General features: G+C 56.4%; 2 protein-coding genes across 14 annotated transcripts in view; one reads left to right on the top strand and one right to left on the bottom strand.

Annotated features, from left to right (window-relative positions):
- Positions 1-9,708, top strand: part of ACTA2 (actin alpha 2, smooth muscle) — a 13,994-nt gene extending 4,286 nt beyond the window's left edge. Inside the window, exons 3-9 of the mRNA XM_026014783.2 lie at positions 472-600; positions 2,685-2,795; positions 4,270-4,354; positions 4,713-4,874; positions 6,284-6,475; positions 6,905-7,086; positions 9,428-9,708. Of these exons, the coding sequence (XP_025870568.1) occupies positions 472-600; positions 2,685-2,795; positions 4,270-4,354; positions 4,713-4,874; positions 6,284-6,475; positions 6,905-7,086; positions 9,428-9,571 (1,005 nt within the window). The 3' untranslated portion in view covers positions 9,572-9,708. The remainder of the gene's footprint in view (positions 1-471; positions 601-2,684; positions 2,796-4,269; positions 4,355-4,712; positions 4,875-6,283; positions 6,476-6,904; positions 7,087-9,427) is intronic.
- A 4,673-nt stretch (positions 9,709-14,381) lies between these two features.
- On the bottom strand, positions 14,382-51,861 carry STAMBPL1 (STAM binding protein like 1). 13 transcript variants are annotated; one of them, XR_011994742.1, is made up of 13 exons: positions 51,778-51,861; positions 40,046-40,123; positions 36,846-37,063; positions 34,611-34,686; positions 32,816-32,911; positions 31,012-31,369; positions 30,110-30,234; positions 26,893-28,111; positions 26,493-26,601; positions 25,854-25,953; positions 18,748-18,860; positions 17,769-17,868; positions 16,752-17,075 (listed from the first exon to the last, which is right to left on the bottom strand). XR_011994742.1 is itself a non-coding variant. In XM_072723595.1 (12 exons), the coding sequence occupies exons 4-12, from the start codon at positions 36,920-36,922 to the stop codon at positions 17,019-17,021; spliced, it is 1,140 nt and encodes a 379-aa protein (XP_072579696.1). In that variant the 5' UTR covers positions 36,923-37,063; positions 38,950-39,103; positions 40,046-40,123; positions 51,778-51,847; the 3' UTR covers positions 14,382-17,018. The 13 variants fall into 13 exon arrangements, 8 of the variants coding, with proteins under 8 accessions (XP_072579696.1, XP_072579697.1, XP_072579692.1 ...); XR_011994744.1 differs by having other exon boundaries at positions 27,974-28,111; XR_011994746.1 differs by lacking the exon at positions 26,493-26,601 and having other exon boundaries at positions 14,382-17,075; positions 27,974-28,111.
- Between the last annotated feature and the right edge of the window lie 17,309 nt (positions 51,862-69,170).

Below are 69,170 nucleotides of genomic sequence, written 5' to 3'. Positions count from 1 at the left end.
TGTTCCCCCGCGTGGAATCTGAGGCCCGTCTCCGCTGAACGGCTGCCGTGGCGCCCTGGCACCTGCCACTGCTCGGTGACTTTGAAGCCTCAGCTGCGGGGCGATCACACATCCAGGGACGGGGATTCCCTTTCTTGTGTTGCCTTTTTTTTTTTTTTAAGTTTCACTTTGATGATCAAAAAATACTTCTGAGCAGTTTAGGCCAATGTCTTTTTTTTTTTTTTTTCTGTCAATGTCTTAACATTGATTGGCATGGACTCAGCCATTAGAAATCCAAAAGTCCCAGCATAAAATGCTGTACCCGCCGGGCCCCTGGGCCCCCTGGACACCCAGTCGGGCGCCCCCGACAGCTCAGCAGCCTCGGGCAGGGGTGCCAGCGGCTGGCACCCAAGGAGGACCCTCGATGGCAGGGCCTCCCTCACAATTGGCGGCTGCTGGCTTCTCAAGCTCACGCCGTGTGGCTCTTTGCAGGGAGTGATGGTGGGGATGGGACAAAAGGACAGCTACGTGGGCGACGAAGCACAGAGCAAGCGCGGGATCCTGACCTTGAAGTACCCGATAGAACACGGCATCATCACCAACTGGGACGACATGGAAAAGGTACCGGGAGGGTCTCTGCGGGTGCAGTCGTCAGGCCATCACCTTCCGTGGCTCGGAACGTCTGGCTACTGGTGAAAAATAAATCCTGAGACGCTCCCCTTGCCCAAGCAGGTGCATAAGTGGTTCCAGGGAGCTGCGCTGCCCATGAGCACGCAGCCCTTCGCCACTGCTGGGCGCTGCGGGTCTGTCGCCGGGATACCGGGTGGGCCGTCCGGGGCCTGCAGCCAGGAGCCCCCCAACCCTCCAGGGCCTGCAGCTAGGAGCCCCTCCGCACCCTCCGGGGCCTGCAGCTAGGAGCCCCCCCGCACCCTCCGGGGCCTGCAGCCAGGCCCCCCACCCACCCACCCGGCTCCCCAGGGGCCCAGGCCCAGCCTCCCAGCACATAGGAGCTGCAGCAGCCTGACTGCATGGCCAGGCTTCCCCTTAACTCACCCTGAACATTTTTTTTAAAGTGTTTTGGTTCTCACACTGCAGACAGTGTGGATTTGGTACATCCCCGAACTGTCCCCGAACCATCCCCAGCATGTGCAGGCGCAAGCCACTGAGGAGCTTTCCTAAAGGCGTATTTTAGAGAGTGCGTCTCCGTGTGGCAGCGGGTGAACCTTATCTCCCGATTTCACATAAAAGAGCTTATGAGAAGAGTTCAGTCCTAGGGATTTTTTGTTTCTGTTTTTTAGATTGAGAGGGATTGCGGAGGGGAGGAGGGCGGAGAGGGGAGGGGGAGAGGCAGGGCTCCAGCTCAGCACCCCGAGGTCATGGCCCAGCAGAAATCAACAGTCTGAGACTTAACCAACTGAACTGCCCAGATGCCCCAAATCCTAGGATTTTTTTTTAGAGATTTTATTTATTCATGAGAGACGGAGAGAGAGGCAGAGACCCAGGCAGAGGGAGATGCAGGCTCCATGCAGGGACCCAACACGGGACTCGATCCCGGGACCTCGGGGTCACGTCCTGAGCTAAAGGCAGACGCTCAGCTGCTGGGCCCCCCGGGTGCCCCCAAATCCTAGGATGTTAATGTGTATTATTAGGCATCATAGAAACACAAGTGATTGGGAACATTAGACAGACTAATGAGAAAATGGCATTAGCTTTTTTTTTTTAGTGTAGCAAAAGGGGTTAGAACCATGATATCTGGCTTTCACTGGTCAGCTCCCTGTAGGTACATGCGTGCACATGCATGGAGGAGAGGCTCTGACGCAGTAAGAAACCCTCCCGGGGTCCCTATCAGGTTGTGCAGGGAAATTTTCCCAAAAGGTAAGAAAAATGGTCACTAGAAGGGGCTTGGGGGCTCCGTGAGTTGAGTGTCTGCCTCCGGCTCAGGTCATGTCCCAGGGTCCTGGGGTCGAGCCCTTGGTCGGGCTCTCTGCTCAGGGGGGTCTGCATCTCCCTCCCCCTGTGTGCTCTCTGTTTTTTTCTCTCTGTCAAATAAATCAAAAAACTTTTTAAATCTAAAAACAAAAAAACACCCATAAAACCTCTATTAAAAAAAATGGCATCTGGCCTTTTCAGGCCACTTTCTTGCTTCCGCCCATTCATGCATCCCCGGCTTGTCCTTTCCCTGCTAAGGGAAGCCGTGTCCCCGCGAGCCCTGCCAGAGGCAGTCAGGGTCGGGAAGGACACAGCCGGGCCAGCCCGCTCAGTCCGAGGAGCAGAGCGCGAGCCCCTGGGTCTGGGGTCGCAAGGTCAGACTCCACTTTGGGCATTGACATCACTTTTTAAGGACGCAGAGCCGAAGGATGACGACCCCCCTTATTGTGGGCCAGGCGCTGGACTGAACAGCCGCGCGGGCTGTGGCCGCGACGCCCGGTTGTCCCCGTGATCCCTGCTCACGATGGGGCGACTGTCCTCAGCTCATGGCCGGGAGCGGCGAGCTGGGGTCTGCACTCGTGTTCGACTCTGCAGACCGCGTCCTGCCCACGGGCCAGGGCTGGGGGGCTGCTCGGGCACCCACTCCGTGGGGGTCTTGGGTAGGTCAGTCGCAGTCTGAGCCCCAGTCTCTGAGTCGGTAAAAACGGACATTCGGACCCGTCTGGGGTCCGCGCTCCCTGGGGTCACGTCACCGTGTTTCTCCTTGGCCCCCCCAGATCTGGCACCACTCTTTCTACAACGAGCTCCGTGTCGCCCCCGAAGAGCATCCCACCCTGCTCACCGAGGCGCCCTTGAACCCCAAGGCCAACCGGGAGAAAATGACCCAGGTAGGTGGCTGCTGCGGAACCCCGAACCCTGCAGGGCAGGCCCAGCCCCGCCGCCCGCTCGCACAGCGACAGCCTCCGGACCTCGGGACCCCAGGTGCGGGCGCCTCCACAGGGCTCACCCCCTGCCTGCGGGGCTGCCCTCTGTCCCGCGGTGGGACGCACGAGGTTACGCCGTGTCAACCTGTGGGGCAACATCCAGAGGGAGCTTGGTCCTTGGGTCCGAGCTGGGTTTGCAAACCAGCCCCGTGTCCCCTGCCCTGCGAGTGACTCCGCTCCGTTTCCCTCCTCCTGGTTCCTCCGTCCCCCCCACCCCCGAAAGGCCCAGTGCCGGTGTTTCTCCAAGTGCAGACATGAAGGTCAGGGAGGCCAAGCGGGGTGCGGGTGGGGGGTGTGCAGAGGGGTGTCCAGCCAGAGGCAGGTGGGCCTGTGCTTGGGAGGTGCCGAGCCATCGCCTCTGGGCCTTAAGGACGGGGAGCAGGTCGTGCCGGAACAGTGGCGCGTCATGTAAGCCATTGCACGACGGCATGTCGGGGAAAGCAGTGAACAATCCAGGCCCCCGGGCATCAGGGGGCTCCCCAGGTCACCGGCCGGAAGCCGCAGTGCCTGGAGCCGACCTGGCCCCGGATGGAACACCTGCCAGTCCTGCAGGGCCTGTTCCTGGTTTACACCAATACGCTCGCGTCGTCCTCTGCCGGGGGGACGTGTGCGTGCCTGGGAGTCACCCATGTGGCAGGCGACGTCATCCCCAACAGCCAGTCCCGTCCCCGTGGCCGGTGTCAGGGGGAAGCGTGATGGGAAGCCCGGACGCCGGCGGTCGGCCTCAGATGGCCCGGGGGACCAACGGGGCGGGGGGTGGGGTGTTGGCGGGGGGGGGGGGGGGGGGGGGGGACAGGCGGATGCCCGGGGGCATCTCCCGTGCATGGCCCGCAGGGGCTCGGCTCACACCGTGTCCCCAGCCTGCGGGAGCCGAGGGGGCCCCTGGCGTCCACGTGTGTCGTCCGCGGCCAGCGGCCAGGGGCCGTCCTCCAGGGTCCTCCCGCTGTGGCCCTGGGCCTTGGATCCCAGGGCCGGCATTGGACAGCCCAGCGGCGCTGCAGACACCGCAGCCTGGCGGGACCCCAAGCCGGTCGCCTTCCGTAAAACAGAGAGGCCAAAGCCCGGTGCCGTCCTGTCTTGCTCTTGGGCTCCGGCGTCACCCATGGGGCCCCAGGCCGCTCACGCTGCAGCTCGTGTGCAAGCCCCTCCGCCCGCGGTGGAGGCGGGGTGACGCCCCCGGGGTCAGCGGGGGTGCGGAGCTCTGCTAGGGCGCGCTTGGACCCCGCATGCCTGCCAGCGGCCGGGGGGGTACCCTGCTCCACCGGGTGACCTCGAGCCAGGCAGGCGCCCTGTCCCCGAGCCCAGCTGCAGGGCCGCACTCCGGAGCTCCTTGCTGAGGCCGTGGCATCTCTAACCCCGCTGCCCGGTTGCTTCGCAGATCATGTTTGAGACTTTCAACGTCCCAGCCATGTACGTGGCTATTCAGGCGGTGCTTTCCCTCTATGCCTCTGGGCGCACGACCGGTAGGTGGCCGAGGGGCGCACCCGGGCTGGGGCGGCACCGTGGGGTTCGCAGGCTGCAGCGCGGGGTGGGGTGGCAGCAGGCGGCCGGCCCAGCCCTGAACGGCCCCCTCCTGGCCCTGTTTCCAGCAGGACTTGTCATTAATTTGAGAGAGAGGGAGTGGGGGTGGGGTGGGGAGAGGCTGGAGGAGAGGCAGAGACCCGCTGAGCTGGGCCCGGGGCCCGGGATCAGGACTTGAGCCCACGCAGACGCCCCCCCGACCCGCGGAGCCCCGGGGCCCTTCCAGCCCGTCGTCTCCCCGCGGCCGCCAGGGCCCAGGCACCCGCCGCGGGGACGTCCACGGTGCGCGTTGGCCCCCAGGCATCGTGCTGGACTCCGGGGACGGCGTCACCCACAACGTGCCCATCTACGAGGGCTACGCCCTGCCGCACGCCATCATGCGCCTGGACCTGGCCGGCCGCGACCTCACCGACTACCTCATGAAGATCCTCACCGAGCGCGGCTACTCCTTCGTGACAACCGGTGAGGCGCGGGAGCGACGGGGGCGCATGGGGCCGCGGTGGCCGTCCAGGCAGAGGATGGGGGGTGCAGATGCCAAGACTTGACGCAAACCCCAGAGCAGAGTGTGCCCCCCCGTCCCTCCCTGGGCTCTGGGGCCCTGCACCCCCCTTCCCCCCTGAGCTCTAGAGCCCTGCACCCCATCCCCATCCCTCCCTGGGCTCTGGGGCCCTGCACCCCCCTTCCCCCCTGAGCTCTAGAGCCCTGCACCCCATCCCCATCCCTCCCTGGGCTCTGGGGCCCTGCATCCCCCCCGGGCCCCCCCTGGTCTCTGGGGCCCTGCACCTCCCGTCCCCCCTGGGCTCTGGAGCCCTGCACCCCCCTCCCCGGGTTATGCCCTGGGCTCTGGGGCCCTCAGATCCCCTCCTGGGCTCTGAGGCCCTGCACCCTCTGTCCCCTCTGGGCTCTGAGGCCCTGCACCCTCTGTCCCCCCTGGGCTCTGGGGCCCTGGACCCCCCATCTCCCCCAGGCTCTGGGGCAGGAGGACGGGAGCCTGGCGGGACCGCGAGTCCTGCCCGTAGCCACACTGCGGGAGCAAACAGAAGCAGAGAAAGTCAATTTTAGCAATCTCTTTCACCTCAGTGTCCAGGGGGTGATCCGTAGACAAATGATGGCATTTGACGCGCCGTCCCTGCCGCCCCTTGTCCATCTGGCGGTGTCCACGTGTTTCCCGACGTGCCCGGGGCTCCTACGGCCCGAGCTGGAGCCCCGTGGTGGCAGCGCCCCTTCCCGGGCAGGGAGTTGGGGTCCTCCCCACGCACCGCCTCTGCTCCCGTGAGGACCCAGGTCTCTAACGGGGCGGGACCGGCATGGTACCCGTGGCTTAGGGGCTCAGGGTGCGGCGTCTTGGGGGCTCCTCGCCCCTGGCGCCCACAGCTCGGTCCGCAGGGGTCCCTGAGCCTCCCAGGTGGGGACGGTCCCCAGCCAGGGCCTCGGCCTCCCGGGCGGCGACAGGAGAATGGAGGGCTCTCTGGGGCTTTATGAAAACAGGGCGGGGCGTGCATAGGACCACCTGACGACCGAGAACCCCGCGTAACCAGCGGTTATAGGACAACTACACCACACACACAGGGAATAGTTAGTCCTGGAAAAGAAAGGAAAGGGCCTCGGATGTAACAGGGACGGACGCCCCGCTCTGTGCCTCCAGCCGGCCCCCTGGGCTCCGGCCCGCGCACCCCTGCGACCCTTCTGGGGGCCGAGCCCTATGCTGGGGACGGAAGGGGCTCTCTGCGGACGCACAGGTCATTGCCGTCCCAGATGTTGGGCCTCAGCATCCCGAGCCCGGGCCGGGGCTGGAAGGAGCCGCGCCGTCGGAGACACCAAGTAAGCAGGGCTTTTAGGGCCGCACCAGCCCCCCGTCTGTGTCTCGGCAGCCGAGCGGGAGATCGTGCGTGACATCAAGGAGAAGCTCTGCTACGTGGCCCTGGACTTTGAGAACGAGATGGCCACGGCGGCATCCTCCTCGTCCCTGGAGAAGAGCTACGAGCTGCCCGACGGGCAGGTGATCACCATCGGCAACGAGCGCTTCCGCTGCCCGGAGACGCTGTTCCAGCCGTCCTTCATCGGTAGGTCCCCGCGTTCCCCCCCACTGATGTCAGCCGCCCACTGATGGTGCTGGGCGCCCGTGGCCGTGAGCAGCCTGGTGGGTGGGGCCCGTGTCAGGCGCTCTTCCAAACCAGGGAAGGGGGGAAGCGTCGCGTTTGGGGAGAACAGGAGGCCAGGGTGGTGTTCTCTCTGGGCGAGCAGGTCCGTGTCCCGTCGCACTCAAAGCACCTGTGACGCGGCGGGGGGGGGGGGGGGGGGGGACGCTGAGCAAGTCAGACGGGGGCGTGAATGGACGGCAGGGCCGTGCCAGGTGCCCGGATGTCGGGAGGCACAGGGGCTGGGGAAGAAGCGCGGGGGCCCCTCCCGCCTTACACTGATCTTGGGCACCCGTGAGCAAGGGGAGGGGGCCCCGGGACGGGGCTGGGTCACGGCCCGCGTGTCCCCTGCAGGCATGGAGTCTGCCGGCATCCACGAGACCACCTACAACAGCATCATGAAGTGTGACATCGATATCAGGAAAGACCTGTACGCCAACAACGTCCTCTCGGGGGGCACCACCATGTACCCCGGCATCGCTGACCGCATGCAGAAGGAGATCACCGCCCTGGCGCCCAGCACCATGAAGATCAAGGTAGGGCTGGGGGCGGGTGCCATGCAGGGCCACCCGCAGCGCCAACGCCTCTTGGGAGCTGTGATGACTCAGTCCTGCTCCCAGGGGAAGCGAGGTTGTGTCGTCCGCGGTTCAGTCTGGGCGCCCTTGTCCTCGAGCTGCCGTCTGGACTGAGGTGCAGCAGAGCGCCCGCCCGTGCCGGTCCCTTGACGCTTTATGGAGACGTCTGTTAGATGCAGGCGTGCGACATGATTCACGGTTGCACGTGTGATGCAGTCGGCACAGCGCGCCCTGATGATTTCTGTCACCTGTCTCTTTTTTTTTTATTTTTTAACTTAATTTAAATATTTTTATATAGATTTATTTATTTATCCATGAGAGACACTGAGAGGCAGAGACACAGGCAGAGGGAGAAGCAGGCTCCATGCGACTCGATCCCGGGACCCCGGGGTCACGGCCTGAGCCCCCCGGGCATCCCTCCATCGCGTTAAGTCCCTTTCCCGTCACAGAACTAGCGCCTCTCCCATCCCGAATAGCACGAGTGATCAGGGAGCCAGACCTACCGCCCAAGAGGCTTAGAGCCACAGCTTCTGTTGCCCTTTTCCACTAACTGGTCACGGCTCGGGGGCCGGGGGCTGCCGGACGGTCGCCGCTCTGTGCGGCCCTGCTGCTGGTGTGGGTGACGGAAGCACAGGACCCCCAACAGCCGCGCCCGGTCCCAGAGCCCCCAGAGCCCCTACACCGTGTGCCGTGAATCCGGCCGAGGGAGCTCAGACATCAGAGTGCCCTTGGAGGCCCGGTGGCCTCTCAGAAGCTGTTGTCACCATGTGATGCCACAAGCCAGGCGGGGACTGCGCCCCGTGCCCCGGGGAGGGACACACACGACCCAGATCACACAGTCCCTGTTATGCACACTCGCTTCCTCTGTGTGCAGACGACACAGCACAGGGAGAGCTGGACCGGGGCCCTCGGCCCGCCCCCAGGCTCTGAACCCCCACACGCTGAGAGGACACTGCCTCCAGAGGTCGGTGTCCCACCCGGACGCCCCCTCCCTCCCTCACCTGCGGGCGAGACCTGCACCCAGCGCTGCACTCAAGACAAGGGGCCCGGGTGGGGTGTGGTGTAGACGCGGTGGCAGCCAGAGCCGCCAGGCCCGCTGCTCCAACCTAGGGTTCTCGAATAAAGTGAACGTGGAACTCAGAGCTCCAAGGAGAGGAGACTCACTAAAAATCTGGGGACCCTGGTGGCTCAGCGGTGGAGCGGCTGCCTCTGGCCCAAGGCATGACCCTGGGGTCCCGGGATCGAGTCCCGCGTCGGGCTCCCCGCAAGGAGCCTGCCTCTCTCTGTGTGTCTCATGAATAAATAAATAACATCTTAAAAATATAAAAATATGGGAAAATTACCCCCAAATGAAAAGTTTGCTTCTAAAGCAGAACAAAACAAAACAATAGCCGGGCGAGGTCCAGGTGTGACTAGGGATCTAACAGGGTGACCCTGTCACTTACTAACCCTTCCCTCAGGCCTTCTATCCCCGTGTAATCAGCTTGAACCCAATGGTCTCTAGAGTTCGAGGCAACCCGTGTAAACGCTTAGCACAGGCCCAGGCACGCAGTAGGTGCGCACCGGTATCAGCTACCTGCGTGGAGAATAAGCGTCCAGGCAGAGCTGGGGGGTGAACAGCAATCAGGCCTTCCCCCGGGGTTCCATAAATACCCGGGCCGGTTGCCCAGGCGTCCACGTTGGTTTCCACCCAAGTGTCTGAGTCGGGAGTAGAACTGGGGCTCGCTTGGTTGCCGCTGTGTTTGGGGGTCACCGCACACAGCTGGGGCCCCTGGCCTGATCCACCGTTCAAGGGACATGAGCACGCCCTGCAGGTCAGGCCGGTGCAGCACGGAAAGCCGGCCAGTGCGGCTCCCCGGGACCCACCCCCATGGGACATGGTGCATCCCAGTGGACTTGAAGCGGTGGGAGAAGCCCTGGGTAGTGGGTGCTCAGGTGCCGCTGTCGGTCTCTGTGGAAAGCGCGTGTCGTGCTGAGTTCCTGGCACAGCATAGGGGGACAGAGCCATCGTCAGGGCTCTGCGGGGGAGGCCGTGCAGGGGGTAAGCGCACCCCAGCGGTGCGGTGTTCAGAGGGGGTCGTGTAAAGCTGCAGAAACAAGCGTGCTCACTGGAGAGTCTCAGCCCTGGGGTTGGGGGCCGAGCTGGGTAGAGTCAGGACAGGGCCGGGGTTGGCTGCCCCCCGCCCGCCATCCCCACGTCCCTGAAACTTGAGTGAGGTCCGGCAGCCTGGCGGGCGGGAGGGGCCGGAACGCAGCCCTGTCCGGCGCACTAACCGTGCTCCTCTGTCGCCCCGGCCCGCAGATCATCGCCCCTCCGGAGCGCAAGTACTCTGTGTGGATCGGCGGCTCCATCCTGGCCTCACTGTCCACCTTCCAGCAGATGTGGATCAGCAAACAGGAGTACGACGAGGCTGGCCCGTCCATCGTGCACCGCAAATGCTTCTAAGATGCTTCCTTGCTCTGTGTCTGGCGCGCGATTGTGAATGTTCTGTGGAATAATGCCTTCCATTCTTTTCCAAATCATTCCCAGCAAAGCTCTGACTTGTTACCTGTGTGTTTTTTTAATAAATCTGCAGGACATTACTGGCTACCTGCAGGCCTGGCCTCTGGCGGCGTGGGGCGCACCTGCTTCTGGAGGTGCAGCCGTGGCTCCCCCTCGTGGTGCCTCCGGGGCGCGCCCACTAGGACGCGGCTCCCTCAGCTAAATGCGGCCGTGCAAAGATCTGAAAGTACACGTGTGTGTGTGTGTGTGTGTGTGTGTGTGTGTGTGTAAACGGGAACGTGGATGGAGGCATATGGACAGGACCGCCTGGGCTGACTCGCCACTTGCCGGCCATGACCTGGCGTCGCTGTCCTGCAGGCTCGGTCCTGGGCCTGGGTGAGCGGAAGCAGTAACTCCGTGTTACACGTACGCAGATGCACGATGACAATATGCACACAAAACAATAAATACACACATTTCCTCCACCTGCGGTGGGGTCGCATCCGACAAACCCAACCTGAGTTAAACCACCGTTTGGTCGACATGCGCTTCAGGCACCTGACCCACCGAACGTGGCGGATCGGGCCCGGCAGCCGGGGGGTGCTCAGCACTCGATAGTGGCCTCCGGGTGGAAAAAGCCCCCTGACTCCAGCCTGTCTTACAGAGCAGAGCGTTGGCGAGCCCATGGCTTACGGAATACTGCGAAGTGAAAGACAGGACGGCTGCGTGGGTCCCAAACGGCGGGACGAGCGTCGGCCGCTGGCCCTGGGGGCCGTGTCCCCACGCAGCCTCGGCAGACAGCCAGGTTCAAACCCAGAGTACAGTCTCTACCGCATGCCCCTTGCTTTCACACCATCATAAAGTCGAAAAATCTTAAGCCATGGTACTGAAAGTAGGACTTTACGTCTTTCAGGAAAACAGATTCTCAAAAAAGCAGGACACGCTGCTGTGAAAGCTCATCGGTTCCTTTCTCCCGATTAACGTCTGTCTGAATAAGTGGCTACAGACACACATCAGAAGGGCCGGGATGGGAAAGCCAACGGGCCCCCCAAGGACCCCTGGCGCCATGACCACACCAGGGCCTTACACGTCCCCTCCCTCATCCGTTCTTCAGAACGATGTGGGCATGCGCTCACCCTGCCCATTGTACGGATGAGGAAACTAAGTGCTCCTGTGACATCATCACATAGTGGAGCCATCACCTTCACTTTCTCTTCTACACACTTGGCCCGAGAGGTCTAAAGGCGCATGGAAACACTTTCTGTACCCGTGAGGGCCTCCTGTGTGTGAGAGTCTCGGGGGGTGGGGAGTCTCTGTCAAACGCAGCGTCTTCCTTCAGAGATTTACCCAAGATATAATGCCTGTTTGGCCCAGAAAATCCAAGCTTTCCGTGGTCTTCTTTGGCTCGGTAGCTTGAGCTAATTAACACCAATTCTAGAACAATGGGGGTTGGCAGGTGCGGGGAACAGGCCCAGCTCTCTATAGGACGCCCTCGTTTTATCCTGAAGTGACCCTACGGAGGTGGTTTTCTTACCCCCTTTTGCCGGGTGGAGTGACTGAGACCGTGGGTGGACCTACCGCTATCCTATCCTACAGGCAGAGAGGGGCCCCTGGACCTTGGTTCCAGGCCCAACTCTAAGCCACTGGGCCAGCGTCCCCAGGCACAGGCCATGCAGGGCAGCTTTGGCGGGGGCTCACTGGAAGCGGGCAGTTCCTGGATCATAGCTGAAGCTTGCTGAGCTAGAGTCCCTGGCGCCGAGGCTGGGCACCCAAGTGTAATCAGATCGCTCGGATGCTCCTTTTGCACGTCAGAGTTTGAGAACCACCGTCCCCTACGGCGACTGAGGGAGATTTCCCAGTTTAGATCTCCGCTTACCAGACGAGGGCTCTCCAGACCTAGTAGGACGGGAGCTGGGGCTTTAGTGCAGATACCCGCGGCCAGGAGGCTTCTGGAACTCAGGCAAAGACCACCGACCGCTGCAAGGTTCACCCAGGTACAACCAATCCACATCGCCAGGGCACTTTGCATCCACCACCAGAGGACACGAGCTCTCGGGTGCAGGATCGAGACCACGGCCAGAGGCGAGCGGGGGAACCAGGACCGTTCAGCAAATGGGCGTCCGTGAAGTGGTCCTTCTGTGTGAGCACGCAGCTTTAGGGCCTGAGTGCTTGGCCCAGTCTTAAGTCAACACCTTTCCCGAGTCTGCAAGACGTCCAGCGCGCTGAAGGGCTGGGCAGGTGGCACAGTCTTGCGGATGAGCCCCTTAGGATTCTCGAGGACACATGACCAGGTGTATAGCTGGCTGCTTCTCGAATCCCCTTTCCTCTCCTAATAATAAGGAACGAGACCCTCAAACCCTTCTGGGACCACAAATAACCCCCATGACAGGCTCACGAGAGCATCTTCCTGGGCTTTGCAACACACAGCGGCCTGGCTGCAGGGAGGGAGGAGGCCGTCGGAGCCAACATGCATGGGCCCACCAGGAGCCTCTGCTGCACCTGTGCTTCTTCAAGGAGACAAGGAGGTGAGGAGGAGGAGCAGGAAGAGGAGGAGGAGGAAGGGGAGGAGGAGGAGGAGAAGGAGGAGGGGAAGGGGGAGGAGGAGGAGGAGGAGAAGCAGGGGGAAGAGGAGGAGAAGGAGAAGGAGGAGGATGAGGAGGAGGAGGGGGAAGGGGAGGAGCAGGAGGAGGAGGAGGAGGAGCAGGAACAGGAGGAGGAGAAGGAGGGGGAAGAGGAGGAGAAGGAGGAGGAGGGGGGGGAAGGGGAGGAGCAGGAGCAGGAGGAGGAGAAGGAGGGGGAAGAGGAGGAGAAGGAGGAAGAGGAGGAGGAGGAGGAGGAGGAGGGGGAAGGGGAGGAGCAGGAGGAGAAGGAGGGGGAAGAGGAGGAGAAGGAGGAAGAGGAGGAGGAGGAGGAGGAGGAGGGAGTGGGGCGGCCGTGGACGTGGCTGCTCCTCATCAGAGCGGGACAACCGGACTCGCGGTCCCGCCATCCCCGGGGACCAGGGTGCCCCAGGGGCTGCACCCAGGGCACCTCCGCAGGGAGGAGAGCACCAGAGCACATGGTCCAGAAAGGGCAGCTGCACCTGCTGTGAGGGCCCCGGGCTGGGGGGGCCCCCTGGGGCAGGGCACCGAGGGAGCCCACAGTGGGGGAACGGGGAGAGCCTGGGAGGGGGACAGGAGGAGCAGCCCCGGGAGGAGGGGGAGGGGAGGCTGGGTGTTGTGGGTGTTGCCCTCCCCCCCGCCCCGCCCCTCCCCCCTCGCCCCTGCCCGGAGCGCACAGCCCCTCGGGAGGTGCGCGGGCCCGCGGAGGCCGCGCAGACGAGCCGGCGGAACTGCGGGACGGGCTGCGGTGACGGACAGCGGGGACAGGCTGCGGGGACGGGGACGGGCTGCGGGGACGGACAGCGGGGACAGGCTGCGGGACGGGCTGCGGGGACGGGGACGGGCTGTGGGGACGGACAGCGGGGACGGGCTGCGGGGACGGGGAGGGGCTGCGGGGACGGACAGCGGGGACAGGTTGCGGGGACGGGGACGGGCTGCGGGGACGGGGACGGGCTGCGGGGACGGACAGCGGGGACAGGCTGCGGGGACGGGCTGCAGGGACGGGCTGCGGGGACGGGCTGCGGGACGGGCAGCGGGGACGAGCAGCAGGGACGGGCTGCAGGGACGGACAGCGGGGACGGACAGCGGGGACAGGCTGCGGGGACGGGCTGTGGGGACGGACAGCGGGGACGGGCTGCGGGACGGGCTGCGGGACGGGCTGCGGGACGGGCAGCGGGGACGGGCTGCGGGGACGGACAGCGGGGACGGGGACGGGCTGCGGGGACGGGGACGGGCTGCGGGGACAGGCTGCGGGGACGGGCTGCGGGGACGGGGACGGGCTGCGTGACCCAGGAGGACGCCGGGCCAGGTCACCGACGGGACGGGCTGCCGTGGCCGAGGGGGCCTCCCCGCCCCGGGCGGGGGCTCAGGGCTGCGGGAAGGCGGGACCGACCTCGGGGCGCGGGCGCACGTGCCCCCGACGGAGCCCCCAGGACCGGGGCGTCGGGAGACCTTTGGGGCGGAGGCGCCAGCTCGCGGGAGCGGAGCAGGGCGGCGGCGGCGGTGGGCGCGCCCGGGTGGGGCCGAGGCCGAGGAGCCGTCCGCACACTGTCCCGCCGCCGCCCCGCGGTCGCTGCCCCGTCGCAGCAGCTCCCGACACGGACCTTCAAGCAGGGAAGGGGCCGCGCTGCCTGGCGGAAAGCCCGAGGACCCCGCGGCCGGCTTGCACCTGCACCTGCACCGCGTCTCGGGGCCGAGCAGCCGCGCGGGCACAGGGCGCGTCTTCTGCTCCGAGTCTCCTCCGTCAGCCCTTCGGTGACGGAGAACCTTAAGCTGCGTCTTCGGGGCAGCGTGTCGGTGCTTCTCCGTGGAGTCACGGCGCAGAACTTCCCACGCCCCACGACTCGGGATTAGGGCACCTCCGGGCCCCGGCGACCGCGAGGTGAGCAGCGCCCGGGCGGCGGAGCGGGTGACCCTGCCTGGCGCAGACGCTGCTCCCCGGAGTCAGAAGGGCCCTGGGCCCAGAAAACGGCCAGGGACGGGCTGCAAGCACGCTCGGTGCGGCGGTCCGCAAGGGGCACCTCCCGGGCCCTTCCCTTGCCCTCTGCGCGGCCCCAGCTACGCCCGGATCCTGGTACCTTCCTCGCTAAATAGTGAAATTCTCTCCCCTGGATTCTCGCCACCATTTCCACTTCTTTAGCTTCTCTCTGATTATTCAAACATACACAGGAATATGGACTTTATGAAATCCTTTTAATTATAAGAACAGTATAAAATTAAAATCATACGGATAAAACATAAATATAAAATATATGGCTTTAAAGACCCCCCCCCCCCAAAAAAAAACCCTTTCTTGATTTTTTTTCTTGGCAACCAGTACCTAGTATGACTTCCTACTGGTGACTGTTGGGAAACTACCTTCTCAGTGGGTAAGCCCGTCAATCCACTTGAAGGCACTTCAGCACCAGATCACGGGGAGGAGAGTAACAGCTTTCATATTCTCACCGACGTGTGATCATGGGCTTTCAGGGCGTGTACAACAGCACTTCCATAAAGCATGACAAACAGATACGGTATTTGCTTGTTGGCACCTGCCTTGTGATGTGGGTGCCTGTACGCCACCCCCCCTCCCAGATTCCACATGTTGAAATCCAGTCCCCAGTGTGACGGACTGTGGAGGTGGGGCCTTTGGGGCAATTGCACCACGAGGGGGGATCCCTGATGGTGGGATGAGTGTCCTTCTCTGGGGAGATGAGCTTTCTCTACCTCATGAGGACGTGGCCATCTGTAAACCCGGCAGCCAGCCCCCACGCAGCCCCCAAACGTGCCGGCCTGACCCTAGGCCTCCAGAACTGTGGAAAACGAGGACCTGTCGTCTCAGCACCCGTGTCTGGTGTTTTGATCAGGGCAACCCACTGGGATATGCCTTCCCTCACTGAGGAGGCTCCTTGGACATGAGTGTGATGAATCTCTGGGACCCCTGACGCAGCCGTCCCCAAGGAGCACAGACCCTAGAAGAGGATGCGCATTCCTTAAAGGAAGGAGACTCTGCTGTCTTTGGAACAGAGAACACAGCAGGTGCCTCTATGAGGAACATGGAGCCGCATGTTCCCTCCCTCCCTCGATCAACGCCAAGCACTCAACGTTTCTCAAGCATCCTCTGGACAGGAAACTTTCTCTCACGACGTGATCCCGTCACAACATGCCAGGCACATGACATCTGCTCTCCACGTTTTGGGATCACCGTGGCTGGTTTCCCAACCATGACCCCAGGCCCGGTCCCCACAGTCGTGATAGTACAGCTTCCGTCGTGACCTGCATGTCCACAGCGTGGAACGAGGTTGGGAGAGGAACGGAACCAGCCACGGGAGCGACAACAGCATCCAGGAGCTGCTGCAGGAGCTGAGAATGACCACGGACGCCCTGCCCTGCTGTCCTGCGAGGGCCAAGGCCCGCGGGGAAGAAGGTGACCCCTGCCTGGCAACCAAGAGAGTCCTTTCCAGAAAAACAGCAGCACCTTCAGCAAATATTTACAAGGTGCTGTGTGGTGCCACTGCACTGCCGCGATACACTACCACCACTGAGTGGTGTAGACGACAGAAACCGGTTTTCTGAAGGCTGGAAGTCTGAGATCAAGGGTCTGGTTTCTTCGGAAGCATCTTGCCTCAGGAGGGGGCGTCCTCTGCCCCTGTCCACCCGGTCGGCCTCTGCGTCTATGTCTTCGTCCCTCTCTCACAGGACACCTGTCACATTGGGTCAGGGCCCGGTGGCCTCCGTTGACCTGAATCACCTCTTTAATCGTCCCACCTCCGATGCTGTCACATTCTGTCCCCCGCGGTCACCACTCCTAGGTTTTTCCTACTCCTCCAATGTGCCAACATAGTACACAAACCTCCTGTTCTTCTGTTTGATCAAAAAATCCATATTTTTTGATCCAGGTAAATGCTTTTATTATCCAGACACCAGTCACGAGTCCCCACCCATGCCTCGATAAAACCTAACGTCGTATTTATGTTCCCTTATTCAGCTTGAAAGTATTTTTCTGTAGTCCCCATGCCCTGCTTCATAGACAGACCCCTTCCACTGCAGGTGCCCCTTTCAAATTAATCTGTTAATCATTTGGGCTGCAAGGTAGGAGCTCCTTCCCTCGCTTCATTTCTTCTCCCTGTCACCCCGACTCTCACGGCAACAGGCCGTACGCTCTTATCTGAGCTTTTTGAATCCTTCTCTCAGGCGTCTCTGCTTTTCGTCTCATCAGGTTAAGGCATCACGTGCTACCCCAGGCGTCTGGCACCTGCTTCCTAAGCAGAGGCTCGCTCTTCTCTGTCCCCTGGGGTCCACCACAGACGCAACTCTGAGCCGGACCTGCCAACACTCAACGCAGGACGTCTCCACTGGCTGCAGCCACGTTTCCTCTCACAGGTGGAAACAGCTCATCTTCGACCGCAGGGAAGGGTGGCAGAAACAGAGGGCCGGGCTCGGAGACCGCCTGGCACTCAGAACTTCTTGTTTAGATCATGTTTTATAGGAACGAGGGGAAAACAAAATTCAGGGAAGCATCAAAAGCTCTGAAGACGTGCGTAGACATTTCTAGGACTAGCAAATACATTGTTTGCAGCATCGTTTATTGTGTGTAATGGAATCGGCGCATTCACAGTTACTGAAGTTCACACCACTGTGATCACCCTGCAGACAGAGCAACCTGAAAGGAAAAACTTCAAAATGCGCAAGAACAATAAATATCAAACGTTCTGATCTAAAATGTATAAATATAAAATATCAGTCATTTCAGGAAACGTCTTATGAAAATCCTGCAACCTCAGGTCCAGGGACCAGTGTCCGGTGCCAATGGTGCTCGTCTTCAGAACACATCACCTTAGATCCAGCATGGTTATTTTTATGTCTTTTATCGACACATGTTTGCAGACCTAGGGAAAAAAAAGAATTGGTTTTACGTCAGAACGTTTAACACGATTCTCTGCAAAAGGGAATATGAATTTCCTAATTTAAAATGTTCCTAATTTTTGAAAATGTTTCCGATCAGAACAAATAAAATTGTGTTCATTCACTTCCAACAAACACACACATACAGAGGTTGCCAAGTAACTGTCATTTTAGGTAGATTCTGACTTTAATGTTTCTCTGATGTTACGGCTGGAGAAGCACCACGCGAGCAGTTAGAAAAGATGTAGTCGGGTGTCCCTCTGGGGCTGAAGGAAGCCAGCCCAGACGTGTGGTCGCAGTTTTCACTGAACTGTTACAGAAACATTAATCTGGCCACACGGAGCAGAAGGATCCATGGGACAGTCATCTCATTTTCTTTCACTGTTTCCTCCCGGGGTCTGAGGAAACTAGCTCGTGAAGCGTCAGGACGATACATAAATGGAAAGGGGGCTCGTGCACGACTGACCGGCTGCAGGGATACTGGCGTTGCACGTGCAGTAACAGGGCAAGAAATCCGGAGTAACTACAAAGACCGATGACCTCTCAGGGTCAGGAAGCTCCGGGCGAAGCAGTGCAGCGTTTTAGGCCGTAGTGCACCCTCCCCGAATCCGTAAGGACAATAAATAAAGGAAGAGGTGATAAGTAAGTGTGACCAACAGCCAGCACAGTGTACTCACGCTGAACAGCCTAGGGTCCTTGGTGTGTGGGTGAAAGCCCTTCTTTTTACAAGTGGAGACCTCAAGCATGCCGGCGTTGGTGAGCCTGAAAATGCCAGTGCTGTTTCCGGGTGCAAACAAAAGGGACAAAGTCAGAGATCGTTGGGCTGCGGGGGGTGGAATCGTAGGCAGGTCCCACGCCCAGCGCAGACCCCCATGCGGGGCTGGGTCCCACGACCCTGAGGTCGTGACCTGAGCTGAAAACGCGACTGGGGCGCTTCACCACCTTAGCCACCTGCGTGCCCTCACAGTGGTCTTTTAAGCCGACTTTACCACAGGGGTGCAGATGGGGGGTTCCCAGGGGCTGACACCAGCTGCAGGCGCCCAATGGGCCTTGGGGTGGGGGCCGCGGACCCAAACTGTCCCGTGAGGCCGGAAAAGAAGCAGGCCCTGTGGGAGGAGACCCCAGGCGGCACCTACAGCTCCTGTTTGTAATCATGCACACACCGTTCAAAGCAGCAGCACAAGCGTGAGTGGCAGCGGCTGCCAGACCTGGGCACAGCCCTCCACCCCGACCCCCTGCGGCGGCTCCTTCCCACCCCTCCTGACGGGTGGGCCCGAGGGGCCTGGGGCTCCAGGGGCAGGTGTCCTGCTGGCCTCGCGCATGCGGGGCCGCAGCCAAGGTTCCACCCGGAGTTGTCTCACTCCTCGGCTCGTAATCTGTCCTTAGCAGTCACTGTCTCCAACCCTGTGGACAGGCTCTGGAGGTCACCAGCTAAGGCTGGGACTCTTCTCAACACCGAAATAACCCCGTTTATACAGCTAGCGGTCACGCTCCCAGGAGCACCGGGCATTCTGCAGAAAGGACCTTAAGTGACATCAAGCCTGCAGAGCTGCAGGTGGGGGCGGCGACCCTGCGTCCCCAGCAGAGAGCCCACGCCCCGCCTGCCGGCACCTGCCGTGGGTTGCCCCCGCCCCCCCGGGCGCGGTCGGCACTTACTCCTTGTGCTTCGGGGAGCAGATGACAGCAATCGCCTCGGGCAGCATGAGCTGGTAGGAGCAGTGGGTGTGCAGGTCCACGCTGGACAAGAAGGCAGTCTGCGTGGGATGCGTCTGCCAACAGGAAAGAGGAGGGCCTTAACGGGTGGTCGTCGCGGCCCAGGCCACACCACCCTGCAAGAAGTCTCCAGGGACTGGCCTGGTCCTTCTTGACCGTCACTCATCAAATCGGACTTTTACAAACGCTTCACGCCCCCATGGAACGACCACGATCGGGGAGGGGAGCCCTGGCTCGTGCCCGTATGCTTCCTGCTTACTAGGGACACCAGGTCGCCACACCAGGAGCCAGGGGAGTCGCCCCAGCACCCCGTCTCCCACAGGGGCCCGGCGCCTTGAGGTCAGTTGCCCATCGTGCTCACACAGCCACTCAGCGGCACAGCTGGGGTTGGAAATCCAGAGGGACTGTCGGCAAACCCACAGCCGCGAGAGGAAGGCCTTTAGCAGGGTTACCACCCCGCACTGTGCGCCATCCGTGGGCCGTCATTCCCTACAAGCAGGAAAGCAGAAGCCTCGGGGCGCCTGGAGACTGTCGGGGCTCATCCCCCCAGCAAGTGCACACTCGGACGGTGACAAGGACGGGGTCTGCATTGGGAAGTGTATCTTCCAGCTTTGGGGCCATAGGCAGACTTGTGCTTCCGAGACACCGATCGGAGGCTCACACGAGTGTGAAACGCACGTGCACCCATCATGAACTTAGAATTCACAGTCAGCCCCAATTACTCTTGAAAAAGGAAAGAGTCCGGTTTAATCAGGAAACCCAGGTCTTGGCAAGCAGTGTCTGGGTCCTGTGCCTGTTGCTCGCTGGCTGTGTGAGGCTGAGAAGGCCACTTAACCCCACATGCCCATTTCCTCGCTGCTCAAGGACAGCGAGGAAATTATTATTTAATTATTATTTCCTCATCAGGTCGCTGCATTAAAATTAAATATGGTCATCCACGTAAAATCCTCAGGACAGTGCCTAACACAGAAAGGAACCAGATCGTCTGCTGCATCTGTCACTGTCTTTGCTGCCGTTATTTTAATATTTTTTTTATAAATTAATTTTTATTGGTGTTCAATTTTCCAACATACAGAATAACACCCAGTGCTCATCCCGTCAAGTGTCCCCCTAAGTGCCCGTCACCCAGTCACCCCCACCCCCTGCCCTCCTCCCCTTCCACCACCCCTAGTTCCTTTCCCAGAGTTAGGAGTCTCTCATGTTCTGTCTCCCTTTCTGATATTTCCCACACATTTCTTCTCCCTTCCTTTATATTCCCTTTCACTATTATTTATATTCCCCAAATGAATGAGAACATACACTGTTTGTCCTTCTCCGATTGACTTACTGCACTCAGCATAATACCCTCCAGTTCCATCCACGTTGAAGCAAATGGTGGGTATTTGTCGTTTCTAATTGCTGAGGAATATTCCATTGTATACATAGACCACATCTTCTTTATCCATTCATCTTTCGAGGGACACCGAGGCTCCTTCCGCAGTTTGGCTATTGTGGACATTGCTGATAGAAACATCGGGGTGCAGGTGTCCCGGCGTTTCATTGCATCTGAGTCTTTGGGGTAAATCCCCAACAGTGCAATTGCTGGGTCGTAGGGCAGGTCTATTTTTAACTCTTTGAGGAACCTCCACACAGTTTTCCAGAGTGGCTGCAGCAGTTCACAGTCCCACCAACAGTGTAAGAGGGTTCCCTTTTCTCCGCATCCTCTCCAACATTTGTGGTTTCTGCCTTGTTAATTTTCCCCATTCTCACTGGTGTGAGGTGGTATCTCATTGTGGTTTTGATTTGTATTTCCCTGATGGCAAGTGATGCAGAGCATTTTCTCATGTGCATGTTGGCCATGTCCATGTCTTCCTCTGTGAGATTTCTCTTGTCTTTTGCCCATTTCGTGATTGGATTGTTTGTTTCTTTGGTGTTGAGTTTAATAAGTTCTTTATAGATCTTGGATACTAGCCCTTTATCTGATACGTCATTTGCAAATACCTTCTCCCAATCTGTAGGTTGTCTTTTAGTTTTGTTGACTGTACCCTTTGCTGTGCAAAAGCTTCTTATCTTGATGAAGTCCCAATAGTTCATTTTTGCTTTTGTTTCTTTTGCCTTTGTGGATGTATCTTGCAAGAAGTTACTGTGGCCAAGTTCAAAGGGTGTTGCCTGTGTTCTCCTCTAGGATTTTGATGGAATCTTGTCTCACATTTAGATCTCTCATCCATTTTGAGTTTATCTTTGTGTATGGTGAAAGAGAGTGGTCTAGTTTCATTCTTCTGCATGTGGATGTCCAATTTTCCCAGCACCATTTATTGAAGAGACTGTCTTTCTTCCAATGGATAGTCTTTCCTCCTTTATCGAATATTAGATGACCATACATTTCAGGGTCCACTTCTGGGTTCTCTATTCTGTTCCATTGATCTATGTGTCTGTCTTTGTGCCTGTACCACACTGTCTTGATGACCACAGCTTTGTAGTACAACCTGAAATCTGGCATTGTGATGCCCCCAGCTATGGTTTTCTTTTTTAAAATTCCCCTGGCTATTCGGGGTCTTTTCTGATTCCATACAGATCTTAAAATAATTTGTTCTAACTCTCTGAAGAAAGTCCATGGTATTTTGATAGGGGTTGCATTAAACGTGTAAATTGCCCTGGGTAACATTGACATTTTCACAGTATTAATTCTGCCAATCCATGAGCATGGAATATTTTTCCATCTCTTTGTGTCTTCCTCAATTTCTTTCAGAAGTGTTCTGTAGTTTTTAGGGTATAGATCCTTTACCTCTTTGGTTAGGTTTATTCCCAGGTATCTTATGCTTTTGGGTGCAATTGTAAATGGGATTGACTCCTTAGTTTCTCTTTCTTCAGTCTCATTGTTAGTGTATAGAAATGCCATTGATTTCTGGGCATTGATTTTGTATCCTGCCACGCTACCAAATTGCTGTATGAGTTCTAGCAATCTTGGGGTGGAGGCTTTTGGGTTTTCTATGTAGAGTATCATGTCATCGGCGAAGAGGGAGAGTTTGACTTCTTCTTTGCCAATTTGAATGCCTTTAATGTCTTTTTGTTGTCTGATTGCTGAGGCGAGGACTTCCAGAACTATGTTGAACAGCAGTGGTGAGAGTGGACATCCCTGTCTTGTTCCTGATCTTAGGGGAAAGGCTCCCAGTACTTCCCCATTGAGAATGATATTTGCTGTGGGCTTTTCGTAAATGGCTTTTAAGATGTCGAGGAAAGCTCCCTAGAGGGAGCTGTTGGAGCCCAACACTCTGAAGGGTTTTGATCAGGAATGGATGCTGTATTTTGTCAAATGCTTTCTCTGCATCTAATGAGAGGATCATATGGTTCTTGGTTTTTCTCTTGCTGATATGATGAATCACATTGATGGTTTTACGAGTGTTGAACCAGCCTTGTGTCCCGGGGATAAATCCTACTTGGTCGTGGTGAATAATTTTCTTAATGTGTTGTTGGATCCTATTGGCTAGTATCTTGTTGAGAATTTTTGCATCCATGTTCATCAGGGATATTGGTCTGTAATTCTCCTTTTTGGTGGGGTCTTTGTCTGGTTTTGGAATTAAGGTGATGCTGGCCTCATAGAACGAATTTGGAAGTACTCCATCTCTTTCTATCTTTCCAAACACCTTTAGTAGAATAGGTATGATTTCTTCTTTAAACGTTTGATAGAATTCCCCTGGGAAGCCATCTGGCCCTGGACTCTTGTGTCTTGGGAGGTTTTTGATGACTGCTTCAATTTCCTCCCTGGTTACTGGCCTGTTCAGGTTTTCTATTTCTTCCTGCTCCAGTTTTGGTAGTTTGTGGCTTTCCAGGAATGCGTCCATTTCTTCTAGATTTCTTAATTTATTGGCGTAGAGCTGTTCATAATATGTTTTTAAAATCGTTTGTATTTCCTTGGTGTTGGTAGTGATCTCTCCTTTGTCATTCATGATTTTATTAATTTGAGTCTTCTCTCTTCTTTTTAATAAGGCTGGCTAATGGTTTATCTATCTTATTAATTCTTTCAAAGAACCAACTCCTGGTTCTGTTAATCTGTTCCACAGTTCTTTTGGTCTCGATTTCGTTGAGTTCTGCTCGAATTTTAATTAACTCTCTTCTTCTGCTGGGCGTGGGGTCCATTTGCTGCTTTTACTCTAGCTCCTTTATGTGTAAGGTGAGCTTTTGTATTTGAGTTCTTTCCAGGTTTTGAATGGATGCTTGTATGGCGATGTATTTCCCCCTCAGGACTGCTTTTGCTGCATCCCAAAGATTTTGAACAGTTGTATCTTCATTCTCATTAGTTTCCATGAATCTTTTTAATTCTTCCTTAATTTCCTGGTTGACCTTTTCATCTTTTAGTAGGATGGTCCTTAACCTCCACGTGTTTGTGGTCCTTCCAAATTTCTTGTTGTGATTAAGTTCTAATTTCAAGGCATTATGGTCTGAGAATATACAGGGGACTATCCCGATCTTTTGGTATCGGTTCAGACCCGATTTGTGACCCAGTATGTGGTCTATTCTGGAGAAAGTTCCATGTGCACTTGAGAATAATGTGTATTCAGTTGAGTCTGGATGTAAAGTTCTGTAGATATCTGTGAAATCCATCTGGTCCAGTGTATCATTTAAAGCTCTCGTTTCTTTGGAGATGTTGTGCTTAGAAGACCCATCGAGGGTAGAAAGAGCTAGAATGAAGTCACCAAGTATAAGTCTATTATTATCTAAGTATTTCTTCAGTTTGGTTATTAATTGGTTTAAATATTTGGCAGCTCCCACATTCGGGGCATATATATTAAGGACTGTTAAGTCCTCTTGTTGGATAGATCCTTTGAGTATGAGATAGTGTCCCTCTTCATCTCTCACTATAGTCTTCGGGGTAACTTTTAATTTATCTGATATAAGGATGGCTACCCCTGCTTTCTTTTGAGGACCATTTGAATGGTAAATGGTTCTCCAACCTTTTATTTTCAGGCTATAGGTGTCCTTCTGTCTAAAATGAGTCTCCTGTAGACAGCAAATAGATGGGTCCTGCTTTTTTATCCAGTCTGAAACCCTGCGCCTTTTGATGGGTTCATTAAGCCCGTTCACGTTCAGAGTTACTATTGACAGATATGAGTTTAGTGTCATCATCATATCTATTCAGTCCTTGTTTTTGTGGATTGTTCCGCTGAACTTCTTCTTAAAGGGGAATTTTAAGAGTCCCCCTTAAAATTTCTTGCAGAGCTGGTTTGGAGGTTACATATTCTTTCAGTTCCTGCCTGTCTTGGAAGCTCTTTATCTCTCCTTCCATTCTGAATGAGTCTTGCCGGATAAAGTATTCTTGGCTGCATGTTCTTCTCATTTAGGACCCTGAATATATCCTACAGCTCTTTCTGGCCTGCCAGGTCTCTGTGGAGAGGTCTGCTGTTACCCTAATACTCCTCCCCATAAAAGTCAGGGACTTTTTGTCTCTTGCTGCTTTAAGGGTCTTCTCCTTATCTTTGGAATTTGCAAACTTCTCTATTAGATGTCAAGGTGTTGAACGGTTTTTGTTGATTTTAGGGGGGTGGATCTCTCTGTCTCCTGGATCTGAATGCCTGTTTCCCTTCCCAGATTAGGAAGTTTTCAGCTAAGATTTGTTCAAATACATATTCTGGCCCTCTGTCCATTTCGGCGCCCTCGGGAACCCCAATTAAACGTAGGTTTTTCTTCCTCAGGCTGTCGTTTATTTCCCTTAATCTGTCTTCATGGTCTCTTAATTGTCTGTCTCTTTTTTCCTCAGTTTCCCTCTTTGCTATCAACTTGTCTTCTATGTCAGTCACTCGTTCTTCCACCTCGTTAACCCTCGTCGTTAGGACTTCTAGTCTGGATTGCATCTCATTCGATTGATTTTTAATTTCTGCCCGATTGGATCTAAATTCTGCAGTCACGAAGTCTCTTGAGTCCTTTATGCTTTTTTCTAGAGCCACCAGTAGCTGTATAATAGTGCTTCTGAATTGGCTTTCTGACACTGAATTGTAATCCAGATTTTGTAACTCTGTGGGAGAGAGGGCTGTTTCTGATTCTTTATTTTGAGGTGAGGTTTTCCTTCTAGTCATTTTGCTCAGTGCAGAGTGGCCAAAAACAAGTTGTATTGGGAAAAGGAGAAAAAGAGAGAGAGAGAAGGAAAGAAAAGAGAAAAAGAAAAAAGAGAAAAAAGGAAAAACGAGAAGAAAAAGAGAAAGAAAAAGAAAGGAAGGTGAAAAAAAGGGGGGTGGGGGAAGCAATCTGAAATCAAAAAGAAAGAAAGAAAAAAAACACAAAACAAAACAAACAAACAAAAAAAAACACGGAGTATCTTCTGATCCTGTATACTTTAAGTCCCTTGACTTCCCCTGGAACTTGTCCGTCTAGCTGGTCTTCTGGAGGAGGGACCTGCTGTGCTGATTCTCAGGTGTTAGCACTTGGGGGAGCTGCTCTGCCCCTACCTGGTGCAGGGCTCAGTGGGGGTTGTTCACCCCGTGAGGCCCCAGGAGGAACAACCGCAGTGGCGGGGCCAGCTCTGCAGCCCTGGAGTCAGCCTCCGCAGTAGCTCCGGGGCTCTCCGTCTGCAGGGCCTGGATGCTCCGGGCGGGGCCGCTGATCTGCTCAGCTCGGGGCAGGAGCGTCCTTGCTGTCCTGGGCCCTCCCGGCCTCTGCCTGTCCCAGGGGAGGCCGGATCCTGGGCTGTGTCCCGGCGCCCTGTGCTCTGGGGCCTGCGCTGTTGGTTTCGCGCTCCCGCCCTGCAGCCCCCTCCGCGGAGCCGCCGCCCGAGCCCCTCCGAGCTGCTCCGGGTCCCGCCATGCAAGCTGCAGCCCTTAGGTAGCTCGGGGCATCTCTCAGGGCACAGGTGCCTGTTAGTGTCCCCGGGAGCCCGAGGGCATCCCCGCCCTCCTGAGTCCTGCTACAACTCCCTGCGGGCCCCGTTCCGCCCAGGAAGGTTGGTGCAGCTCCTGCTCCTCCGGGACGGGGTTCTCCTGTCCTGGGGACACTCGCCCCGGCCTCAGCCCGGCTCCTCACGGGGCCCCTCCCCCTTGGAGGCCTTTTGTGTCTTTATTTCTTTTTCCCCGTCTTCCTACCTTGAGAGAAGCGCGAACTCTTCTCACTGTAGCATTCCAGCTGGTCTCTCTTTAAATCTCAGGCCGAATTCGTAGATTTTCAGGATGATTTGAAGGTTATCTAGGTAATTTGGTGGGGACAGGTGACTTGGGTACCCTACTCTTCTGCCGTCTTGCCCCTCCTCCCGTTATTTTAATATTGTCATTTTTATGGAGGCAGGCGGTCAGGGAGAAGGAGGGGGTCTCAAGCAGACTCCCCGCTGAGTGCAGTCCCACGCAGGGCCCGATCGCAAGACTCGAGATCGTGACCTGAGTCAGAACCAAGGGTTTGCGGCTTAACCGGCTGAGCCGCCCGGCGCCCAGCATCGCCATCGCCAACTACAGGGTGTGGAGCCGTAAGACAGCTTCGTGCCTTACGCTTAGCGACGGCCTGCTGGGGGAACGCGAGCTCTTACCACTCACTGGACTTAAGAGATTTAGGAGAACGAAGGGAAGAGGTGTTGACATCTATTTACGGATGAGAAGTGTTCTGCGGGGAAGGAGTATCTGGTGCTCTTGGTCTACAAAGACACAGGCCAACTGAGGACCGGGATTATCCCACCTTTTCTAACCCAGAGCATTCGTGAGGCTGTGAGGACGAGGTTCTGCCCGCCTGCTGACCTGTGCAAACCTGCTGTCACCACGTGGAGCCATCAATGCCATCGGCGGGGAGGGGGGGTGTTGTACAAACTGCGCAGAGGTCTCCAGAGCTCCGGGCGGCAGCAAGTGACTGTCGGACATACACAGTGCTCAGCGGCCCCGGGGCTCACAGACTGAATGCGCGCGGCGCATGCCCGAGCCCCTCCTTTCTGCCAGGAGCAGTCACATGCACCCCAGAAAAAGCGCTCCTCCATGGAGAGCGATGCAGCCGCTACCCCCACGGATAGAAGGACCAAGGCATGGCCGTGCCCCGGACACTGATGGCCGCAGATGCCACTGGCTGCGATGGCGGGCCGGGCTCTGAGCGGGTCACCCCACGCGTTATCTCATTTGACTGTGCTGAGGAAAGTGCTGTGTTTACCTAGGAATCATGCCACGGAATTCACGGACTCCTCTCCTCTAACACAGGCCGGGGTAAGCTGGTTACCGTGGCGGCTGTTCCGCGGACGGTGACACGGATGCGCGGATTGCTTACCTAACGGGCCCACGTTCCTGTAATGAATTCTGAGCAGAGCTAAGATCTGAACGCGGGTGTTTTCATTCATAAGCCCTTTCGGGGCACCTGGGGGGCTCTGTGGCTGAGCGTCTGCCTTCAGCTCAGGGTGTGACCCTGGGGGCCCAGGATCGAGTCCCACATCGGGCTCCCCGCAGGGAGACTGCTTCTGCCTCTGCCTGGGTCTCTGCCTCTCTCTGGGTCTCTCATGAATGAATAAATCTTTAAAAAAAAAATTCATAAGCCCTTTCTCACGCCTACGATGGCCTGGTAGGTGCTGGAACCCAGGATTGCTCCACCATGGCTGTTTACACAGTGGTACCTTCCTCCCTGGCCCGCGGGGGAGAAGCAGAAGGATGCATGGCCCCTGTTTGGTATATAAAAATATCTGCTTAAAAAAAACTTTTTCTGGGGCACCTGGGAGGCTCCGTGGGGGGAGCGTCTGCCTTCAGCTCAGGTCGTGATCTCAGGTCCTGAGATCGAGTCCCGCATGGGCTCCCTGCCGCGTGGGGAGACTGCTCCTCCCTCTGCCTCTCTTTCTCATGAATAAATTAATAAAATACCAAAAAAAATGTTTTGGAAGTTCTCTTAGAACAACGCACTGTTGGCCCACGGTAAAGAGAAAGAGAATATCAAAGAGTGTCTCATCAAGTCCATTAAAAACCTGACATGGTCCCCGTCAGGCCACATAAAATCATTGAAGGGGGTCACCCAATTTCCAACTGTTTCTCTGTCTCGACACTGGACGGTGAGGGAAAAGAGCAGAGCAGAGCGCTGCCCAATCGGACTCGGCAGCAGACCCGGCCCGACGCCGTGGGGACACTCATGGCACTTGAAACAACCAGAAAGAAGAAACGATTCCAAGGAAGCTCCATTTCCTCGAGGAGGAACGCAGCCCCCGCCCCCCCACACCTGCGGAAAAGACACCGAACCCCGAGGCCCCACGTACATGGATCCAGCCCAGCGTGAGGAGGCCGTGTTGGTCCTGCACACTGAATAGTTCCTCCACGTTCTCCACGTCGCAGTAGTCCGGCCCCGCGGACTGCTTTGGCACGATCACATGCGTGATGGTGAATTCATTGTGCGTCTGAAAAACAAGTAGCGAAAAGAATAACCAGCATCTGAGAGAGAAAAATGGCAAGACCCCACAGGCTGAGCTGGAAGCAGGGCGCTTCGCGGTGAGACGAGAGACGACCCGCCGCCCGCAGCCCCCCGCCGTGGACCCTGAGAATCAGCCTCACATGTCACAGTGGCTAACCTGCCAGAAGTCCGGGGGCCGTTCTCGGGGGCCCGTAACCTATTCTCACGATGGAAAACGTAGACAGGAGTGAGCGTCCCAGGCTGGTCCGTGAGAGGTCAGTCAACAAACAATGTCTTGATATGTTACGTTTGCGATGGAAAAACTCAGAGATCACAACAAAACAGCAGATGCATTGGAGGGGGGATGCTATGGGGAGTCCGTGGCTGTGCTGGGGGCACTCTGCGGTGTGCGGGGGTCGAAGGTCTCGTTCATATGTGACTGTACGTAACTTCACATCCTTCCCCAAATCTCTTCTGCTACTGGGTGGACTCACAGGGACTTAGTTCTCCACCATTAAGGTAATGTTTTGGGTTTGCATTTAGAGAAAAAGGAAAGCCCCCACATTACTGCCTTCAGGGGAAGGGGCGGCGGGGGCTCAGGCGGGGGTGCTCATGCTGGGCGGGCTATCCACCCCCGCACCACCTTCCCTCGGGGCCGGGGCTCTCCTGCAGACGGGGTGCGCGTCCTGCGGCCTCCACTGCGGCTCTCCCCTCCACACTTGTCACCCTGTCGTGGCTGACTTTATGCCTTCCGGCCCGAGTGAACGGCCCATCTCGGGATCGCCCCAACGTCCCAGAGGAGAGCCGCGCCCAGTCCCCAGTGGCCGGGCCATCCTGTCCTCCCACGAGCAGGCCAGCCCCGCCGACAGGAGGCACCCGGCTGCTCCTTCAGAGGCGCCCCTGGGGCACCGCAGGGCCGAGGCCACGGCCACGTGAGGCTACGGCTGCCGACAGCTGCTTTGGGCGCAGCTGTGTGATGGAGGGAGTGGCGAGCGGACAGCGATGCACCATCAAGCCAACCAGGTAGGACCCATGTCTTGAGGGAGCAACCACCGCACGCCGCTGGGGAGGTGAACCAGGTGGCGGTGAGGATGCAGCAGGTGTGCAGCTGCTGTCACCCCGTCTCCTGGAGGACCAGGGAGGAGCGGGAGTGCGGCAGGGAGGACGTGTGCTCAGTGAAACGGTCGGTTAAGCCACAGTTCCCCGGATCAGTGTTTAGGCGGAAAACGTGCCCGGACCCAAGTGACTCCACGAAGGGCACTTCCCACAAGACATGACTCGCCTTCCTTGCAGGTGCAGATCCAATGTGTCTTCTGTTGCTTGTCCTTCTATATTCACATTATCTTTCATCACATATTCAGATAAAATTCTCCGTAACGTAAATAGGGCCTGTGCTGAGAGGTCAGCTGGCCGAAACTACCGCCTGAAACTAAGGAAAACAGCCAAACCCTGGTCTTACTCCGCGTGTTTCTGCGAAAGGAAGGCCAGACAACGCCTGCAGAGTTAACGACGTGACTGTCCATCACAGGGACAGCTGCGGCGGGGATGTGGTCTAGGGAATCCGAAGACCTGACGTCCATCATTGTTCTTTATTTTAGAGATTGTATTTACTTATTTTAGAGAGAGCGCGCGAGTGAGCAGGGTGCAGGACAGAGGCAGAGGGAGAGACCCTAAGTAGACTCCCTGCTGGATCCCATGACCTTGACATCATGACCTGAGCTGAAACCAAGACTCGGACGCTCAACGGGCTGCACCACGCAGGCGCCCCGGGTCCCTCATTTTTCTAGACCGAGACTTAATACGCGGCTTGATGCATTTACGACTGGCTTCTGTGTCCCGTGTCCTGGAAGCGTCAGTCTGTTAGCGACAACAGCTGTCAGTGGACTACGTCGGCCACGTCGTCATGTGTGCGGCCCTCGGGGTGATTCTACCCTGCTGTGCTCGTCACCCGTCAGTGGCGCCCCCGCGTGTGTGCTGGGCAGGGGGACAGGAACACAGGCCGTACCAGTTTTCCACAGAGAATTCCACAGGTTTCTATTCCTCTCACTGTATTAGATTCCGCCAGCAGCAGAAATTTGTGGCAAAGGTCTCTTGGTAAAACTACACGCCGCAGGCCTTCAACCACTAAGTCTACGAGAGAGCAAAGGCAGAAAGAGCTAAAGACACGTTCCCGCGTCCCGGCCACCAGAGCTGCGTCAGCGCGACCGGGCCAAGAGAAATACAGGGACGTGGCGTCCCGGGCGGGCGCTCCCTGTACTTCCGCAGCCCGAGAGGCGAGCTCAGCGAGGACGGCGGGGCCCGGGCATGACCACGCGGGTGGCTCAAGCCGGACCCACTCTGCCCCTGCGGGGCAGCTGCAGGGGCCACAGACAGCGGCACAGACCTCGGGCCGCGGCGGACGTTCCCCGCTCGGCTCCCCTGTGACCCTGCGTCTCCGCGGACGCCGGGGTCGGTACTAGGGGCGCTGATCTTAGCAGCGATTAGCAGGAGGGGAACGCGTTAAGCGGCTGCCTCTCCTGACTCCTCAGGTGACCGGAAGCAAACGCCATCCGGCCGCGTCTCGGGTGGGGCGGCCACTGCTGGGCTCTGGGAAGGGGGGCGAAGCCGGGCCCCCGCAGGCCACCTGCCGGCCACAGCCCCCGCGCACGGCAGCCTGGGCACTGGCTTTGCGGGTTTAAGCGAAGGTCATGCAACCTGCCCAGCACCTTGCCAGCGGGTGTTCGCCTCTAACGCTCCCGCGGCTCGGGGTTGAACACGGGCCAGAAACTGAAGGCTTGCAATGCCCCTCCCTCCTCCCCCGTCTCTGTACCAGACACTGCAGGCCGCGACCCGAGGGCTGCGCCAAGGGGCAACGACACCGCTGCGCGCTCGGGTCCCAGGAGGGGCCGCCCGCGGATGGTCACTTACTCTGCACGGCGCTCAGGGTGGCGGCGGGCTTCAGGGCCCGGGTCACAGGTGGAGAGTGGCCAGCACAGCTGGTGGCGCGGCTGGGAGCGGGCAGGTCTGCGAAGGCACCGAGCAGGGACTCGTCGTGCTGCGCAGAGAAGCAGGACACAGCGCCCCCGTCGATCTGCTCCGGCGGCGCCGGGCCTTCCTGGCTCCGCATCTGGCCCCGAGCTAATTCTTGCTTCTTGAGCTGGTCCTCGAAGAAAAGGAACTGCTCCGATTCCAGCTGCTGCTGCCGCATCTGGGCCACCCGCTTCCTTTCGGCCTCGATCAGGCTTTGATGCTCCAGTTGTTTGAGGATTTCGGCCTTATACTTGTTCTGGAAAACGCAGTTGCCGAACAAGAGTTAGTTTCCAAGGCAACGCCACCAAACTGGGACCAGCCGGTTCCAGGCTGGCAGCGGAGAGGCAGACGCTGCGATGTGCCCGTGGGGACGCGAGCGTCACGGCCAACGCCGTCCGCCTGCTCAGGGCAGCAGGCCAGGCCGCCCAGATCCCCGAGCCGCGGCCGCCCAGCCCTCCGCTCCCCAGGGCTCCCAAGGACATCACGGGGTCCAAACCCCTCCAGGCAGTATCTGGTCAGAGACTAGGAATCTTCAATTAGCTCCTCAGGTGGTTCTGATGAAAACTAGCTTGAGGCGGGCAGGCACCCCCGCGCAGCACCTGGCGGCCCCGAGCCACTGCAGTCTGGTCGGAAGGGCTGGGCCCGACTCAGCAGGTGCAGGGGTCCAACAAGCCCCGGGGGACGCCTGCCGCCCAGGCTGTGCTCCGTCTCTGCGAGACGCCTCCCGAGGGAGCCCCGGGGATCCTGCCGGCCACTGTGACACACGGGCAGCATTAGGGCTGGCCAGGCCCTCCTGCCCAGGACCCTGCAGGGACGACCTTGCGCTCGCCAGCGTGAAGGGGGACCGGCCCGGGCCCTTCTCTCTGCGCGGTCGCCTTGCCTAAGCCTCCGAGAACATCCTCCTCTCTTCACGGGGCAAGTCGACCCAAGTCCTCACCCTCCACACCCGAGGGACGCCCTCTCTGCCCTGCGGCCGAGCCCTGCACTCCCAGCTGACTCGCAGCGATGCTCCCGGGCCGTGTTCACAGTTCATGACACTGAGCCAAGGTGACAGCACGAGTGACAAGTCCAAAGCACACAAGCGTGCAATGGAACGAAAAGCAGAGCCACCTACACAACGATGGCAAACACGGGAGGAGCTCAAGCATTAAACTGGAGGTCCTAGAGACGGGCCGATGGCTTCTCCAAGGCCTCTCAACCCGAGACCTCACTGTCGCTGTCCCTCTTTCTGTGGTGACGACCCAGAAGCCACCAGCCATTGGTGCTACGACCACATCTCATACGGTCAGCGGTTATTCCCTCTCAAGGCAACCTTGGCATTTCCAAGGCCAAAATAATAAGATGCATTGGAAACCACCTCCCGTTCCCCTGCCTCTGCCGCCTCCAGTCACCACCAAAGAGCGGCCGCCCACCCCACGGTCCCAGCGGCAAGAGTTGGTCAAAGGCTCCATTTAAATCACTGTAGGAAATTTATTTTCTAATGCACCACATGATCAGATATTGCAGGGAAATGAAATTACGCCATGTTTGGTGCAAGCGCTTAACCTGCACGTCGACATGAATTTTTTATTGCTCTTACATCACTGCGTCTTTAATTTTTAATTTAAATGCACACGACACTTGCAAAACTCACATGAAAATGAAATTCAAAAAATATTCGCACAGAAAACAGTCACGAAACAATTATACCAGTTGAACTTACTTTGCTTTGCAAATATTCTTGGTACTCTACGTTATATTTCTTTAAAAGGTCCTTTTTCAATTCATCTGTCCTCGGGAATGCAATCTCCTTCAGTTTCTTTTAAAAATATATGTACACACATTGGTTAGCAGGATCCTCGGTACAGTCTCTCAGGTCATCAGCTGAGAAAGAAAAACAGCTGGCACGTGCATTAGACATCGGGACACGAGTAACCGGAGGTGATGGTGGGAACAGAGCCCGTCTGCCGTGGCTCCGGCACACGACCCAGGAGAGGCCGGGGAGAGCGGCGCCCCTTCTCCCCTTCTGCGAGGCCAGCAGGCAGTCCGCGTGGCACCTGTCCCCGGGTAGTGGGTCTGTGGCCGCACACTCACGGTGTACGGTCAGCGGGGCACCAGGAGGGACAGAGGTGCCCCGGGGGCCGGGCCGCCAGGCTCGTCCGTGAGGAGGCACGGATGCCCCTGAGGATCCACATACCCCGGGCCGCTTCCCAGGTCCCCTCAATCGACAGGCTTAGGGGAAGGGCGGGGGATCCGGATCCCAAACGCCTTCTCCGAGAAAATCGGATTCATCCAAGCACCACCCTCCTTCTCAGGAGGGAACGGAGGCCCACGGAGACGCGAGGTCCTGCGCAGCAGCGACTGCCTTTACCATCAGGATCCAAGTCCTCTGACTCTGGCCAGGCTCTTCTGCTAACACTTCCCTTCTCTTAATCTTTCGTCACCTGCCCGCCCCCCTTCACTCCACAAGCATGAACCATGCGCTTTGGGAGAGCTTTATCCTATGGGCAAAAATAAGAATAAAACTAACTGAGAGCAGGAGAGTCGGCTTGGGGGCCCCTGTGGGCTTGAACGAACGAGGGAACTCAGTGGAAATGCTACACGAGGCCTGGCGATGGGTGGCCCTTCAGAAAAGCATCTACCGTTTGACAGAATCTGAGCTCCTGCCAGCAGCCCCAGGCCGGACATGCTGGTGAGAGCCTGTCTCCCACTACCTGTAGGCCACGTGTCGTTGGGCGCTAAGATTTCGTGCTGTGACGGGCTTTGCGCCCACTGTCTTACCCCGTGTAAGAGCGACCCAAACTAAAGACAGACAGGTGGGAAACATTTTTAAAATATTATTTAAAAGGCTATAGTCTCAGCTAAAAATACCTGAAGCTCCATCAGTGGCCAATGTGGACGGTGAATACGTAACTTTTCAACTACCATCTTCCTTCTCCTTGAGACCTTTAGGCCACCCCTCAAATACTTAATCCGCCTTCGGCCAGTCCCCCACGGGACCTTCATAACACCCTGCTTTTGGGAGTTCTATGGGACAAGAACTAGAACTTCGGGGCCGCCTTAATAATCAACACCGATTTTCAAACCGTTTTTGGGCTCAGGACCGTATGGAAGAGTCCACCCCAGCCACAGTGACTGTCAGACAGATCTGGGGCCTGGGACCACCTTCCTCGCCGCCTCTGGGGAGAACAGCCAGTGATTCCTTCTTCACGCCACAAAGCCACTGAGCACATTCTTGATTTTTTCTTTTCTCTCTCCCCCAACCCCGTCCAGGATTCAATCAGACATCCCATGCTGGCTCCGTTCAGTGATTAAAGGCCCAGGAAGAAATCGAAACATCTTGGCTAATGGAATGAATTTTCTGTGCTCGAACTCCCCAGAGGATGGGAGGAAGGAGGGGAGGAAGAGGAGGGGGAGTAGGAGGAGGAGGAGGAGGAGGAGGAGGAGGAGGAGGAGGAGATCAATAAGGGAGCCTCGTGCAGCATTTGATCCCCCGGGGGAGCATCAACCCCACCTACCTTCATAATATCCTGCTTCTCAGGGATCGAACATTCCTGGTAATCTCGATGGCTGGGAAGCTTTTCCACGAACAAGCTACACAAAGAGAACAAATCCTCAGCATTATGTGGGGGGAAAAGCTCCATGATGGGCGCCTCAGGGGGCTCAGCGGTGGGGGGTCTGCCTTCAGCCGAGGGCGTGACCCCGGGGTCCTGAGATCGAGTCCCACATTGGGCTCCTGCATGGAGCCTGCCTCTCCGTCTGCCTGGGTCTCTGCCTGTCTCTCATGAATAAATAAATAATACTTTAAAAAAAAAGAAAAGAGCTCAATGATAGTTTAATTTTTTTTGTTTTTAGGGTTTTTTTTTTTAGACTTCATTTATTTTAAGAGGGGGACTGCTCATGAGCAAGGGGAAGGGCCGGGGAGCGAGGAGGGAGAGAAGCAGACTCCCTGCTGAGCACGGAGCCCTCGAACTCACAACCCTGAGGTCATGATCTGCGCCTAAATCAAGAGTCCGACACTCAACTGACTGAGCCGCCAGGCATCCCATCCGTGACAGTTTCTAACAGAATGACACTCCTTTTCAAAAAGAACATCCTTGACTCATTACTGTTTCACCTACATTCGTTCCATCAGCCTTTCCACCAAGGGCCGGGGTGGGTGTGATCTTGGTGTCACAGGGGGGCAAGCTCAGCGGATGAAGCGCTAAGAGGGTCAGGATGGTCCCCACGCCCTGGCCCTTGTCAGGTCCTGGGCACCCCCCTGATGCCCCCAAGAGCACCCCGCGCACGTGTGCCGCTGGCAACACAGAGGATTTGTAGAAATGTCAAGAGTCGGGAAGACCAAGGTCATCTGTCCTCACCACTGAAAAAGACTTGGACCCCTGATGAAGCAGGAGCGGCCTGGGGTCTGTGTCGGATCCTTAACGGGAAGCCCACTAAGGGATGCGATGGCCAGAGTCCCTAGTGGATTACGAGGTGCTAATTAGGAGCCCACTACTTTTCAAGGAACAAAGGACAGCAGAGGTAAAGGGAAATCCTTAGAGCAGACCACATGGATCACATCCCCGTGAAATGAAGATTTGCATCCCCAGGTGCAGGGATTCTGGGGTTTGGTCCTTACTGAGCAGCCCTAACCCGTAGAAGAGCGTCCAGCCCACAATCTGCGCTCAGTAGACATCTGTTCAGGGCCTGAGGAGTCCTTCCTTGATGGATCACGATGGGCCGCGGACGCCATCTCTGCTCAACTAATGGGGATGCCTCTGTCACCGGTGTCCTCTTGCTTAGATCCCCCGGGAACATGTTCAAAAACGCCAGCAGAAGGGAACCAGACCCGGGCAATCAGTCACTTAGGGCTCAGAAACTCAGGTTCTTGGAAATGCGTATCATCAGGGATGCCCAACTGCTTCCCATTTCACACAACCTGTGGGCTCCCTAGAAGCCAGGGGTTGCCCAGGCAGGCGAGCGCTGCCAACCATCCCCCTCTGTGTGTTCTCAGGCGAAGTGAGGCAGAGACCTAGGCAGACGGGAAGCAGGCTCCGGGGGCCCGACGCAGGATTCAATCCCGGGACCCGGGGGTCATGGCTGGAGCCCAAGGCAGACGGGGAAGCAGGCTCCCTGGGGGGGCCTGACGTGGGACTCAATCCTGGGACCCGGGGGTCATGGCTGGAGCTCAAGACAGATGCTCAACCGCTGAGCCCAACACCAACCCCCCTTCACCACCCCCCCCCAGCCCGAGCCCCCCGGGCACACCCTGGGCCCCAGGCAGACGCTCCACCCCTGAGCCCCCGGGTGCCCCTAAATAAATCTTTAAAAACCCACTGACTTAGAGTGCAGCTGAGCGCTGCTCCCTGCCCGGAATCGCCCCGTGGTGGGACGCAGCCCGGCGCCAGCCCTACAAGCGCGGGTACAGGGTCCGCGGCGGCCCGGGCACCGTGGCTGCATCTGGATAAGCTCTTGCCCACGACGCTCCCGCTCCCGCGCGCAGAGCAGCACGCCACAAGCTTCCCTGGGAGGCCGCCAAGGGCAGGGCCCTGGAAGCCACTTCTCTGGCCGAGCGAGGGGACGGCGGTCCCTGAGCCCAGGGAAGCCGCGGGGCCCTGCACACAGTACCCGGCAGCATAAACCCCGCCACTCAGCGCGTCTGCAGGTCGCGGCTGCGGGGTCGGGCTCGGGGTTGTCCAGCACGTCCCCGGCCCCAGCAAGGCGCCTGCCCCCGACGCGGCCCTGGGCGAGGCTTCTCAGGCCAGACTTACGTTATGAATTTATTGTACAGGACAAAGGCGTTTTCCAGGTTCCCCTCCTCCAGGTACACAGACGCCATCCTCTCCATCTCCACCCCGGACCGGAAGTAGCGGCGCGGGGCGATGTCCTCCGTGATGGCGATGTTGCCGCCGAGCTTGCTCAGGGCGCGGACGCGCTCCTCTGGGCTCAGCGACACGTCCGTGTGGTCGGGCAGGGCCGCCAGCCTCCTCTGCAAGGCAAGGCCAGAGGCCCTGAGCCCCAGCAGGCGGCGCGGCACGGCGACCCCGCGCCTCTCAGGACGCGCCTGCTGAGCCCAGGACCCTGGGGATGCGCCTGCTGAGCCCAGGGACGCGCAGGGCGGGACCCCGAGGGGAGGCGCAGGTGCTGCGGTGTGTCCCCCTGGGGCGCGGGCGTGGCCACGCGTGTCCTCACAGGTGAGCCCCCTGGGCCGGGAGAAGAGGGCGGGGGGGGGGGGGGGTGGCTGTCGCCTGCGCGGGGCCCAGGGCACCTCCAAGCCGCGGTCTCCTTCAGGGTCTCCAGGGATGGGCGTCCCTCGCACAACAGGCGCCCTGGGGACCCTTGCGGCCTCGGCCACTGAGCCCCCCCATCAGTCTTAGAGCAACCTTTTTGGGCAGAGGGCCACCTCCTATTCCTATTTTGTTTTTTTTTTTTGTTTTTGTTTTTGTTTTGTTTTGCTTTTTAAAGATTTTATCTATTTACTTAACAGAGAGCGAGGGATGGAGGGCACGAGCAGGGCAGGAGCCTAGGAGAAGCCGGGTCCCCCCCAAGCGGGGGGCCCGAGGCAGGACTCGATCCCAGGACCCCGGGGTCACGCCCTGAGCCCAGGGCAGACCCCGAGCCGCCCGGCTGCCCCCCTCCGATTTCTTTTTAACATAAAAAGGCTCTGCGAGGGATCCCTGGGTGGCGCAGTGGTTTGGCGCCTGCCTTTGGCCAAGGGCGCGATCCTGGAGACCCGGGATCGAATCCCACGTCGGGCTCCTGGTGCATGGAGCCTGCTTCTTCCTCTGCCTGTGTCTCTGCCTCTCTCTCTCTCTGTGACTATCATAAATAAATAAAAAAATTAAAAAAAAAAAAAAGGCTCTGCGAGCGCCCGAGTGCTCACAGCCGCAACGGGCACAGTGTGCCAGGCCCTGGCCGGGGACAACGCACGGGATCCACCCGCAGAACCAGTGACGCGAGGTCACACGCTTGTGTTTTGTGCATGAAAATAGCACCTGCACACATCCGGGGAGAACACAACGTGCACCCCGGGGTACCCGCTCAGCGCAGAGGCCGGCCTCCGGGAAGGCCGAGGCCCGACAGCTTTCTGTCTCCTGCTGCCGATGGCCGCCTGGCGGGCACCTCAGGCTCGTGGTCCGTGCGGCAAGGCCTGAGCCCTGCGGGGGGCGGGCGGCCACACGCTACCCTCAGGCCGGGGACTGGCTGCGCTCACCCACGGGGCGGCACGGGGGCCGGGGGACACCCCCCAGCCTGTCATGAGCCGGCCCTGCACCCGAGTGGCGACCCCCTAGCGACAGAACCAGAGACCCGACAGCTGCTTCTCTCAGTGGCCCCTGTGGTGGCGGGGAGGGACCCCTGCGGAGGCGTGACCAGGACCCCTGCCGGTCCCCACCCCAGGCGGCCCCAGCGCCCCGCTGCCTCCCCTGAAGGCATCCTGCGACCCCTCGCGGCCACGGGCAACCTGGAGCCTCCAGGGCTCCATCACCGACACCAAGGCACCCCTGGATCCCCACTCCGGCACCTGGAAGCAACTGAGGCCCGGTGCAGGGGGGGCGGCGGTGGTGCTGGCCGCAGCACCCACAGCAGCTCCTCCTCTGGCACCACCCCAGCTCGGGGCACGCTTCCGAGTAGCCAACCTGCCGCACCTCCACAGGCTTTGGCCCAGATGCTGCCCCAAGCAGGGGTGCAGCTGCGGGCGCTGGGGGGCTGCACGCGGCCTGGGCCACTGCCTGCCCCTCGCGGTTCGACTGACCGCAGGGCCCCAGTGACATCAGAAAATGATCGGAAATTTAAAAAAAACTCTAACTCTGGAAGTAAGCACATTTTCCAAAGGGGGTTTCCAGCCCCCGGGACACGCACAAGTGGTTTGCTCACTTTTCACTACTGCACGGCCTGCTCCGAACGGTGGCTATTTGTGCACAGCGTCCACCCAGCCCTGCTCCCCAGGACCGTCCCTGCAGCACAGGCGCTGAGCACGGAGGGACACACGGAGACGTGCAAGGCGGGCAGAACCAGGTTCTCTTTCTCCCTGGAAGTAAAAGTAAGATTTCCGTTTCCTGCGGGCACCTCAAGACTGACTGGTCCTAGCTTCCCACTCAGAAGCGATTTCAGAAGGAAACTGGGAAAGAGCCTAGTGTCTCCGTAGGATCTCGAGGAAAATACAAAATCTCCCGGGGAGAGGCCTTCATGCTCCCTTCATGGCAGCCTGCCGTGAACATTTGATGTCCCTACGAGACACCCTAGAAACCTGCCGGCCGCTGGAGGATGCGCCCTCCCTGCGGGTGGGAGGGACCCCGTAGCCCTACAGCCCCTGGCCACAGGGTGAGAGCGCAACAGGGGTGCGATGGGGCTTGGCTGCCAGCGTCTGGGGCAACCGAGCATCCTGGAGGATGCCATGGGCCAGGACCTGTTTGCTCTGCGGTCCCTGATCCCGCCGACCATCGAGGGGGTGACGGTCAGGCCCACGTGCGTCCATCGGGCCCCAATGGGCTGAGGGCGTCCCACATACTGCTCGGCTGTGCTGTGTGCAGAACTGGGCCACCTCCCCGGGGCGACTGGGCCACCTGCACGTCCCTGAGCCCCCGGCCTGGCGCCCTCGGGCTCCTGCTCCTTGTACGGCCAGTGCGCGGGCATGATGGGCGTAAAGGGAAGCACGACACACGAGTGTGCACACGGTCCTGCCACGCCCCGGAGCCCTGGGCCGCGGGGTCAGAAGCCGGCCGCACAGCCTGCACTGCAGGCGCCCACGGCCGGGACGGAGGACGGCACCCGAGGGCGGCCCGGTCCACTGCAGGCTCACGCTCTTGTGGATCAAAACGAGTTATTTTCATCTGGGCTAAGCCGGCTTAGGAGCCACTTGGCAGAGGACCATGCGCAGGGTGGACGCCGCGCCGCCACCGCCTCGGTTCGCACCTGCCGATTGGTCGCTGGGACTTTAGGCCCCACAGGGGCCACAGTGGACGCCACGTACCAGGGAGGCCACGGTGAATGGCTGGTCCATGTCGTCGGCCGCAGAGGACCCACTCGCGCTGTGTCCCGGTCACTTCATCTGCACAGAGACAAGCAGAGCCACAGTTACTTTCTGAGCATCTGACAGCAGAACACAAACGGCAGGGACCGTGCGCCCTGAGTGCTCGGCCGTGGGGGCCTTGCACCAAGGATGGAGCCCAGGACGGGAGCCGAGGCCGGAGCACAGGCCGGAGCCCAGGACGGAGCCCAGGATGGAGCCCGGGACGGAGCCGCAGGCGGCCATGGACCCTCTTCCCGGACCTTCAGGAGCGGCCAGGGGACACGCGGCCTGCTGGCACGCTGCTGAGCTCCTGCACTCAGGACGTGGCTCCAAGGGACAAAGGCCGGGCCCTGGGGGCCGGGAGCCAGGAGCCAGCAGGTGGAGCCCTGCCTCTGGGTCCCCAGGGTGTGGCACCTTCCCTCTGAGTGTGGACGAGAGGCAGCCGACTTGTCACCGAGGGACCTCGCCCACATGTTGGGGCAACGCTCCAGATGAGGGGTCGTGTGGATGTAGGAGGATGTCTAACCAGCGCACCGACTCCAGCCACAGAGAGCTCGGGGCGGGCCTGGCCCAATCAGGTGAAAGCTCTGGGGGCCCAGCAGCTCCCCTGCCGGCCCTACAGACTCAGCTGTGGACATAGCTCAGCTGCAGGATCATGGATGCGCCCCCCTGGCCCCCAGGAGTCGGAACAGCCCCGATGAGGCCCTACATCTGTCTCCCAGGTGAACGCCAAGCGGAGGACCCAGCTACAAACCCGCAGGTAGTAAGTGCAGGTGACGGTGGCAGGAACGACTCAGAGCCTCCCGAGAACTCAAGTGGGTCAGCAGGCGGAGTGGGGTGCCCGGGAAAGTCCCTTGCACACCTGAGGTGATGAGAGTCTCAGCTGTTGTTGGAACCATATGGGGCCCCCTGGGGGCTCCACAGGTGGGGGGAGGGGGAGGGGGATAGGGGGAGGGTTAGAGAAGGGGAGACTGGGAAAGGGGAAGACGGGGGGGGGAGCAGGAGAGGGCAGGCAGCGGCGCCTGTCAGGAGGCCTCGGCCAAGCAAGAAGAGAAAGGCAGGGTCCCGCTGGCTTAGCTCAGTCCACACCGCGCAGATGCCCCCCTCCCCCCCTCGAGGCCGGGACCATCAGGGCAGCGGGATCCCCGTCCTGCCCCACCCAGGACCAGCAAGCAGGGCCCCCGCAGGCCCCCTTGCCTGGTGGTCTGCTGGGCCATCTGCACGATGGGCGCCGGGTGCAGGGGAGGACGAGGAGGAGCCAGGGAGGACGGAGAAGATCAGGGAGGATGCGGAGGGCGGGGAGGATGCGGAGGGCGGGGGAGGACCCCTGGGGCGAGGGGCAGTGCCGCCACCACCTGCAGCCACCACCTGCAGTCACACCTCGGCTCCTCTGGAAGTGCAGGCTCCAGGCTCCGGCAGAGGCAGGGCGACACAGCCTTCAAGGCCGCGCCTGTCCCGCAGTCGCGGCCGCCCCATCCACCTGCCCACCCGTCCACCTGCCGTGGGTACCTGCCGCGCTCTTCCAGGCTCACGGTCTGCACGGACACAGGGTGCCCCTTGCAGTGGCTCCAACCCTGGCAAGCGTTCCACAGGAGCGCCCAGGGCCACCTGAAGCCGCCCCTACCTCCCCGCACCCCGGGGGGCACCTGGCTGTGACCTCACCGCACCCAGTGCCGCCCCAACCCTGAGCTGGCGCCGCAGCTCCCGAGGGGCTTTCTCTGCTGCTGCCCCGGCCCCTCCCCACGTGGCCGCCGATACCCAGCTCGCTCCTGCCTACACCAACTTCTAAGGGGGACGGGGCGGCTGGGTTGTTGGTTGAGCTGTGAGCACCACCCGCAGAGGCGAGCCAGGCAGGAGCCGCGGGAAGCCCTGAGCACCCCCAGCGGGGCCCAGGTGACGGCACAGGCGGGTCCCACTGGGGGGACGGGGCAGGTCCGCCTCCCAGCCGACACCTCACATTCCCCAGGGTCACGGCCCAAGAGCATGATTCCTCTTGAATTGGAGCCTGGGGTCCCAAAGGGAGGTCCAAGAATCGCTCATGGCCCTGGAGGGCAGGGTGGCAGCGGCTCTAGATGCCACCCTGGGGTGAAAAGGGAGCGTCAGGGGTGCCTGGGGGGGCTCCGGGGTGCAGTGTCCACCTCAGGCCTAGGCCGTGTCCCCAGGTCCCGGGATCAAGTCCCGCATCGGGCTCCCACCCAGGCTCCAAGGCCTGAGCCAGTCGGGCCCACGGAGCCCAGAGGTGCAGGGTCCCAGCACCGGGGCTCCCACCTGGGCTCCAAGCACAAACTGCAGGACCGCAGCCTCTTCCCCTGCACAGGGGCGGAGAAGGGCAGGCAAGGAGAAAGGACGCTGTGTAACCCAGAGCCCAATGCTCGGCGTCAGCGACGGGCCACAGCACCATCCGCGTGCCCCGGTGAGGAAGCCCGGGCCCAGAACAGGTGAGCAACCCGAGCAAGTGGCGAGGCGGGGACTCCGAAGTAGGGGCAGAGGATCCCTGGCATCGGCTCAAGCAGCATTTGATAGTTGATGCTGAAATCAGGGCAAGGCCAGTCTTGGTGCTTGGATAAGAATGACAGGATGCAGACGTCACATGTCAACACGCAGGGAGGTGGCTGGTGGCGTAGGGGGCTGGGCGGCTGGGGAGAAACGTCACGTATTGGCTGGATGCTTTAAGGGTCATTGGAGTATTCCGGTTTTCTGCTTTCTCCTACAGCCCATTTTAGTTAGCTCAAGTTTTCTAATTGTGTCTCATTTTATCTGTTTTTCAAATGCAGACAATCAGAGCTCTCTTCAGCGTTCTCAATTATTCACGGGTCCCGGGGCGCCTGCGTGGCTCAGCCAGTGAGGCGTCAAACCCTTGGTTTCAGCTCAGGTTGTAATCCCAGGGTCACGGGCTCGGATGAGGCTCATGCTGGGGGGGGGGGCCTGCTTGAGATGCTCTGTGTGCCCCGTCCTCCCCACTCCCCCACTTGTTCTCAAATAAGTAGATTTTTAAATAAGTAAATAGTGGGTCTGTAGTTATGCCTCCCTATTCATTCCTAATGCTATTTATAGGTTTTCCTCTTTCTTCCTGGGTTAACATTGTCAGAAATTTAGCTACTTTGGTAACGTTTTTCTTTTTTCTTTTTTGGAAAATGTTTTTCAAAGAATCAACTTTGGGTTGGTTCATCGTGCAACCTTATTTTTATTAACTTCTGTCCTTATTTTTATTATTTCATTACTCTCACCATATTTAGAATTAAGATACCAGTTCATTTTTAGCTACTTTTTTTTTTTTAAGATTCTGTTTACTTGAGAGACAGTGTGAGTGGGGTGGGACGGAGAAGCAGCCGCCCCGCTGATTAGGGAGCCTGACGTGGGGCTCAATCCCGGGACCCTGAGATCATGACCTGAGCCGAAGGCAGATGCTTAATCAACTGAGTGAGACTCTTAATCCTCCTCACTTCTTGAGGATTGTTCCTTGTTGTCTATGTTCTATGATTTGCCAGTAAATGTACTTAAGCAGAGAAAAGGAAGAAATGACATTTCAGTTCAGCATAACAGCTATCTGATCCACAATCTTCTCTCTGCCAAAAAGATAAAAGGGCGTTCATTCCCTTCACTTATATTTTATGCAGAATGACTGGCTGGCTGTGGACTGACCGCCTGTGCTCATCCCATCAAGAGTCCCCCTCAGTGCTCAAAGAGCATTTCATGTGATCACAAATGTGCTAATTTAGGATTCCATATTTTTTTTTTCCTTAATGAGACGGTCTGATTGATACACATCATAAAACACTTAAGAGAATGAATTTGAGCTCTCGGGGAGAAATTCACATTTGTGCACAATTATTTTGTCATCTTAAATCCACATGAGCATGTTGATTTTGTTATTCTGTTAGAGAGGTACTAAAATTTCCTGGAAATGATGCCTTCTAAAAATAAGCCACCTCCCCCCAAAAAAAGAAAAGAAAAGAAGCCACCCGTAAGCCACTCAGCTTTAATGTATATTTTAACATACTTCCCTTTTTTGCTGCAATAAGCTTGTAACAAAATACAATCCAGGAGTTACCTAATTCCACGAGGCACAGTGAGTCAGAATAAATTTTTAAAATAACATCATCTTCTTGCCTGCCAGTTGCCTGAAGCTCAGAGATGCAAGGTCAGTGCTCGGGCATTATTAATCAACTTGATTTCATTTTCATGAATTTCCTGAGGACGGGCCATGACCAAGATGCCCTGAGCCCGGCATGACTACTCAAAAGCAAAAGTTCTCCTTTTGGAGAAATGGAGGAGCACGTCTCCGATGCTCCCTGACCACAGGAACCACAGCCGTTCCACGCGTCCCCCGCACGGCAGCTCTCGCGGTTTTGGCTTTGCACGAGAAAACATCATCGAGGCAGGAGGCCAACGCAAAATAGGCCGTGTCCTTCCTCAGCCCAGCCTGGCCACCCATCTGACAGTGCTCAGGGAGCCCCGCATGCACACAGCCTCAGCTGCTGGGGCCGGGCTGCTGCTGGGCCTGTGTGCTCAGCTCTCACCCTTTCCGGTCTCCAGGCCCGCGGCCGACACCCCTGCTCTGACGCGGGGCTGCCTCCAAGTGTGGTTCCTCCACCACCTCCACCACAACTCCTTGGTAGAGCAGGAGAGTGGTTGTCACAAGAAAACAGACTTCTGGATCCCATCAGTCTGAACTTCTGGGAAGAACACGGCGCAGGTCTCTATTCTCATCAGGCCGCCCAGCAGTTCTTGACGCACACCCAGACCCGAGGCTCAGGACATAGGCCACACTGCTCCAAGGCAGTTATGAGCAACCTCCTGAAAGCCTGGCCTGGATCAGCTGCATATTTTCTGCCGTGGGACAAGCTCTTGCCGTGGGCTCTGCAAAGCAGAGGTGTCTGTCCCCTGACACCCGTCGTCACCCTGCATCTCAACTCTGCCTGTCCTGCAGGAAACACACCTAAAGGTGTGTTAACACCTTTATTCCTTCCCCGGGACACGTCTTGTCATGACTCAGACTGACGCTCCATCTGAGCCTCAGCACCGTGTCTTCAAATCTCTTCCATCCGCTTCCACCGGGACACCCAACTGCGATCTTGCACCTGGGATGCCCCAAGGCTAACTACATCTTTCCTGCAAATACTGCTGGCTCCCAGTAAATCCAGTCGTCGGTTTATGTGTACGACGTTATTTATGAACCAACGGCCTGTGCTAGGCGCTAGCGACGCAACAGTGACCAGAGAGACAGATCCTAATGGATCTTCCGACACAAACATCCTGCAAGGGGCAGGGTGAGGCAGAGATGCGTGGTAACTGCTACTAAGACAAAATACAGGAAACAGAGATAGCTATGCATTCTTTTTCTGGAAAAAAAAAAAGCAAACCTTCAGAAACAAGCGTGTCCTCCTCAGTGCACAGGGAGGCAGCTTTTGCCCCATCACTGGTGACGTCAACTTTGATCTCTTGTTTAAATCACGGCTGCCAAGCCCCTTCCTTGTAAAGATTCTACATTTTTCCTTTGTGAGTTACTTCAGGAACCTGCAAATACACCTTGGCCCCTAATTTTAGCATCGAAAGATGATTGTTGCGTCTGAAAATGGTGCGTCTGAAAATGGTGCATTTTCTGTTTCCCTCCTCCATCCGACATTTCTTAGTTTAGGTGGCATTTGGGTTGAAGGATGTTTAAGTTTTGTACAAAATGTTTACATTTCAGCCTGTAAGATGGTTCCATCTTTTCTTTATGGTATCTGAGTTTTTTCATCATTTTTATAAAAGGTCTTCAAACTCACTAATGCCAGAAATATTTCTTAACGTGTCCACCAATCTCTTCTTCCAGTAGTTTTGTGGTTGGGTATATATATTTTTTAAGATGTCATTTATTTATCTGACAGAGCCCACAAGCAGAGGGAGCTGCAGGCAGAGGCAGAGGGAGAAGCAGACTTCCCGCTGAGCTGGGAGCCCGACACCGGGCTCGAACCCGGGACCGCGAGAGCATGACAGGAGCCGAAGGCAGACGCTTCACCGATGGAGCCCCCAGGTGCCCGCAGCTGGATAGTTTTGAATCTGTGTGGAATTCACGTTTCTGCGAGGAGTTTAGACACGGCTACAGTTTCTCTTTGCACCAGGCGAAGCCTCCATTACCCTGAGCTTCTTATGTAACTCACAACTCTGCGACACAAAGCCTGGAGGAGGACACACAGCTACTGGGGGTGTGCGGGAGAGCCCCAAACCTTGGAAGCTGAGCGGACCTCCCGGGGTTCCGGAGCAAAAGCAGGCAGCGGAACCCCAGTGCTGACGCTGGCATGGAGAGTCACCACATCAGGGTGGCACTTGCGACCTGTGCCGAGGAAAGGTCCCCTCCTCCGGAACAGCGCCAACCGCTCGTCAATCGCACAAAACCTGGTGAGCCCTGGAGACAGCTCCGTGTGCCTGCCGCCCGGTCCACACCCGCCTGCCGCTGCGCACGCGCTCGCACGCTCATGAAGAAACGTCAGGCCACACGGGTGGAGGGCGTTCCATAAAGCCAATGGCTACTGCTCTTCTCAAGTGTCGAGATGATGGAAGACAGGGAGGGGCTGTTTCAGATTCAAAGACACCACTGAGGGCCCCTGGGAGGCTGGGGGGTGGGGGGGAGCGGCTGCCTTCAACCCAGGCCATGACCCCGGGGCCCGGGATCGAGTCCCACATCAGGCTCCCCCGCAGGGAGCTGCTTCTCCCTCTGCCTACGTCTCTGCCTCTCTCTCTGGGTCTCTCATGAGTAAATAAATAAAATCTTTAAAAAATAATAAATAAAATAAAATAAAATAAAATAAAATAAAATAAAATAGATGAGACAACTGAATGCCAGGCACAGTCCTGCAGGGGATCCAATCCTGGATCGGAAGGACGCTGGGGAAATAAATGCGAATAAGATCTGTGCCTCGGACAATAACAAGGGGATGGTATTACTCTCCCGATTTTGATAACTACTGTGATCACGTAAACTTAATATTTCGAGGAGGAGGATAAAGGATATACAGAAATTCCATGTATTTTTTTAGAAGTCTGACATGCTTTTATTTTATTCTTTTAAGAGACCCACGGAGAGAGGCAGAGACGCAGGCAGAGGGAGAAGCAGGCTCCATGCAGGGAGCCCGACGTGAGACTCGATCCCGGGACCCCGGGGTCACGCCCTGGGCCGCAGGGATATGCTCAGCTGCTGAGCTCCCAGGCGCCCAAATTCCTTCAACCTTAACAAGGTTTCCCGTTTGATTTAGGAGACGTTTGGCTCCTGCCTCGCTGGCGTCCTGGGGGCCGTGGGGACGAGCCCAGGCTGCAGGGGAGGGACCGATGGGCTGGCGTGGCCTGTGGCCCAGCGATGCACGAGGGGCCAGAAGCGGGGGCGGGAGTGTGGAGAGACACCGAGGCCCCGTGGCTCCTGCCCTGCGGCGGGCGGGCGCCCGGGAGGCCGCGTCCGGAGCCTGCGGGGAAGCCCGGCCGTTTTCTTAAGTCGGGTTTAAACTCACAAAATCAAAAAAACAAAAACAAGAGACCCCACAGCTCTTTAAGAGGAACTGAACGCCCGTGAAATGGGACCGTGTGACTGATACGGAATGTGAGGCCGCGCAGCGCGGTGTGGGGACAGGTGAGATTTGAGGCGTGAGGGCTTTTCCCGAAGCAGCGCCCGTCACCCCGTCACTCCGTCCGCGAGCAGGCAGGACCGCGCGCAGCACCAGGCGCTGCCTGGGAGCCGCTCTGAGAACAGGCCTGACAGCCCGGCGGTTCAGGGGAGCCGGCGTCGAGCGGCAGCGGTCCGGGCCACCTGCCGACCCACCCGCCCACCCACCCGCCGTCTGGCTGCCTCCCCCGTTAGAACGCGCCTCTTACCACTAAACAGTGTTACTTCCACGAGTCTAAAAATAGCTAAAATCGCTCGGCTCTAAGTCCAGAAAATATTCTGAATAAAAATGGCTATTTTCTTTTAATTGGAGAGGGAGAGGCCCCGCGAGGCTCGGTCTGTGACCACGATGGCGGTCTGAGCGCCGGGCACCGTGGGAACGACAGCTAGGACACGTCCTCGTAAGGCCACCGCGGCCAGGAAGGGAGGGCGCGCGGCGCTGGGGTGGACACGGGCGGGCGGCACGGACGGCTCCGCCCCATAGACATGGAGCAGCGCGCAGCCTGGCCCCTCTGTCCCGAGGCCCGGACAGGTGAGCGTGTCAGAGGACGGTCAGCATGCGACACGCGTCACGCCATGTCCGCGCACACGCACACGCACACGCACACGCACACCGCTCCCTGGCACTGCGGAGGCCTCGTGTGCAGCCCGCCCCCCCCCAGCAGGAGCCCGGGGGCCGAGATGCACCAGTGCCCACGCCAACCACAGTCCAGCTGCTTCCCAAGCCCACGTAGGAACACGTGACCGGGAGCCTTGTGACCAGGAGCTCCCCTCACAACACCCGGACGCCCAGGACAGCTGGCGGGGGCTTCGGCGGCGGTCCCCAAAGCAATGCTGCGCAGACACGGCTGACTCCAGGGGGGGAGTGACAGGACGTCGGAGCCCGCAGGCCCGGCCCGTGTGCACACCCAGCCCGTGTGTGGACCCAGCCTGTGTGCAGGCCCAGCCCGTGTGCCGGCCGCATGGGGGGCCAGGGCCGGGCTGCCATCTGCCCACAGCCCACCACCACCCTAGGTGGCCTGGCACTCGGGTCTGCAGGTTCTTCATCTGTCGGGGATGCCCACCACGTGCCATCGCTCTAGGGGCCACGGTAAGAGCACCGACAGCACCCAGCGGCGCCGGGAACCCCAAGACGCCCTGCCCTGTGCGCCCACTGAGCCCTGCCCCGAGGCTGGGGACACCCAGCCAAGAAATGAAGAGGCCCGGGCTCGGAGGTGCCCACGAGCTGCCCGAGGACACATGGCCATTGGCGGCAGGAGGGACTCGAGCTTCTTGGCGCTCGGCGGCCCGTGAGGTGGCACGCGTGACGGTTTTGCACAGCGTCCGGCTCTGCCACATGTCCAAGGGCCACCCTTTCTTCCTAGGCCTCTGCCAGGCGTCTGCGAGCTGGCCGGGGGACAGCGATGGCGAGTTCCTGCTGGGCACCGAGGCAGGTCGGGGTGGTTCCCTCCCCAGTGTCGCCGGGATGCAGGCCTGTCATTCTGCGACGCGACGTCCCACCGCCCTCCCTCGCCTCCATCCTCCACCTGCCAGACCATCCCGTGCAAGGCCACCATCGTCCCCTGCAATGCCACCATCAGCCCACACCTCTCAAGGAACCTCCCGGCAATTGGCCGCCTCACCTCCTGGCCCTCAGGGCGGGGGAACAAACAGGCCGCCCGGGGGTGGGGCTGCAGCGCCTGTGGGTCCAGAAGGAGCTCACCGGCCGCGGCTGCGCCAAGAGCGGCGCCTACGTTACCTCCAAACGGTGATGAGCGATGTTTTATTTGACATATTTACTTCGCATACAGCCCAGCAGAATATTTTAGAGGCTTCAGGATCTCATCTGATTTTTTTTGCTCAGAATGAAACAAGCTTGAGTGAAAGACACACGGGAAAGGACGTCAGAGAAAATGCACATTCTTGATGTGCACTAGAAGGCTAACATCCGGGGACATTTCAGGCAGCGTTCTGACCTTTGACCCTGAAACTAGATCATGAGCCACAGGGCAAACGTCTAGGGACTGGGGATGGAAACTGACGTTGTTAAAAAAAAAAAAAAAAGAAGAAGAAGAAGAAGAAAAGAAAAAAAAGGTCTAACAGCCTTAATAGTTGAGCTCAGATACCGCACCCACTTCCATGAGTACCTTAAATGGCTAAGTAGAGCGGCGTCGTGGGAGGGGGGGCGGCCTCTGGGGTGGAGCATCTGCCTTGGGTTCAGGGTGTGACCCTGGGGTCCCAGGACGAGTCCCGCATCGGGCTCCCCGCAGGGAGCCTGCTTCTCCCTCTGCCTGGGTCCCTGCCTCTCTCTCTGTGTCTCTCATGAATCAATAAATAAAATCTTTGGGAAAAAAAAAAAAAAGACTGGAGCAAACCAAGGCGGATATGAATCACTGCACTTACACCGAGGTGCTGCTGTTGATGACCGTAAGCCACCAAGTAACCCGCGGTCGGATCTAAGGTCCCTAGAGCAACCGCATCCACGGACAAGCAACACGGACTTCATTTAAAATTTTTGAAAGCCAGATACCACGTGCTGGGAGGACTTAGCAGTCTGCCAGACGCTTACCTGGCTCCCCACTCGGCGCGGGGGTGCACGACTGTACTGGAAGTTCACCTGACCTGCCTGTGAAAGCAAAACGGCGTCCGTGTGGCTGCATCCAGATCATTCCCGAGCTGGATGTTCTGATGTTCTGGCTCAGCTCCGGGCTTCTGAATGTTGCTCATGTGTCCTGCTGCCCGGCCGTGTGCGGGTGGCTGGAATGGGCACGGTGACAGGTGCCCATGCGGTGCCTACCGCTGCCTTTGTCCCGGCAGGGTCCTGACGTGCCTGGGGCCGATAAGGTCGTCCTGGGTGGGTCGGGCTCCGGTTGGAGGAAGTGACGGGTACCTTGTAGCACGTTGGGGCGAGGAACGAGCCGCACTGGAGGGTGGTCAAGCCAAACCAGGACGGTGCACACTTCAGAGTCCCCAGCACTGGCTGGGCAGCTGTGACCGTCTAGCCCCAGGGACCTCACGCTGACTCCAATACTCCGGAGGATGACACTGGCTCATTTGTCATCGTCCCCACCCTGGTACTTGCAAATCCCGCACAGGCTGGAGTACAGAGCGCTGGTGTTGCACAGAGTCATGAAGCCAGAGGATGAAGATGTGTCTTGCTGGTGAATGTACCTTCGTGGGGGGTGGGGGGATCCCCGGGTGCCTCTCACACTCCTCCTCCCCCTCCTATTGTGAGCAAGGTCTACTAGGCTTTTCCTTTTTTTGTTTTTCTTTCCCCCTGTCAAGTCAACCTGACTTCCTGATCGCGGCCGTCAGGCAGGCCTGGGAAGTGTCCCTACGGGGCTGTGACCAAGCCCTGCTCAGCCGAGTCCCATGCACGGAAAGTAAAAGACTGAAAAGGGGGCGGCTGTTGTAACAACGTCTACCTAGCGGGTCGCCAGCCCCGCCAGCGCCCGGGGACCTGCCGCCGACCTGCCGCCGACCGCCGCCGGCCCGGGAGGGGGAGGGGAGGGGGAGGGGGAGGGGAGCCTCTTCCTCCGAGGCCCTGACGCAGGGACACGGACCCTGGGGGGGCGCCGGGGAGCGAGGGGCCCGGAGCGGGTGGCCCCGCGGGGCAGGAGGCGGCGTCCAGGGGGCCCCGCGCAGGCCTGCCCTGGTGACCTTGGGGCTGACCCAGGCCCACGCGGCGGCCCCGCCCCCCCCGCCCCCGCACCCCGACCTGGGCCCGCGCCCCGCGGGGCCTGCGCTGCCGACCTCGGCCCGGTCCCGGGAGCCCCCCCCCGGCTCGCCCCGCTCGTTTCCTGGGTGCTTGGCTGCGCACCCCCCGCCCTGGCCTCTCCGGCTCCGCCTCGGCCGCGTGGATGGCGCCGGGGCCTCCGGGGGGCACAGAGCGACGCCCGCCCGCGGGGGCCCCACCGGGTCGGGGCCGGGGCCGGGGAGCGCCCCCGCCGCGGAGCGTCGGCCTGACCCGGTCACCGCGCGCCCCGGCCCGGGAGGGGCCCCGCCCCCCGCCCCCCGCCCCCCGCCGAGGGGTCGCCCCCGGGTCCCCGCGACCCCCCGCCCGCTCCCGCGCGCTCACCCCCGCCGGCTCCTCCCCGCGGCGGCGCTGCCCCTGGGGCGCCCGCATCCGGGCCGTGCAGCCCGCGCCCGGCCTCCGGCAGGACCGCCCCGCCCCCCAGCCCCGAACCCGGCCGGGCGGGGCCCCAGAGCTCGCGGTGGGCGGCGGGGAGGGGCTGTGGCTGCGCGGGCCTGACCCCCGCCCCCCCGACCCCGGGCGCCTCCAGCCCCGCCCCCAGCACCCGGGCGCCTTCAGCCCCCGCTGCACCCCCCGACCCCGGGCGCCTCCAGGACCCTCTGCCCCCCCCCGCCCCAGCCCCGCCCCCAGCACCCGGGCGCCTCCAGCCCCCGCTGCACCCCCAGACCCCGGGCGCCTCCAGGACCCTCTGCTCCCCCCCCCGCCCCAGCCCCGCCCCCAGCACCTGGGGCGCCTCCAGCCCCCGCTGCACCCCCCGACCCCGGGCGCCTCCAGGACCCTCTGCTCCCCCCCGCCCCAACCCCGCCCCCAGCACCCGGGGCGCCTCCAGTCCCCGCTGCACCCCCCGACCCCGGGCGCCTCCAGGACCCTCTGCCCCCCCCCCGCCCCAGCCCCGCCCCCAGCACCCGGGCGCCTCCAGCCCCCGCTGCACCCCCAGACCCCGGGCGCCTCCAGGACCCTCTGCTCCCCCCCCCGCCCCAGCCCCGCCCCCAGCACCTGGGGCGCCTCCAGCCCCCGCTGCACCCCCAGACCCCGGGCGCCTCCAGGACCCTCTGCTCCCCCCCGCCCCAACCCCGCCCCCAGCACCCGGGGCGCCTCCAGCCCCCGCTGCACCCCCCGACCCCGGGCGCCTCCAGGACCCTCTGCCCCACCCCGCCCCGCCCCAGCCCCGCCCCAGCCCCGCCCCCTGGGCCCCCGCGGCGCGGCTCCTCCTGGCTCCTCCGGTAGCGCCCTGGGAGCGGCGGGGCTGCCCCGGCTGAGCGGCCCGGGCCCAGCACGGCCACCTCCTAGGCCTCGTCTCCGCGTTTGCATTTCTTTTTAAATGTATTAAAAAATATTTTTACTTATTTATTCATGAGACACACAGAGAGAGGCAGAGACCCAGGCGGAGGGAGGAGCAGGCCCCATGGAGGGACCCGGGTCACGCCCTGGGCCAAAGGCCGAGGCTCCACCGCCCCACCCCGGCGTCCCCCCCCCCCCCCCCCCGTTTCAATTTTTAAAATGCAAAGGTTTAAAAATAAATAAATAAAAATAAAATAAAAAAACTCCTGGAGGCGGCCTGCAGCCCTCATTTTTGAAAAGCAACGGTGTCATTGCTCTTCTGATTTCGGATTCAGTTCCAAATTTTAAAATCAGAGAATTTCACAGAAACTCAGACTTTCCGCACGTTCTGGAACGTTGAACAAGCTGTAACCCTCGGCTCACGGCGGGTTCTATTTTTTTTTTTTTTTAAATTTTTTTTATTTATTTATGATAATCACAGAGAGAGAGAGAGAGAGAGAGAGGCAGAGACACAGGCGGAGGGAGAAGCAGGCTCCATGCACCGGGAGCCCGACGTGGGATTCGATCCCGGGTCTCCAGGATAGCACCCTGGGCCACAGGCAGGCGCCAAACCGCTGCGCCACCCAGGGATCCCTCACGGCGGGTTCTAGTAACGGTCAGCCAGAGCCGGGTCGCTGCTGTCCCCTTTACCCTGGGATGATGCTCCTGGGTTTTCCACAGTCTCCCCCACTCCTGTACCCCCCGCCCCGCTGACTTTTGAAGATGTGATTCACTCTTGAGTCTGCTGTTCTGGACTAGACATCCCATGACCTATCAGACAACCTAAAAAAAAAAATCAGTTGTGATTAAGATTAACCAGATTTCTAACAAAATATGATGAAACAAACAAGTTTACATAAATATTCAGAGTGGTCATTGACCCAAGTCTTCCTACCCGGGCTCCAAACTCTCATAAAAGCCAGAATGGCCCAAGGCTCCCTGTCTCCATTCTCCCGCATCGATGGCGCTGTCGTGTGACCTAAGTCCATCCCATCGGAGATTCCCATCCAGGCCCTTGAAGCCAGAGTCTATGACTCAAACAACAGACATTCTGGAAAAAGTATCGTCATTATATACGGGGTGGTTTTGCGGCCCTGGGCAGAGGTGCCAGAAGTGACATTTGGACAAACCCAGTGGCGATACCAATGGCGTCCCAGGTGCTGTGACATGTTTGGATACCAACTACCAAGTTCCCCTGCCTGTGTGATGAACCTGGGTCTCCTACCTGCTGCCCCTCCAAGACGTCTCTCTTCTGATGAAGTCATCGGAACTGGTTTCAGCGTTTGCCACCAAAACTCCGATGCAGTGACTTTCAGGATGTGTCAGCCCGGCCTCCCTTTCACTAATTGAATTAATGAGAAGTGGGCACAAGTAGATTTGTTCAGCTTTTATCTTGGAATTTTAAAGTGTTCCATAATTTTACTTGCACTTTAAAAAAAAAAAGATTTTATTTATTTGAGAGACAGAGAGAACACAAACGGGGAAGGAGCAGACAAAGAGGGACTAGAAGGACCCCACCCCACCCCACCCGCTGAACGGGGCTGACCCCAGGACCCGGAGATCATGACTGGCCAGAGGGGAAGGAAGTCAGATGTTCGACCCTCGAGTCACCCACGCTCCCCTTTACACACACTTTTAAAGATTTTATGTCACTATGAATCCGACATGCATTGTTTTTTTTAATGTAGGATAACAGTATTAGCAAGGATGGTATGTAAATGAACACCGCCCTCAGTACTGGTGGGGGGCAGGGAAAGGAGCCCCTCAGCCTTTGATGCACCTCCGGGGAAAGGAGTCTCGGTCTGTTAACAGAAGCTGGGAAATGGAGCCTTTCCCCCAAGTAATTCCACTTCCAGGAAGGCATTGGACCTACGGAAATCTGAAACGGGAAATAAGCTTTCTCCTTGGGAAAAAAAAAAAAAAGATTTCTCCTTGAGATATTGCTCATCAGCTTTAGGCTCGAGTCAGCTTTATGGTGAGTTCCAAACGACATTGCAGCTGCCCATGATCCAACGTTAATGATACAAAATGGCGCCCGCGTATGGCCCCAACTAGGTCGAATCACAGGAAGAAAATCTAGAATTTATTAAAATTACCCCTGAAGATCGGCCACGGGCAATTACGCTTGCCTGCTTTGCACTTTACTAGGACTTTCATGTCCTCTAATGGGCCTGCCTGCCTCTTCTGGAGGAAAAAAGAATATTTAATAATTAAAAATAAACAGAATTGGTAGCCTGAAAAAATATGAGGTTCTGTTTATCACAGGGCCTCATTCATCATGGGCTCATAATCAATATTTGAGGTAGGAACGGACCTAGAAAGAAGGGAGGGAGGGAGGAAGGAGGGGCCGCCCTGTTTCACGGTGATGAGTTCAGGGACTGAGATTCCTCTGCCGCTTGCTGAGGTGATGGCACGCAGAGAAGCAAGGCCTTGGCCGTTGCTTTAGTACGTAAGGCTGCGTTCGAGTGTCTCCTAACTGTGGCATGTGGCAACCCGCTGACCGTCCTTCTCGTTGGAGGACTAACTCGGAGTCCGCCGTCAGGTACTTTCCGGTCCCGGGACGTGGGAGGTAGATCTGAGAAGGTGGAGGAACCATAGGACGCTGGTGTCAAAACCAAGATGCCCTCGTCGGCCGCTGGGTGGCTGCCCTGTGGGGTGTGGCCTCTCTGCAGCCCCCAGAGTCCAAGAGTTTAGAAGGGTCCCTAATGGCCACATCTGTTGACCTCCTCCGAGAATCCTATTTGTTGCAACTCACGGTACAAAGATTAAGGGTTGAAGGTAGGAAACCACCGTTACATTTGCACACCCCTGTGGCCGGCGTCTGCACACAAAGCAATAGTCCCCGGGGCAGGGTGACAACCATCCTCACCTGGGGGCCTTGCTGAGTCTGCACGGGCTGGAGTCTTTGGTCTTTGTCTGCAACGTCCTGGCTGCCAAGTCAAGGGAAAGGCCAGAGCTCTGGTGCTCAGACGCTTCCACTGGGAGGTACGCTCACCCCAGGGAATATGTGCCTAAAAACGTGCGCCTCAGGCATCATCACGTTCCAAAACCACATGTTCTTAAAATTAGGGGGTTTGCTGTTGTTCATCCCAGTGGCCCTCAAAGCTCCCTGGAGTCCCCGATGGTCTGCAGGGTCATTGGAAGAGCGTGCCAGGAAGTCCCGCACACTGCAGAGCCAGGAGGTTCTAAACGACCTAGTCCTCGTTTGAGGAATCCTATCAGAATGTCGGCAACCAGTCTGCGTCCTGGATCCCAGGATGTAAGTGCTTCCAAAACAGGCGCTGCGGGCACACTTGACTTTTCCCATCTTTGAGAGTTCAGAGCTCCCTTGCGGGTAGTTGCTCCGGGCTGGGATTATTTTATGTCCGTCAGGCTCCTGTGGGCCTATGCACACCCGGCAAGCCTTGCGAATTCCCGGATCCGGGGCTTCTCTGTCTTCCTGAGCTTGGTTTTCCCCTGGAAATATGGGAATGCGGGCTTCGGGGAGCGCAGAAGCAGCCAGTGACTATGTCAGCATCCTGCAAGCCCTCGTGTACCTCGTAGGTCTAAGACTTGCCGTCAGACATCTCGACACCCAAGCAGACCTTTGACGAAAATGTAAATTCTCTCTTCAGCTGATGTTATCTGATCCCTGGATTTGGGGACCGGAGATTTTGTCCAATGTTACTAGGGGCGCCTGGCTGGCTCAGCAGGTAGAGACGTGATTCTTGATCTCCAGGTTGTGAGTTCAAGCCCCACGTTGGGCATAGAGCCTACTTGAAAAAAATATTAGTGTCTGCGGTGTTGTTAGGCTTTTTTTTCTAAACACCTCAGGCTCATTGACAGATACGAAGAATGTGTGTGGAAGGACAGGAAGGTGCAGGGGACGGGCAGTGGGCCAACAGCGGCTGGCCCTCACCGTCACACCTACCCTAGGACGGTCACCCATCCCCTGGGACGATCCTTCCATGGCAGGCCGTGACCGTTAAGAGCTGTTCAGTAGGCCCGAGTGGTGTCCTTCTGAAGGAGGAACAGCGAAACACACAGGATGGCCTTATGTTGGCTCTTTAAATTTAAAATTCCTTTGGTCAGCAGAGAAAGAAGCTGTCTTCTGTTTATAGAAGAGAAAAAAGAAAAAAGTACCCGCCTAAGTTTTTACAGGAGTGAATAATACGATTTTATTTATTTATTTATTTATTTATTTATTTATTTATTTATTTATTTATTTTTTAATAGTACGATTTTAAAACAGAATTCTTTAATCTATGGCTATATAAGCAAAGACATGACCTTTTCCAAGGACTTGTAGCAAAAATAGCAGATCTCTAAATACATGTGCTGCTGGGCTTAAGACTCAGGCTGGCAGCGAGGTGACACTTCCGTCTTAGCCTGCTCGACTGCCGTCACAGAGCACCCCCGACTCGTGGTTCTGGCCGACGGAAGTCTCTTCTCCCGGCTCTGGGAGCGGAAGTCACAGTGGAGGGGCCGGCCGATTCCTTTCCGTGGAGCTCCCCTCCTGGCTTGCAGAGGCTCAGCTTCCTTCCTTGTCCTTGCATGGGTCGGGGCGAGCGACGTCTCTCTCTCCTTCTTGGTTTTTTAGATTCTATTTTAGGGGCTCCTGGGAGGGTCAGTGGTTAGCGTCTGCCTTTGGCTCAGGGCGTGACCCTGGGGTCCTGGGATCGAGTTCGGTGTCGGGCTCCCTGCAGGGAGCCTGCTTCTCCCTCTGCCTGGGTCTCTGCCTCTCTGTGTGTCTCTTATGAATTAAAAAAAAAATGCTAGAACTAAAAATAAGGAAGCACATAGTTTCCCCTGAGTCTCTTAGAAGCTACAGGATTCTTTGTAGTTATCCAGTGTCTCTGATTAAACGTCCGAGACTGAACACAGAGAAACACACGCCCCTTCCTGAGAGAGGAAGCTTGGTGATATTGCCTTTCTCTGACTTACTGTTTTTATTTTAATCAGAAAAATCTATCACTCCTTGAGGTGGAAAACAGTGCACTCTGAACAACAGAGTTTTCGAGTTTGGGAATCAGGAGGTACCACGGACGCGGGCTGGCCCAGCCTCCTGCTCACGGAGGAGGAGACGGAAATCTTAGAAGGTGGCGGTAACTTGCCAAGGCCGCTGAGGACTGTGTGTGTCTGTCCCGTGACCGTCGGGAGACGTGGTCAGCTCGCCCCCAGCCCGTGTGATTGGGTCTTTCCTTGACTGACTGCATGGATGTTCCCCGACATCACGCCGGTGGGTTCTCTCAGCAGCCCCACAGGGGGAAGGCCGGGTGTGCGGGCAGGGATGGAGGCTCCTTGTGTGTCTAGAAATGGACCACAGAGGGAGTGGGGGCTGCACTGCAAATGGGCAAATCCCGGGGCAGTAGAGATCAGGGTCAGAGTGGGACTCAGGTGCCGCCTAGAGACGAGGGGCATCTGTTACGTCCTACAAAGGGCTGAGTGAATTTGTGGAAGTGGAGGATTAGGTGGCGGAGTCACTGATCGCAAAGACTGGGGGATGGATTGGGCTTCAAAGGCAAGTCTGTTCGCTCCTCCAGGCCCCAGCGGCTTGAGTAGCTCATGGAGTCAGAGTCCCAGGGTAAGTGAAGCCAGGTGGGGAGAGCGAGTAGCGCCCCGCCAAGCACAGGAGGGGTCACGCCAAGGTCTCTGAGGCGGGCCATGATACAGGCCGCGTAACGTGGTGAAGAGCCAGCTGGACATGCCAACCTCATGACCCCATGGAATTAACCTTGAAATGTAGACGTGGGGGTCCCCTGCTGAAGAGTGATGAGCGAGACCCAGACAGTGGGTGAAAGCCTCAGGGACCATGCGTGAGCAAGGCCTGAGCATCCACCGATGTCCACGGCCCTGGGCAGCCGCAGGAGCACACGCTTCCGGGGGAGCAGTGGGCCTGTGGGCCAGGGGACAGGGCGAGGGTTCAGGTAGGACTGCGGTGCCAACCACGGACCCGTATCCCCACGGATGACAAGAGACCGGCTGGCAGTCAGAGGGTCCTCGGAGCCTGGCAGCTTCTGCCTGCGAGGGTGGCTGAAGGCCGGAGCCTGTAGAAAGAGGAAGACACCAGACACCGACTATGGAAAAGAGAAGGCGAAGAGTAAGATCCTGAAGGAGTCGGGATGGGCTCCCACGAGGACTCCTCTTCTGGAGGAAGAAGGCCGAACTCAATCACGTTCCACGACTTCCTTAACCTCCTAGCACGCTTTCACATCCAAAGAAATATCCATCCCGCATCCAGACTTGAGGTAGGATCTAAAGCATCGCTGCGTGTGTGTCACAAAAACGCCAAAAGGGTCGTTTTCACAATGTTGATTTTTTTTCCTCATTCTTAATGTCTTATAAACGGCGATCCCTCTACGGATTACATTGTGCTCCTCATCTACGCCAGGCCCCTCTCTTTGCTATAAATCTCTAAGGCTTCCTAGACTCTTTCCACTGATCTATTCTCGCGGGACCCAGATTCCCTCCAAGGAAAGAGAAACCAAGTTGAAGTCAGCAAGCGAGGGGCCTCGCACCACCTCCTGCTACGTCTCTAAGACTGAGAAGCTGGTGGGAGCCCGAGAATATGCATGAATTTGCATCCTTGACACACACAATTCATCCGAGACACAAGGAAAGGATGGAAAGTCTGGAGTCAAGGATACACTGTGGCCATCCCCACACTGAGTGGTTTGATTTGATAGATAGTCCATCAGGCCAAGGTGCTTCTGGGACACAGGAAAAGCATTCGACAGCATCTGTACTCGACCAAACAGCACTTGTTGGCCTCATAGCATTGGATTTTAGTCTCAAGGTGGGATATTTAGAGACATAAGGCCTGAGTGGATGCCGTCCTCCAATGGTCTTGGTCCAGGGTTGTCCTCCTACGTGGGCCGTTAGAACATGCGCCACGTCTGTAGGAAGTGAGTCTATTTACTAGAGAGTCTGCTACCTACGTCGGTTGAGAGCAGGCGTTTGGAGTGAGACAGCCTTGGGTTTGAATCTGGGTTCCACATGTTGCAGCTCTGCAACCTTTGAGCTGTTTAGTGAACTCCTCTGAATCTCAGTTTTCCCATCTATAAGACAAGGATCCTAAGGGGCGCCTTGGGGGCTCAGTTGGTTGTGTATCTGACCCTTGATTTGAGCTCAGGTCATGATCTCAGGGTCGTGAGATTGAGCCCCATGTCAGGCTCTGCACTGAGTCTGCTTGAGATTGTCTCTGTCTCCCACCCCCTAGCTCAGGATCTCTCTCTCTTTCTCTCTAATTCTCAAATAAATAAATAAAATCTTTAAAAAAAAAAAAAAAAAGGGCAGCCCGGGTGGCCCAGCGGTTTAGCACTGCCTTCAGCCCAGGGCGTGACCCCGGGGTCCCGGAATCGAGTCCCACGTCGGGGTCCCCGCAAGGAGCCTGTTTCTCCCTCTGCCTGTGTCTCTGCCTCTCTGTCTCTGAGTCTCTCATGAATAAATAAATAAAAATATTTAAAAAAAAAAAAGAAAGAAAACCAAAACAGAAACCAAGGCCAGGGATAGTCATACTACCTCACAGGGAGTTTGTCAGGATTTGATGCTCTGGTGCTAGGCATGGTCATCAGCTCCTGTGGCCCCGGTGCAAAGTCCTCATCACAGCTGGTCATAGGAGAGGTTTCCTGATTAGCCAGCGAGACGGGCAGAGTCAGCGGAGAGACACCCCTGGGTGACCCCGAGTTCATTAGCCGCGGTGATAGGAGGGAGGCACTGGGAGGGGGGTAGAGGGGGACAGAGTCTGTCTCTGCACTTCGGGGCCATCCAACGTGCAGACACCCGAGCTCCCTTTCCTAGACGATGCTGCACTCTGCTTAGAAGCCCTGGTTATTCTTCCAGCCCCGATGGCGGAGCCAAAAGGAGATGTCGGCGGCGCGGACCGCGCTCAGGAGACACAGGCATCTTTCAGCAGATGCTTCCTTAAGCTCTGATTTGGCTTGATTGCAGTCTGTACTGACTCAGCCCAAAGGAGGCTGCACAGGAGGAATCCGGTCCCTACCACGACGCCGGGGCCCGCGGGACGATTTCAATTCCAGAAGCACTTGGATGGTGGGTGGGGAACAGACTTGTGTGTGATCTTTATTTCCTCCCTCTAATTTTTCTGTGTTATTTTTCCCGTTTTCCCGAACATTTCTGCAAAGAACATCTATTACTTGTATAAGAGCACAAATTTAAGGGCCGCCTTGGTAGCTCAGCGGTTGAGCGCCTGCCTTTGGCTCAGGGCGTGACCCCAGGGTCCTGGGATCAAGTCCGACGTCGGGCTCCCTGCATGGAGCCTGCATCTCCCTCTGCCTGTGTCTCTGCCTCTCTCTGTGTGTCTAGTATTCACATCTGCCTCCCACAGCACTCTCCTTATGACAAGAGGATCCTTCTTCCCCCGTCACCCCAGGCTTTGGGGCACAGGAGACCATTTGTGACGGGGGAGGAACAGGGACAAGCAGACTCTGCACTAAGAGGAGGGGCTCAATCTCATGACCCTGAGATCACAACCTGAACGGAGACCAAGAGTCAGACGCTTACCCGACTGAACCACCCAGGGGCCCCTTTAAATATACAACATAACTTCTTACAATATAATTTTTACACCCAACTGGGTCAGCTCCACAGGTTGCCACGGGGTGACTTTTAAGCGCCAGCATTGCGGCAGATGCCATGCGGTAAGAGTCCTGCTCAGTCACTTGCAAGCGCTTTAAGATAAGCCACTCAACTTCTCTAAGGCTCAAGTGGTGATAATACCTGGTTTAATGTTTGAGGGTGATTAAATACTGCAGTGCATTTAAGGCAGGTTCCTGGCACTGAGTGAACACTCAACAAAGATTAGATAGCTTTGTTATTTTAAATAGTGCTGGTCTCGACACTTTTCAGGGACGTCTATCACCCGGATCCTGCATGACTGGTCCATTTCCCAGTAGGAATGCTTGTATTCTTTTCTCTTCCTGCAGACGCATAGTTCTGGGGCACATTAGTGCCATGTTGGTCTAGAAGTTCCAGCCCAGCGTTCACTTACATCATTTCGGACACGTAAGCCTGACTTTACATTTCCTCGCAGCCACATGCATTATACTACTCCCTACCTTCCCATCCGAACGTGTGTATGACTCTGTACATGAAAATGAAAAATAAATTTGTAAGCACCTTAAAATCTGAAAACTAACTAAATAAATAAATACAATTTTTTTTTAAAATCTGAAAACTGCTTCATAAAAGCATTAACCTTCCTCACCACTCGGGAAAGAAGGGGGTCATCTTTAGAAGCGGTGAGCATGTTAAGAAAAAGAAATAATAACAGGCAGCTGAATGGAGAAATTACCAACAAGTAAGTGAAATATATACTTTTATTTAAAGCATATAAAAAATCACACAGAAATGAGTGTCTGGGAAAAAAAATGCTTGTAGGCATGGATAGCCAATACTGTTTGGATGACTTTTTAAAAACAGGTTCTTTTATTATTCCAATAAAAAAAATAAGCAAGGATCACTTCACTGCTTCAAAATAAATTTAACAAATGGCATGTTTTTAAAGGAAACAAAAGGCATTAAAACGTATATAGCATGTGAGATTTCTGTCCTTCTTTTAAAACTGAGCAGTAAACCCGAAGACGACCCCGTAAGCCCCTCCCTGCTCCAGCAGTTTAGGAGTCCCCAAATCAAGAGGGCGAATGACTTGATATGCAATTAACTTGAAATGTGCAGTTCAAATATCATCAAGGCAGCTGACCGCAGGGGCAAGATGACTCAGTATGCACAATCCATCTTGGGAACCTGCTGGAAAAGTATTTTTTACTATCAGGACAATGCAAAAACTGTAACGTTTTTGGGTAAGAAAACCAATATCCAGTTACGGACTGTTTGGGAGACAATCCTTCAGGCATCACTTTTTTTTTTTTTAATTTTTATTTATTTATGATAGTCACACAGCGAGAGAGAGGCAGAGACACAGGCAGAGGGAGAAGCAGGCTCCATGCACCGGGAGCCTGACGTGGGATTCGATCCTGGGTCTCCAGGATCGCGCCCTGGGCCAAAGGCAGGCGCCAAACCGCTGCGCCACCCAGGGATCCCTTTTTTTTTTTTTTTTAATGATTCTCAGCAAAGGAAGCATAGACTAACCAAGAAACGTGAAAACTCGGTCATTATCCAACCATCCAGGAATCACAAGGCAAGAACAGTGAGATGCTATCCTAGGGAGCTCTGCTGGGGAGTACACAGTCAACACATGCATAGACTCATCAGCGGGCCTCATGAGGCTGCGTCTCTTTACATCCTAGATTAAGACAAAATCTCCAGGGTCCTAGAAACCTGCAGGCGGGGGATCCTACTTTCAGAACGCATACGACCCGGGGATCTTACCTCAGGAGCAGGATCTTCGGGCAGTACAAATCCTACTTCATTTCCCTTTAAGACTGGACTCCGGAGAGATCTCACACTTGGCTTTGGTGGATGGGTAGAGGGTTTATCTAATATCTAAGAGACTAAATGAGCCAACCAAAACAAAGGGCAAGAGTTGGGCACGTGTAGGCATTTTCCAATGAAAAGTCATGGCTTCTTCAGTGTGTTAGTCAGGGTAGGCAGGTGTGAGTGAAAGAAGCCAAGAAAATACCGGCCAGAGCTGACTAACTCCAGATGGGTCCAAGAACCAGGTGTGTAGCCGACGCAGCCAGGGCCATGCTGGAAATAATGCTGCAGAACTGGTCTGGTGGAGACACCACTGGCACCATTGTTCAGTTGAGTCACCGCAATTAACACCTCCAATTTCATCAACACCAGTTGTCAACCCTGTGCTAGGACACGTTTCTCCATTGGCCGCCCTTGTTCCAGACCATCCGTCAAGGGTGCTTGTGTATGTCTGTTGGCCATTAGTAGGTCTTCTTTGAAGAAATTTCTGTTTGTGTCTTCTGCCCATTTTTTGACAGGATCATTTGTCCTTTGGGTGTCGAGTTTGATAAGCTCTTTATAGATCTCGGATACCAGCCCTTTATCTTATAAGACATTTGCAAATATTGTCTCTCAATCTGTGGGGTGTTGACTTTTGGTTGTGTTGACTGTTTCCTTGGCTGTGCGAAATAAGCTTTTTATCTTGATGAAGTCCCAATAGTTCTTTTTTGCGTTCGTTTCCCTTGCCTTTGGAGACGTGTCTAGCAAGATGATATCATGAGCACGGGGTGTTATATCCAACTGATGAATCACTGAACTCTACCTCTGAAACTAATAATACACTATATGCTAATTAACTGAATTGAAATAAAAATTAGAAAAGAATGCTTGCATAGCAGAGGCCTTGGAAGGTAAAGATTGTATTTCCCTGCAGAACAAAGGGGTAGACGTGACTACTGCCCATTATAAAAGATCCAGTGTGTTCTCCTTTGTGCCCAGGCATCTCTTTGGCCCATCTGCTTTGCTCCTACAAGAATTAGGGCCACGGGGAACTCGTTTATATGCTGATATTCACGCTGCTGATGTGCCATGCTCTGATAGAGTACATTGTCTCTGACCAACGTAATGTCTCCTAGCTGCATCCAAGGAACTGTGGCAGATGAATCTATTAGCCTGCAAGTAGGGTAAATTCTCGTATCTTTTAGTTTTTGCGCTTGCTGCTGGAATCGCTGCCATTGCTGTCTTTAGGTGGGAGACAGTCGTGAGAACGGAAATGTCAGTCTCAGCTTTTTCTCTTCTGAGCATCCATTTCTTTTCTTTCCTCATTTTTAAAAATTTTATTTATTTACTTGAGAGAGAGAGAGAGCATGAATGGGGCAGGGAATGGGCAGAGGGAGAGGGAGAAGCAGACTCCCCACTGAGCAGGGAGCCCTACACGATCCCGGGACCCTGAGATCATGACCTGAGCTGAAGGCAGCTGCTTCACTGACTGAGCCCCCCAGGTAACCCCTAAGCTTCCAATTCTAAGCTCAGGTGGCAGGTGCTTCGAACCAGTGGCCCCTAGGTCACGTGATGCCTGAGGTAAAGAGAGTCTGGGAAATCCAATATTTGTTTTCCTACAGTTTCCATAGTGGAAAAGTCTCCAAACATAGCTTGATTGGGATGACAGGAAAAAACAACAACAACAACAGACCAAGGTCCATTATTAAGTAGTTATTCTATATTTCTCAATATAATGGGAATTCTTAGGACTTTGTCAAAGGTTAATTCCAAAGACAGAGATGTATGATATTCTTTAGGGAAAGGCTTTAAGTTCCAGGGCTCTTAGCGGAGATGTTGGTGCCACTTGGCAAAAAATACACCAGATGGCACTCTTAGTAGTAATTATAGTTCTGCTTTCCCCTAACTGTGTTGGGTGCGTTGTTTGGGCACAGCAGAATCCTTCTAGGAAAAGAAGATCAATGTGGCCAGATTCCAGTTGTTCCTATCATATTTCTCAACTAAGATGACTTCTCAGGCCGTTGGGTGATTCAGGGCTGGGAGGAAGTGTGTGTAACAGGTGTGCGAGGCCGACCATAACGGCAGGCAGTGACTCAGTTGCCACCAGCTGGGGCAGCAAGGAGAAGGCAAGCCTGGAGATTGGAACATTCTCTAAGAGGATGGTGCACAGGTGGGAATGAGGAAGCAGCTCGGAGGGGAGAGGGTCCTAGAAAACCATATTTGCTGGAGATTTTAGTCTATTCGTTCTGTAGAAGTCTGGACGAGTATGTTATGTTTAAGAGTAACACACGTGTAGAAACATGTGCGGATTATAAGCTCAATTAATAGCCCTAAAGTGAATATACCTGTGAAATCGTGCCCCGCGTGAAGAACTAAAACTTTGCCGATACCCAGAGACCCTCTCAAGTGCCTGCCAATTACCATTTCCTTCCCTTCCTCAAAGAGAGCCACTACTCTGATGCTAGTACATTAGTTCGCCCTTTTGAACGTCACAAAAATGGGGTTGTATGTACACACCCTTCTGGGTCTGGCTTCTTCACCCCACATTATGGCTCTGAGACTCACCCATGCTTTTGCATGTGACAATAGTCTGCTCCTCTGTATTGCTGTATGGTATCCCATTATGTTGCTATACCAGATTTTATGTATCTCTTCCGCAGTCCGTGGAGTCCAACTTTTGTCCATTACAAATAATTCCACTTGAACTTTTCTTCTGTCTTTTGGGTAAGTATATGCCAAGAGTGAAATTTTCTGGTTGTAAGATTCACGTGTAGAAGTGCCGTAGAAACTTCCAGAAGATTTTCCAGAGTGGCTGTAACATTGTAGGCCTCCACCTGCACTGGGGTTAAACTTTGAGGACATCAAATGTCTGAAGATGAATAAAATCTTCCATCTTGGATCCTCGAACCTCTTGTGTGGTTCACTGATGTTGGGAGGAAGAAACTCTTTCTGTCGTTCAAGGTCCTTCCAGCCAAAAGAGGAATCAAACTGACACTGACACATGACAGATCAACAGGAGAAAATCAATTTAATTTTTAAATTAAATTACTCACTTAAATTTATGAGTTTGTGGAATCCACACGGATGTGAAAATTCCAAAGACAGGCAAAATGAAGTATCTATGGGAGTTCGAACTGAGGAACACAGGACAGGGGTCTGGGACTTCAAAGGGAAGGAATGCAACTCACTGGAAGATAAAGAAGCAAATGCGCACTGGGCCCTTCAGAAACCACAAGACCCAGAGGACTTTGATCAAACGGCCCTTGCTGGGTCCCTCCCCACTACCACGCCTGGTTCCTACCACAGCACAGTTATCAGTAGGGATAGCCCTCTTGCTAGAGCAAGTCCTCTATCTGAGTTACTGTGAATAGGGAAGTAAAAGAGCTTTTCCCGGCTCTGCTGGGTTTGATTGCTTTCTTTCTTTCTTTCTTTCTTTCTTTCTTTCTTTTTTTTTTTTTTTAAAGATGTTCTTCTTTTATTCATGAGACACACACACACACAGAGAGGCAGAGACCCAGGCAGAGGGAGAAGCAGACACCATACAGGGAGCCCGACATGGGATTTGATCCCGGGACCCCGGGGTCACGCCCTGAGCTGAGGTGTGCACACACCCATGGAAAGATTGGAAGGCTGTATGCCCAAAGAGAGGCCAGAAAACACAGTGGCTCTAGTAACAGATTCTGAGGCCAAGCGCCCTGGGTTTTGACCCTCATACTGTCATTTATTAGTTGTCTCATCCTGGCGAGTTCCTTATGCCTCTGTCCCTCAGTTTCCTCATCTGTTAAACCGTTGTTGGGTTTAATGTAGTCATGGATGGTTGACCCTGTTGGAGGAGTTAATACATATAAAGGGCTCAGACTACACCCTGCAACACCAAGTGCCAACCATGTGTTTGATACGGCTACGGGTAGGATTCTTAGAAATTAGTTTTTTCTCTATTTCCAAAATTTAAAATTTGTTTATTTATATCATTCTTTTTAGAGATTTCATTTATTTGTTAGAGAGGGAGAGGGAACACCAGCAGAGGGAGGGGCAGAAGGAGAGGGAGAAGCAGATGCCCCGCTGAGCAGGGAGCCTGATGCAGAACTTGACTCCAGGACCGTGAGATCATGACCTGAGACGAAGGCAGGCGCTTTGCCGGCCAAGCCACCCAGGGGCTCCATAAAAGTTGTTTATTTTAAAAATTAGGAAACTAAGATTGAATTTAAGTGAAGCAGTATTTCTCAAACTTTTCTTCCTTTTTCTTTTTGAGGAAACTTTGTAGACATCCTTCCCTAATTGACCCTTCTCCATGAAACTATAGCAGCACAGATACACTGAATATCCCTTTATGTACTGCATTTATATCTGGGCTATATTAATAAAAATTCAATTTTTATTCTCCCTCCAAGAAGTAATTTTGCTGGAAGGAGGCAGTGATATCATCCCCATCGAGCACACAGTAGTTAAAATAAAAGAAACAAGCAAATATTGATGACCAAGGAAGAAAAATCTGGGGTAGAAAATGTAGTAGGTCAGAACTCTGGTAGCAGCAATTCAGACACGTGCGTGAATCTGTTCCTATTTCATGGGTTGTTTACCATAAGGTCTTTTTCAGGTTTTATGCCGAGAATAGAAATGAGCAGACAGTTCTGGCGAGAAAATTGCCTATTGAGAAGTAAGTGTCACTGTTGAGAGAGTAGAGCCATTAAGGTCAGGAATATTATTTGTTTTACAGCTTTATTATTTTTTAAAAAAAAATATGTTGTTTATTCATTTGAGAGAGAGCAAGAAAGAGAGAGAGCGAGCGAGAGCGTGAGCAGAAATGGGTAGGAGGGAGGAACAAGCAGACGCCCCCCTGAGCAGGGAGCCTGATGCGGGCTTGATCCCAGGACCCCTGGGGTCATGACCTGAGCTGAAAGCGGGTGCTTAATTGACTGAGCCACCCACGCGCGACCCAGCCTCCTTAATTTTATGTGAAGAATTTCTAGATTTGCAAACTCAGATGCATTTATTCATTTATTTTAAATATTTTATTAATTTTTTAAAAATATGCTCCAGACCCAGTGTGGGGCTCAAGTTCATGACCCTGAGATCAAGAGTCCCGTGCTTTACCGACTGAGCCAGTCGGGCACTCCACAAACGCATTCATATAAAAGTCCAAAACTGCCTTTGGAGCCAGATAAATGCTTTTTGTTCGAGCTTCTAGATCAGAAAGGTCAAAAATCACCCTTTCTCAAAGTGGCCGTGGATACCAGCTTCAGAATCATCTGGAGGGTTTATCACCACGCAGCTCCCCAGGTCCTCACATGCCCTGGTGCGAGTGTGGGGAATGTACACTTCAGCAAGCTGCCACGCTTTGTGTTGGCATGTTTTGGAATAATGATAAGGATGATGCTAATGACCATGGTAGCTCCCAGGCGTAGAGTGATGTGTGCCAGGCACCAAGGGTTCTGGTGTATCCCAAGGGAGGGGAAACCCCAGGGAGCTTGAGCAATCTTGGATTTCTTCAAAGCCTCGGAAAGTAGGCTCAACCCACTTGATTTAAAGGAATAAGGATGTGAGATGACCCGTGTCCTCTACGTGTCCTGTGGAATTCCTATCCATCGGAGTTTCACTAGTCTGCGTAAGCCGAGCATAACACAGCTGGCTCATAACGTAATTGTGTGAGTGCAAATGGGAAATGGATAAAGGGGAAAAGGGGCTAGGAGCACAGACCAAAACTCTCATCAGTTAGCATGCTAAGTGCCTTCCGAAATGGCTGGCCCTGAATGCAATACTACGGTTTTCAGGCCTTCAGATGTGGCCATTCTTAATGCTTTCAAAGTGATTTAAAGATGGCGACATAATGGAGTGTCTCAGGTCAGGGAATAGCTCTGTTCACTTATTTTGGTGGATTCATGATTGACAGACAGAAAGAAGGAATGCCTTGAACCGAAAGGTTGGCACATGACCCGCAGGCCTGGGGACCCTGCCGTATTCTACGAGAAATGGTTGGCTGGCAAGGTCTGGGCATTACCAAGAACTGCAAGTCAATCTCTAGAAAGGAAGACTCTGGCCCTCCA

The sequence above is a fragment of the Vulpes vulpes genome, chromosome 10 (genome assembly GCF_048418805.1).
Source record: "Vulpes vulpes isolate BD-2025 chromosome 10, VulVul3, whole genome shotgun sequence".
NCBI lineage: Eukaryota > Metazoa > Chordata > Mammalia > Carnivora > Canidae > Vulpes > Vulpes vulpes.
The sequence above is the reverse complement of the archived record's forward strand: the minus strand, read 5'-3'. Positions and strand labels throughout refer to the sequence as shown.

Excerpts from the sequence above, each read along its gene's own strand:
- STAMBPL1 (XM_072723591.1), bottom strand. The coding sequence starts at position 40,075 with ATGGACCAGCCATTCACCGTGGCCTCCCTG. Across the intron at positions 37,064-40,045 it reads CATTCACCGTGGCCTCCCTG|AGGAGGCTGGCGGCCCTGCC; the intron begins GTACGTGGCGTC and ends CTTGCCTTGCAG. Across the intron at positions 17,869-18,747 it reads TGCTCCCCGAAGCACAAGGA|CACTGGCATTTTCAGGCTCA; the intron begins GTAAGTGCCGAC and ends ACCCGGAAACAG.